The 72,089-nt window shown below is 38.4% G+C and overlaps 1 protein-coding gene and 2 long non-coding RNA genes across 8 annotated transcripts in view; all 3 read right to left on the reverse strand.

The window, feature by feature from the left end:
* Nucleotides 1–2,777, reverse strand: part of LOC136233131 (copper-transporting ATPase PAA1, chloroplastic-like) — a 10,762-nt gene extending 7,985 nt beyond the window's left edge. For 3 of the 4 annotated variants that reach the window (XM_066022711.1, XM_066022713.1, XM_066022712.1), the window contains exons 1-3: nt 2,154–2,777; nt 938–1,191; nt 488–585 (exon numbers count right to left, since the gene is read on the reverse strand). The gene's annotated coding sequence lies outside the window, so the exon portion shown is untranslated. The remainder of the gene's footprint in view (nt 1–487; nt 586–937; nt 1,192–2,153) is intronic. The other variant, XM_066022714.1, reaches the window with a different exon arrangement.
* Nucleotides 2,778–38,792: 36,015 nt separating this feature from the next.
* LOC136233482 (uncharacterized) lies at nt 38,793–42,404 on the reverse strand. Of its 2 annotated transcripts, XR_010690854.1 has the most exons (4): nt 42,352–42,404; nt 42,174–42,210; nt 40,569–40,789; nt 38,793–39,109 (listed from the first exon to the last, which is right to left on the reverse strand). It is a non-coding gene; the product is annotated as an uncharacterized lncRNA (long non-coding RNA). The 2 variants fall into 2 exon arrangements; XR_010690853.1 differs by lacking the exon at nt 42,352–42,404 and having other exon boundaries at nt 42,174–42,297.
* Nucleotides 42,405–62,530: 20,126 nt separating this feature from the next.
* Nucleotides 62,531–71,270, reverse strand: LOC136233539 (uncharacterized). 2 transcript variants are annotated; one of them, XR_010690876.1, is made up of 4 exons: nt 70,872–71,270; nt 70,611–70,667; nt 63,652–63,708; nt 62,531–62,763 (listed from the first exon to the last, which is right to left on the reverse strand). It is a non-coding gene; the product is annotated as an uncharacterized lncRNA (long non-coding RNA). The 2 variants fall into 2 exon arrangements; XR_010690875.1 differs by lacking the exons at nt 70,611–70,667; nt 70,872–71,270 and adding an exon at nt 63,943–64,301.
* Between the last annotated feature and the right edge of the window lie 819 nt (nt 71,271–72,089).

Below are 72,089 nucleotides of genomic sequence, written 5' to 3' on the forward strand. Positions count from 1 at the left end.
TGGAAATCCTTTCTTTGGTGTATTTTGAGACTTTCTTTGAGTAATTAGAACTATCTGTTATTTTTCTCTTCTCTTTCTGTTAATCTTTTCTTAAGTTGAGTATTCTCAACAGATTGTCTGACATATATAGGAGCCATATAGCTCATCAATTAAGCATGTGGGGTATTTAACATGTCCAACAACCATATGACCCAAAAGCTAAAGCTGATAGGTATTTAACATGTCCAACAACCATATGACCCATATGACCCAAAAGCTAAAGCTGACATGTCCAACAAGTCAGAGGGGAAATAATACGATAATCAAAGACTTATATAAAGCATAAAGTAGAACAATATGATATTATGTTGCTAGGCATTTCAAAAGCAGCACAGGAAATCTTAGGTGTTGCAAGAGCAATCAGGTGTTTGCCAACAAATTTGAATTCCTCTAAGATACAGTTACATGGAACATGCATATGTGTGCAAGAAGAGAATATGTAAAATACCTCTGGACCCAATCTAGTGTTCCAACAGACACTCTCTTGTTCTCAATTAAGGCTACTGCACCAGACCCTGGTTCCTCCAAGAATGTTCCATCTGCCACCTGCAGTATCAAGATAAAAAAGAAAACGCGGATTCAAGCTCCAAGTAAAAGAACTTCCATCATACCTAACAGTCTTGATCTTTCATCCCCTTTAAACTTATTCAACATCAGTCCGAATCATTCTTTTATTGACAGCAAGCTATAGAATAGCAATTATTTATGGATGATGTCTTAGAACATGGTTTCACATGCCAAATTTGGAAAACTAGAGTAAACCTTCGACATGTTCATGAATATTACTTATTAACATCTCCAAACGGTCTCATAACCCACGGCTAAGATTAGCCCCCCAAATCTAAATTCCTGGCTCCGCCACTGATTGAAACTATAAATTTAAGTATGGCTTTAATACCTGACCCCAACACTGGAAATAGATATCCCCTTGCCTTCTTCAGCTCTCATTGTGAACTACAGATGCAGACTATCCCTTCTCAAAACAGAGGCAGTCATATCAATATGTGGAGGATTATTGAAATTTCCCAAGCCTGGAACAAGATGCACACAGACCCTCTCATCTCGGTACAACCTATGAAGATATACCTTCCAACCACCATCCCAAAGTTCAAAAGGAAATCCAGGCGGGATAAGAGGGAGGCGTCTCAATTTCTGTTCAGGGATCATTGAAAACAAAAGGATCAAGGACACACATATAAAATATGACTTCCATATTAAACAATGCAACGACAACAATTTTTTTATGATGAAGAAACTTATAAAGCCACTTCAAGCAGTACATAAGATGCTCATGGCCAGCTTTACTAAAGAAAAGCCTAAACAAATATAAAGCTTGTGGATAAAACTTATGAATTTCCCTGCAATGAATCAACATAAACACGAATTCTCTCACTTCCGGACATCCTTCAATGAGATATGCCCCCAACCAGCATCCTCAATTTCAAAAGAAAATCTATCCAGGATGAAGATGGTGGGTTACAAGTTCTGTTCAGGGATCATAAAAAACAAAAGGCTCAAGGACACACAAATCATCTATGACTTCCATATTAAACAATTCAATGACAAAAAAAGTTTGTGATGAAGGAACTTATAAAGCCACTTCAAGCCTCATGGAATGATATAGACAATGGGGATGGCCAGCTTTACTGAAGAAAAGCCTAAACAAATATAAAGCTTGTGGATGACACTTATGAATTTCCTTGCAATGAATCAACATAAACACGAATTCTCTCACTTCCGGACATCCCTCGAAGAGATACGCCCCAACCAGCATCCTCAATTTCAAAAGGAAATCCATCCAGGACAAAGACAGTGAGTTTCAATTTGTGTTCAGGGATCATAAAAAAAGAAAAGGCTCAAGGATGAAACTTATGAATTTCCTTGCAATGAATCAACATAAACATGAATTCTCTCACTTCCGGACATCCTTCAATGAGATACGCCCCAACCAGCATCCTCAATTTCAAAAGAAAATCTATCCAGGACAAAGACGGTGGGTTACAATTTCTGTTCAGGGGTCATAAAAAACAAAAGGCTCAATGACACAAAAATCATATATGACTTCCATATTAAACAATTCAATGACAACAATTTTTTGTGATGAAGGAACTTACAGAGCCACTTCAAGCCTCATGGAATGATATAGACAATGGGGATTGCCGGCTTTACTGAAGAAAAGCCTAAACAAAAATAGAGCTGGTGGATGAAACTTATCAATTTCCATGCAATGAATCAACATAAACACGAATTCTCTCACTTCAGGACATCCCTGGAAGAGGTACGCCCCAACCAGCATCCTCAATTTCAAAAGGAAATCCATCCCGGATATAGATGGTGGATGTCATGTTCTGTTCAGGGATCATCACATATCATCCATAAAATCCCCAAATTTCAAATGAATCTACAATCAGTAGAAAATGTGATGTCTTGCTAAATAATGATTAGGGTGAAATCTAAGATAATGGAAAGGTAAAAATATGCTTAAGGAGGAACAGAAGAAGAAAAGAAGGGTGTTAGAAAAGCATAGCAAGTTTCTTCATCTCTCAGCCGCAACGAGTCTGAGAACCGCCCTAGAAGGTGGACCAGAGATCCTTATACCAATAATATACCGCTAGTATAAGATGAATTCGAGGCTGAAGCGGAGGCAAAGGCAGAGGCGGAGGCAAAGGCAGAGGCGGAGGCGGAGGCGGAAGCAGAGTCGAAAGTAGTCTGTGTAAAGGGGCTTTCTCTTTATGAGATAGGGAGAGAGAAACGATGTGCTTTTAGGGTTTTATTTGTTTTTTATTTATTATCACTTATTTTTGTTTTATTTTGGTGGGAACTTTGCCTCCATAAATTTTGGAAATGATATAATGAGCGGAATTTTGTTTAAGTTACTGAAAAATGCAATATTTGATCACTAAAGATATTCCTATCATTAAAATTATAAATACTAATGCTTTTAATGATGGTTTATTATACACTCATTAAGTTTTGGTCATTATTACTTGTTTTTCTTGTAGTGAACTAGCTGTGGAGCTCGAGAAAATGGCGGAAAGTGGTATAAGTTGGACTTCTTCAGAAAACGATGATGGAGGCAAGCAAGAAAAGGAAAAAGAAGCAAGACAATTGGCCCCTAGGAGGATAATAAACGTGATCACCCGTCCCTTACATGCTAGAGAAATCCACTATATTTTTCCAGTGAAGCCTTCACCACCAAAATAACATCTATTTAAGTGAATTTAGAAATGAAATAATCACAATTTTTGTTAATATAAAAATAATGATTTAGATTTATCATATTTTTACAAGAAAATAGAATATTGATGGTTGGTGTCATTCTTACCTGTAATCTATATATTTATATGATAAAGTTTAAGAAAATTCAGTAACGTTTTTACTTAAGTTTCATTCTATCGTGAACAAATCTTTATCAAATTTTGTTAATTTATGAAACTTCCAACGTTCGGATAAATAAGTATTGAAAGAAGTTAAAGTCTTCAAATTTAGTTTTTTTTTTAATTCTTAAAATATTGTTTAATAAAAATTTATTCACAAGGACATAATATAAATACTACCACTTACGGACTACATGTGGTGAATTTGGTTCTAAATAGATTAAAGTAATAATTAGTAATTAATAAATAGAATTCAAAAATTAGTGAAATAAAAAATTTAAATTTTATAAGTTTGACAGTTCAAAATGTTGTGTCACTCTTCTTACCAAATTGCCAATTCAAGCTTTCAAATTCTTAAAATATTTTTTTAATTAAAACAGACATAGTATGAAAGCCCCTTATACAACTATGTAGAATGAATTTGGTTCTAAATATATTAAAATTATAAAAAAAATTAAAATATTATAAGTTTGACATATCAAAATGACTTGTTACTCTTCTAATTTGATATACTCTTACCAAATTACCAATTCAAGAATTCTTAAAATATTAGGTTAATTAAATGAGACAAGAGTGATTTTCAATATTAATAAGTGTTTGTAACCCTACATAAGCAATTCTCAAACTTTATGATTTTTGAGGGATGAGTGTTCTCTGCCGTGCCATGACTCACTCCTCCTTCTGGCCAGCCCGATGTAAGTCCTCTGGATCTGAATCTGATGAGATAAGATCCATGGAAACTTGTTTTGTTGTTGATGGGATGCAATCCATCTCCTGTTGCACCTGATAGTTATGAACCCATACAAATGATCTTCTACATTAATCCCTAATTCTCTGGTAAATCTTTCTACTTTTTCTCTCTTGATTTTATGTTTTAACAGGAATTCTCAAGATCTAAATTACTATTTCAATATGGCAGTTCTCTTTTACTCCTAATTAATGTATTTTCTGTATCATCCTCTGATTTTCCAACCTGTTTTTCTTTCATCAAGAGAGAGTATTTTCTAAGATTTTGAACATCTGAGTTCTAATTTCAAGAAGCGCTTTTTTTCTGAGTTTTGACAACTTGTGTGAATTTATAGATGAATATTTGTGCATTAGAGGATTATATGTGTGTTTATGTTTATCTATGTCTATCATTTAAGTTGTCCTTAAAGTTGTCCTTATTGAAGAGAAAATCACTTTTAGTTGGTAGTTTGAAAATTAAAGGAACCTTTATCAATAAATCTTTTGAAAATCACTTCTGAAAGTGTGAAGGCTTTAGAGATTTACGAAGAACGCAAGATAAATAGAGTTGGTGGCCTTCATGACCTTGGATCTTCTATTAGTGGCCGTTTTCTAGTTACCTCTCCAGAAGACTCCAGGCAAGACTACATTTTTATATCTAGATGTTTGACTATAATATTTTGTATTAGGCCATATACAGGAGGTTTCATACATAGTGATCCACAAAAGAAGATAGCTCTTCCAAAGCCAAAATTTTGGCAGTACACATGATCAATATGGAGGCTGGAAATTTGTCATGTGTAACTGCAAATGGACATGGTCTTAGAGAGACATTATTCTATACCCTTTTTTCACACCTCCAAGTCTATAAAACCAAAACTGATATGCTTCATGCTCTTCCATGCATAAGGAGCTTTGTCTTTAGATGATGGAATTATAAAGAAAAACGGGATCTTTGCTCTTGGCGATAAGTAAGTCGTTGTGTTGTTTATTGTTATTGTGTTAATAATTTCAATTTTTTATTGCTCATTGTCTTTACAGTAAGGATGTGGAGGTGATATTCCCAGTAGTTTCCAACAACTACAGTACAAGGAAATTTGTTAAGAATGCTCACTATATTTCCAAGGCAAGCAATGAGTGAGTCCCCTTGCTGTCTTGCAAAATCAGTTTCGGAATCCTGAACGCTTTTCGGGTTAGTCACTCCATGTTCTGCTGTCCTAGGAAGATTGCCTTGAACTACAGCAAGGATGTTTCTGCATTCTGAGACAGATTCTGAAACGCCGCTTCTTCTCCTAATTGTCCCATTATCTTCTTTTTTTGTGCGCGAACGATCTTTTTGGGGCTCTTTTGAGGTTCATCTTCAGCATTGGTAGCAGGAGGAACTTGAATTGAAATAGTTAGCTCTTCCAGAGTTTGAGTCCATGAATGATTCTCCATGTCTAGACCATTTTCTTCATTTGGGTCTTTTTTCTCCTTCTCCGCTGAGGACTTTGGGGACAAAAGCTTCTGGGTTTGGCTTTCTTTGTAGCTGGAATTGAGATGATTAAATTGCTGAAACTGCTGTAGGGTTTTATGAAGAGAGATTTTGTGATTTTTGGGATTGTTGAACTGCTGTATGGGACATGTACTTCAGATTATGGAAATGATTGCAACTCTGGAACCACTGCTGTTTGTGATGCGACCTGCATGCAGATAATCATTTTTAACTAATTTGTCACTATATAAAGTTTAATTTGAAGCACTATATCTAAAATATTTCAGGTTGTGACATGGATGATGGAAATTACATGTATATATGTATCTAGGCATGCACTTGTCTATGTATATGTACATGTATATATTAGAGCTTCTCAAATAGTTCATACTAAACTTAAGGCTATTCTCAAATCTTTAGTTGAACAATTGCAAATAATAAGAGTAATTCTTTTGACAAGTGCATTTCTACATTCATTGAAGAGAATATAAAGTTCAACACATGTATTTAACTATTATATTATTGCTCAATTTGGTATTATAAGAATATATTCACCATTTTGTATGCAACTATTGTTTGTATATTAATTCCCATGAATTAATTCCCATGAATTCTAAAGATCATGGAACACATATGCATGTAACAAATCAAATACCTAAGAATAACAACAGAAATTATAGTATACAAGTCATTAGCTATGGAAGTCATTAGTAATAGTAACAAATCAAATACCTAAGCATAACAACACATATGCATGAATCATTTTTCTACAAGTCATTAGCTATGGAAGTTTATCATTGCTATATAGCATTTGAATATAGCAGTTGAACATGCAACTTGAGAACACAATGAACCAATATAAAAACATCAAGTTTTTGAGTTTAAATAATGCAAATTTAACAAGAAAAACAAACATGTTAACAATAATAAGAGATTTATCATTCTAAACCTCAAGTTACATGGGAGTTTATTCGCCGACAACATTTTGCAATCGTTGCTTGAATATCCTTATTTTTCTTCTTAGTTGCATGAGTGCCTGGAACATGACTGAAGCACTCACATCTAGACATGGATTTTCTTCCAATTTCATTACCATTGTTTTTCCTTGTAAGAATATGAATTAATAAAGTTAAAATGAACCTTCTTTTCAGTTAAAATCATCATATGAATGAAAATTAGCACATCTAAGGTTTTTTTGGGATAGCTAGATCTATTCACATATCTTTTAATTTATTTAACATTGCAAGCTGATAAGACTATATTCTAGATTTGTACACATTTATTCACATATGTTTTATTCATATATATATATATATATATATATATATATATATATATATTATATATAATGACCTTGTAAGAATATATTCAGGATCTATTCAGATTTCCCAAATGGTTTTCAAAAAAAACATTCTTAAAGAAAACTAAACCCTTCCAATTTATCCACACTTAAGTCTAAAAAGAAAAAAGAAATGTCTAACAAGATTATTGAAGCATCATACTCCACATGAATTTATGAACTCCATAGAATTATCAATGTTGATGATGATTACTTGGACTTTGGAACAACAATTACTCCATATAATCATATGTAGCGACCCGGTCCGGAGTGGGTGGCCCAGGGTAGAAGGCCTGAGCAAGGAGCGGGTCTAAGGGATGACGATGGGGCAGGAATGAACTGAATCAAATACTTGTGTTACATCTTCTGTAGAAGCAAGGAACAACAATGTTTACTTTCAATATCTTCAATAAGAGCGCCTTTAGCATAATCAAGAAATCCAGGTTTTCGATCCACAAGGTTAAGTTCATAATTAATTCCTTGTGCATCATTCAAATGAAAAAGGAAAGAAAAGTCAATTCAAAACGTCCAAATCCTGAAAAATTGTACATGTACAACTCCATTAAGTGCTGAAAAATTCTTCAACTAAAAAATGGGAATTGAGAAGAGAACATAACCATGATAAGGAAAAGTATAAATTCAGCAACCAAGCAGGCAATATATAATTCACCATTGTTTAAGATCCAAGTGATTCTAAACTATGGATGGCTTCTTATGGAAAACATCAACAAACTAGTCAATAACATGAAGAACTAAATAGTCAATTACTATATAAAATATGTTCAATCTCACTAATTAAGCCATGTGTATTTTTCTAAAACAAAAAAACTCTGCTTCAAACTAGTGTCCCCATCACGGAATGAAAGGCTGATGCGAGAATCAGAACATTCGCTAATTCATCCTATAGAATCTTAGGCACCACAAAATCCATCCAGTGTCGTAATCCATTAGTACACCTGTCAAAAGTTCTAATGAAATGAACACAACAAAGCTGCAGACTTCACTCTTTCCATGTTCTACTAAGACAAGACAAAAAAAAAATATAATCTGGAAAGGCTATTCCAATAACTATGTTCCACCACCTAATAATACAAGACTTTCAAAACAAACAGTTGGACTATTCCAATAACAATTCATGTAATCCAAGACTTTCAACTCTGCTCCAAAGCCTTTCTTTTTAATATACTCCCTATTAAAATGAAGTAGAATCTTATCTCCTCTTCTTGAATATCCCAAAACCTTCACATTTTCAAACTAAAAGATGCTACAATTAGTGGGCAAATTGGGTTCTTTAACAGAGTATAACTTTGTCCAAGTAAACTTATCAACTTCATCCTTATTTCTCATATAAAATTCAGCCTCAGACGGCCATGCTGCGAAGAAATAGCTAATGCAAAGGCAGTCTTCTAAAACATGCAATTTTGTTGAAACTTCATCCATTGAGTTGATTAAACAAATCGGTTGAGGCACTATGGAGAAGGTCTCTTTTCTCATATCAAATGCCACAATATCTGGTTTCCATCCAATTTGGTTTAATGTGCATAACAGTGCACACTACCATGTGTAAAGTGACTACTTCCAGGAACAAAACCATGTACATACACCAGCAACTATGGTAGAATTTCAACTATTTTTTTTTGGTAGGGAAAAGAATGAAAAAACAAAACACCACAACAAGTTAGTCCGAGATTAGCCTAAGAAAGCTAACTCCCATATTATCTTCTAAAGGCAAAGACAAAAGGAAATTAGGGGTAGAATTTCAATTATTAAATCTTGGGAGAGTTGTATGATGGCTGGGGCTCCACTCTGATCACAAGGCAACTTTGAATATTTAAAGGATTAAAGGATTAAATGCATGAATCACAATATTTATTTGATTAGATTTTCCTAAAAGGATTTTGTGGGAAGTCTACCCAAAAAGACGGATTTTATGTATAACTAACTTGAAGATTTCAATATCTTGTGTTGGAATGATATTTTTTTTGTACAATTCTGTTTTTTTATATAGAAAAGGAATGGAACATCAAAAATCATACTTTTAAGAAAAAAAATTCAAATTTATAAAACACGATATTATTACTTAATTTTTATTATTTTTAAATAAAAACGGGTAACTTACTAGATAAGGGAAATCTTAAATTATCAAAAATAGGTTGGTACAAAAACATATAGAACGCCAAAGTAATATAAAATGGAAACAGTTCGTACGAGAACAACCTTTAAAAAAAGATTGATAACAAAAAACTTGGTAGAAACTCCACCAATATTCCTTAACCGCGCTTATGGCAAATTTAGCTAAACAATCACGGTGGAGTTTATTGAGATTTTAATTTTCTGATTTAAAGTTGTTGTTTTATTTACTAAGTTAGGTTTACTTTGTTCTTTATTTTGTTAGTGGGATAAGACATACTAAAATATAGGATTTTATTGTTTCCTTTAAAATCTTTTTTTTTGTTTCATTATAAGTAAGCCTTTAAAAATGTCATCAATGTGTATCTTTTCCATTCTGCAAAGCATTAACAGATTCAATAAAATCCAAAGCACCATTTTTTCTTATTTTTCTTTTATATTTTTCTTAAAAATCCTAACAATTGGTATCAGAGTTTCATCGATCTTTAGGAATTTGTGAGTATTTGATAGAAAACTCAACAATGGCTTCCAAAATATGAAAAAATTGTTAGCATAAGGAGAAGCCTCAGTATTTCAAATGCCAAAATTTCAAAAGCAAATTGAAAATTATTGAGTCTAGTCATTGTTAGAAGTATGGTCAAAGTAGAAAAAATTGTTAGCACAAGTAGAAGCCTCAGTATTTCAAATGCAAAATATATGATAACTAGTGGTTAAAATATAGGATTTTATTATTTTTTTAAAATCTCTTTTTTTTTTTTTTTTTGCATTATAAGCTTTTTAAAGGCTAACAATTTGTATCTTTTTTATTGTGGAAGGCAGTGATAGATTTAATAAAATCATTAGCGCCATTCTTTTTCTTATTTTTTATATTTTTTCTTTAAAATCCCAACAGCGTAACTTTACGTTAAAATGAGTGATGTTTATATTTAGTTTATATTATTTGTATTCTTGGTACTTAATGTATAATTTAATTAAATTTTATATTCATTTTTATTATTTATATTCTTGGTACTTAATGTATAACTTAATTAATTTTTTATTAAATGAATAGGTGAATTATATAACACCAACCATTAACTATTATTTAATTGATAACTTTCTTGCAATTAAATTAACTTTATACATCTACACCTCATTTTCCTATTTTTAATAAAACAAAGATTTTTTTGTATATGTATAAAGAAAAAGTATGTATGAGTGGGTAAAACATATCGATAAATTAATAAACTCTTTAAAATAATAATTTCTTATTGTCCAGATTTGGGCCAGTTCAAAAAATGATCAATTTTAATAAATTAATAAGATAATAATTTTCTAAAACAACCCTTTATAAATACATTGTATTATTACCTCTATAAATTAATAATTTCTCAAATACATATGCGAAATATATACAGATATACATACTTGAGATAATTTAGCAAAATATGAATCTATAATATTTTATTTTTCCTTGAAATTTAAATCTAGTTGATCGTACAATTTGGTTCGGTCCTAAAGAAAAAATTGTTGGTAGTTTCATAGTTGACTTGGTCCTTAGTTTGTTAGAGTATTTTCATCTAGTTTGGTAGATCTGGTTGTTAGCTTTTCAAATGTTTACAGGGCAGATTTTCTTGTTATTCTGTTTTGTATTTGGCTTATAAAAGCTCGGCTTTTCATTCAATAAGATAACTCCATTTGATTAGGTATTTTCTGCAGTACTTTCTAAATACTCAACATTTGGTATCAGAGCCCTCACTAGGCTTGTAGAGAAGAAGCATCAGCTTTCGAGTGAGTAAACACTGAGAGAATGAGTGACGACAAGACTCTAACGAGGATTCCTCAGTTTGATCGTCACCATGATCACTGGAGTGAGCTTATGGAGAACTTGCTAAGGGCAAAGGGACTATGGAGTTTAGTGGAGAATGGTTTTGCAGAGCCAAAATCAGGGACAGTGCTCACTGAAACCCAGAAAACGCAGCTAGAAGATGCGAGAGCCAAGGATTATCAAGTGAAGCGTTATCTTTTTCAGGCCATTGACCGTTCCGTCTTTGAACAAATTTTGGATCGGCGAACATCCAAAATCGTTTGGGACTCTATGAAGCGAAAGTTTGGCGGAAATGACAAGGTGAAGAAGTATCTTCTTAACTTACTGAGAAGGAATTTTGAGATCCTTTCAATGAAGAATGATGAGAGCATTACAGATTACTTTGCAAGAGTAATGACAATCTCAAATAAGATGCGGATGTAGGTGCCGCGGCCTCGCCCGGGCGGACCGAGGGGTGGACACCATTGACGACAGATGCTGTGATTGGCGCCGAAAGCAACCAATCGCGGAATCAAGCTGCTCGGCAGGACTGGAGCCTGGAGTATGGAAGAGTCGCCACCCACGAATGGAAAATGAACACCGATCCCTTGCGGGAGACCGGTGAGGGTTCGGGAAACTTAGGTACGAGCCGAGAAGGCTAACTCCTTTCTGGAGAAAGGCTACTAGGCACCCCGACATCGCCCGGTTATGAACCACCGGCCTCCTACTTAGCGTGTTAGGCGATAACGGACTAATCGCATATTTCTTTAAGTTTAAAATTCATTTGAAACCTTTTCATTCTCGCTTTGAAAAACTGTTTTGAGCATGTTATTGAAAGCCATTTTAGTAAAGAATCACCCATTTTGCATAAATTTAAAGTATATAGGAGAGAAAGGGAGAAGAAAGAATTGATTTATTCACAGTGTGATTTTATGCTTTAAACTATACACTAACTCGAAGCTAATCTCATTTCCCAAAAACGTGTTTATTTACATGGTTCGTACCTTAATTGCCGTTGGAACGATTTAGGTACGTTTCAAAACCCCGTCAGTTTACATGATATCGACTCGAATCGCCGTTCGAACGACTCGAGCGTTTTGAAAACGTGAGATAAGAAGCTTTAAAAAACGTGATTAAGCATACAAGTCCAGTTATTTTTGTACAAAACCGTTTAGTTGGGAAAACGATTCAAAACTCTATTATTTACAATTAACAGAAACGATTTTAATTACAATGTTCGCTTAATCCGTCGTTGGAACGAATTAAGGTTTGAAAACGTGATATTTGAGAAATCGTTTGAAAACGATAAAGAATTAAGGAGAAACCTTTTAATTACATTAGGAACCTCTAGAAACCATTAGTTTAAATAATCAAGTTAAAATCTCTTTTGTGGTATATTTTTCCCTTTTTCACTCAATTTACTCCTTACTTAAACAGAATTACAAGGATAAACAAATTAAATCCCAACCCCACCCTAAATACATTTGAAATATATATATATATACATAAAAATGAGTAATAATACCCATTAAAACTAAAGAGAGAAAATAATACATATTAATAAGTGAAAATAATGATGAAATTACTATTAGATATGATATACTTTTATTCAAATTAAAATTATGTAAAACAATGAACAAAGTTCATAGAAAAACAACCTTTAATCCAAAATAGTTTTTACCTAATAAACTTTAAACCAAGGTTTAATACCTCCCAATATCATCTATTAATTGATTATCCCAAAAACCCCAAAAAACTATACATATATATATACATATACTTTACCAAAGCTAATTTAGTATAAATGGTATCAAAATAACGAATAAATAGATGTATAATTAGTATTTAATAGTCATATACCCCAAAAATAATTTTGATAAACATATTACATAGTTACATATATACATATATAAGAATCAATCCCGAAAAAGGTAAGAAAAATGTTCAAAAATGGGTTTTTTAAAGTTCCAGCAGGTTTACCGACGGAAAATCCGTCGGTAAACAGCCTTTAGCGACAGAATATGGAAAAATTACAGAAACAGCACCTAACTTTCCAGATTTATTCAAACACTTTAAATCTAATCTATTCTATCGTTTTGGGTCTCCGAACTACCAAAATTGGATCATAGTCAATAACGGAGACTCCTAAAACGATGTTTTATTTCAAAACGTTATTTGGAAATATTTTTAAAATTTATAATTACAACGTTTTGATCCCGAACTACCCTCAAATCGGGTCACGGTTCGTGTTCGGATGTCAAAACGAGAGTTTTTATTTAAAACAAAAATATTTGTTTAATACGAGACGAGAATTAAATAAACGCGGAAAAGTAAATAAACGTGATAAATAAATAACTAAATAAATAAATAAAACTATCTCTTAAAAATAAATAAATGAATAGAATAAATAAAATAAATAAATAACACGAGTCTAGTCCTCGGATAATACCTCAAGATCGGTATTGACAGCTGAAGTCGATTGATTCCACGAATTATGATTTTTCGGTGTTTTAGTGTTTCGGTAAAATATTTAACGTTTAGAAAATTTGGGATTTTTTTAGGAAAAAAAAATATTTTCTCCCAAAAAATTAACTTTCTCTCTCTAAAAATGTCTACAGTGAGAAGCTCCCAAAAAACCCTCCCTCCTCAATGTCTAGGGATCCGTGCCTTTTATAGGCACGGATCCAAAAAAAATTTGGGCGTCGTCCGATGGGAATTGGGAGGACGCCCAAACCAGTTGGGCGAACGCCCAACTTCTGTTGGCCGAACGACCAACTTTGGTTGGGCGAACGCCCAACTGCTGTTGGGTGCGGGCGCCCAACCACGTTGGGCTCACGCCCAACAGCCGTTGGGCGTTCGCCCAACCTCGTCGGGCGTTCGCCAGACGTTGTTGGGCGTTCGCCCAACGAACGTTGGGCATTTGCCAGACGCTGTTGGGCGTCCGCCCAACGAGCGTTGGGCGTTCGCCCGACGCCGTGGGGCGTCCACCCATCGAATGTCGGGTGACGTCGGCGTGCCTCGGGCTGTGCCCAATGCTCGACGAGCGACGCCCATCGTTCGACGGGCGACGTTCGACACCCGGCCCGTCGGGCGGGCATTCGACGCGTCGCGTGCCGTTATTTACAGAACGATGATTATCGCCGGGAGCGACATTGGTCATTCATCGGCTAACGCCCGACTTCCGGGGCTATCACATGCCAGCTCTCCGAGTTTCCCTTTGATTTTTAAATTTCCTAACTAATGGAATCAACCGCTTTAGCCGTTTGTCGTGGGTTTTCGTCACAGGTCCTCCGACTCGGTGTCTACAGTTGCCCCTACTTTTCTATCTTGGCAGTGATGTGTGTGTTTTGAAAACGTTTTTCACTAACGCAACACATGTAATGTAAATATATTAAAGTAAAAGACACATATAGAGTAGGAGGAGGAATACCTGATCTCCGCGCCGCACGCTCCTGCCTTGTCTTCGATCTTCACCTTGTCTGTCCCGTCCTTGCCTTTGAATCGGCTGCCTGCGGACGCTTCTCCTGGGGACCCTAGTCTAAATCGACCGCAGGTAAATGGCTCTTTCTAGCGACTCTAGTCATCGACCGCGGGTAAAATGGCTCTCTCTAGCAACCTCGGTCATCGATCGTGGGTAAAATGGCTCTCTATAGCAACCTCGGTCATCGACCGTAGGTAAAATGGCTCTCAATATCAACCTCGGTCATCGACCGTAGGTAAAATGGCTCTCTCTAGCAAACCTGGTCATCGACCGCGGGTAAAATGGCTCTCAATAGCAACCTCGGTCATCGACCGTAGGTAAAATGTCTCTCAATAGCAACCCTGGTCATCGACCGCGGGTAAAATGGCTGACAATAGCAACCTCGGTCATCGACCGTAGGTAAAATGGCTCTCAATAGCAACCTCGATCATCGACCGTAGGTAAAATGGCTCTCTCTAGCAACCCTGGTCATCGACCGCGGGTAAAATGGCTCTCAATAGCAACCCTGGTCTCTAAATCGACCGCAGGTAAAATGGCTCTCTCTAGCAATTCTGAATTTCAAGACACTGTCGTCTGCATTTTTGACTGGAGCTACTGTCTCTTATACTTGAGTTGTTGATAGGAATCTCCTTATCCTTTCATCCGGAACACTTCAGAATAAAAACTATTTTTCTGTTGACTGTTGTCTGTATTTTGACTGGCGCTACTGTTCTGCAAAATTTGGCTATCGTCCAGAGTCATCTCCTTGGGGTATTGGCCACCGCCTGACAGAAACGCAGGCTGAAACGGACTGCAAATCGGAGGTCTGTGCACCTGGTAATTAATTATTTACTTTTTACCTTTATGTCACGTCGTACCTTTTTCGTTTATTACGAAAATGTCATTCCCCTTCCTTATAAAAGGGTGGTGGGGTTCATTTCCAACCCCACACCTTCTCTCTCTTCTTTCTCTCTCCCTCACTAACATTTGAGTATTCTTGTGATGGGGTCGAGTGGATACGATGGTACCAAGGGTATGGTGGTGGTTTTCGAGGATTTGGCTAGAGTGGTTCCTTTCCAGAACCCTGATTCTCACCTGAGTCGGACCAACATTAACCGGGTAAGTACCTCCTTATTGTTATTTGTCAAGACTTCTAGGTTTTAGCAATCCCATTTGAACGTTATTTGCATGCTAACCTGTACACTGGTTACAAGCCTTTTAGTTAGAAAACACGAATCCTCATGCATGTGAACAATGCTTTACGATTTTTGGAAAGAATCTGAACTTTATACATGTGAATAGTAAAAATGCGAACAATGCATGCGAATAGTAAAAACGTGAATAGTGCACGTGAATAGTGAAAACGTGAACAATGCATGTGAATAGTGCACGTGAATAGTGCATGTGAATAGTAAAAACGTGAATAGTGCACATGAATAATAAAACGTGAATAATGCATGTGAATAATAAAAACGTGAATAGCGCACGTGAATAGTAAAAAACGAATAATGCTAAATTATCCTTAAAAACTCGTATAGGCTTAAGCTCCTCGCAAGCACGCGAGAGAGTGGAATCTCCAAAGAATACTGAATCAAATTAAACCCTAAATGAATGACCCTATGGACAAAACTCTAGAGAATGACCATCTACACAACAAGAATTTGCTAGGTTAAATTTAGACGAAACTTAAAGAACGACTAGGTAAACTGAATTTCTATCAGAAGTGTGGCCCTTGAGGAATAACAATTTTGGCTTAGTCCCACTCTTACTTGCACCGTTTCTTCTAGGTTATTGACGTCATTGGATCTACCGAGGGCATCCACTCCTGGTATGCCTTGCTTCCCACGGCGGTTAGAGCCCGTGTGCGAGGGCTGGGTTTCGAGCCTTTTATTCTCGCGCTGCCCCGTACCAACGGTGTGTGCGACAAGCGCGGCTTGCGCGCCCTTTGCGAGAGGTGGGTGGATTCGACTCACACTTTTCACCTTCCATTCGGGGAGATGACGATCTCGCCCCGTGACTTTTCTCTATTGACCGGATTACGAGGCAGTGGCACCCCGGTCCCCCTTTGTTATGATATGGTGCGTCCCAGGGTCGACCCTGATGAGGTGGCCGCATTGATTGGTCCCGGAGTTTGCACAGGCGCCGGGTCTACACCGGCGAAGTTTATCACCACCTACAGCTTGTTGAGTCGTCGAGACTTTTATGATCGAGACGATACTGACCGGGCCACTCGTAGTTTTCTCATGTATGCCTTAGGCGAGACGGTTTTCCGCACCAAGAGCGGGACCATACATGCAGGTCTCATCCAGGCCTTCCGTGACTTAGATGCGGTGTCCTCGTATAATTGGGCTGGAGCTGGCTTGGCGTACCTTTACCGATTCCTGGATCTAACTTGCCGGAGGCGCAAGCACTTTGGTGGTTATACCTTCGCCCTCCTGGTGCGTTTTCTATCCCTGGCTTGTCCTTTATTCTTTTCATGATTTCCGCTTCTGACACCGGTTTTTACGAGCAGGTTTGGGCCTATGAGAGGAGGATTCTCCCGAGCGCCCGCAGGAGTAGACCGCGCGAGGCTACGCTTCCACTTATGGCGAGGTGGAGGGACTTTGACTTGAGCGTCGAGAGGAGGCGGACGGTGGCACGATTCCTATCATGGATTGACACACGGAGCCTGGGACAGGTGAACGTCTCCTGACTATGCTGGATTTTTATTCGTTCTTGTCTGACTTTCGTTATGTTTCAGATCTCTTTCAGATGGGACGACCTCGACTTCGGTCCCGATTACGCCTATGTCACCCGCATCCAGAGGCAGCAGTGTGTACTCACCGGCCCGTGCGTGCGAGCGTGGTATTTGGATGACAGGAGTTTTACCGGGGTTGACGCCACACATTGGACTCCAGGCGAGATCCCCGTGTCTATGTTCGCGGTGAGGATCATGCCCCTAGAGGAGATACGTCGTGATTTGACTCACCGATTTGCGCCTCGGGACGTGTGGGACCATGCAGGGGGTCACGCCCACTATTTATCGACATTGTTGACTCCGATGGACCCTCATGAGGTCGCGATGGATGTGGATCCTGCGGAGGACGTATTCTCAGCGGCGGCCGTCGCTGAGGTCTTTGGCCTAGAGGAGGTTCCGGTGAGTGCTTGACTTATTTACTCTTTATTTACGAGATAGTTAGGGGTATTCATTTTTCCTTTGCTTGCAGGAGGGTTCCTTGAGGAGCGCTCGGACGTCGGATTTTTTCGATGGTACCCGGGCCCGGACATCTGTGAGCGAGCCTTCATATTGTGCAGGCGAGTCCTCAGGCGCTGCTCGATCAAAGCGGCTCTACCTGGGCGCACCCTTCCCTACCTCAGGGAGAGAGTATTCGGTGGTTCGTTATGGTGAGGCGGGCGTGGCCTACTCCGGCGTTGAGACAGCCCCTCCGGTTTTCACCTCATAGTGCCGTTCGATCCCCCTGATGCCCTCCATACCTCGAGGGAGACGTGCACCGACTTCGTGGGATTATCCGATTATTTTCGAGAGCGGCTCAACCTGCGTTGCGCCAGCCACCTGGTAAGTATTCTTATTTTGTTATAGTGTAGTGGAATGTATGCATGTGATGCACCTATGTACGTATAACTTCCGTTGTTGTCTATTTTGGTGTTTTTTTTTCTTTTCTTTTTTTTATTTGCAGAGCGATCTTCATGCTAATGATCAGCGGTTCAGCGAGTCGCAGCGGGATGCCGATGCTAGGGTCGGACGCGTCTACCGATAGAGAGATGCTTATTGGGCGGAGATGATGCGTGTGGAGACCGAGCGGTGTCTTGCCGCCGAGGAGGGTCGTCGGGTTGCCGAGGAGGCCTTAGCCGCGGAGCGGGCTTCACATCTGAGGGACTTCGAGGACTTCTGGGATTTTCCTCCTTGATAGGCCCATTATTCGTAGTTTTCTCATTAGTATTACCCCGATGTATATCTTGTATATAGGGAGAGGGGTGGATAGGATGTAGGCTTTTTATGTGAAAGAGGTAGGAAATGTATAACTCATGATTCATAATACAATGCATTCAGTAGATTATAATGATTCCAATCATCCTCTTCAAATATATTCATGCCTTTATTTATTTACAAACAACAGAAATACTTAGCCGCTTATACATTATTTTTATAATTGCTCAAGATATAACTACTGTTACCAGGACCCGCCTTTTTTCGGTTTTCAGATCCCAGCGATTTTTCAACTCTCCTTTTATTATCCCGAAATTTTCAAATGAGTGCCCTTTTGGGTTTTCACCCATTGGGATGTCTCTTATTGTTGCATAGGTCGCCCTTTGCGGGTTTTCAACCTATCGGGAATTTTTATTTCTTTCTTTTTTTCTTATTTACGAAAAGTATTTCTTAAGCCTATCCATATTAGTAGGTTCGGAGAACTCCATGCCGTCCATAGTAGTTAGCTTCACCGCTCCTTTGCTTAGTATCTTCTTTACAAGAAATGGTCCTTCCCAGTTTGGCCTAAACTTGCCCCTAGGGTCGGTGTGCGTCATCCGGATCTGTTTCAGCACCATGTCTCCCGCTCTGATAGGATTAACCTTAACCATTTTGTTGAAGGCTCGGGCCATCCTCCTCTGATATAGCTGCACGTGGTAAAGGGCCTCCATTCTTTTCTCGTCGACCAATGCCAACTATTCATACCGCTTCTTCACCCGTTCCGCTTCGGGAATTTCTGCTTCTACCGCGATTCTCAACGATCGCTTTTCAATCTCAATCGGCAGGACTGCTTCTGCCCCATACACTAAGGAGAACGGTGTTGCCCCAGTAGATGTTCTAACGGTCGTGCGATAGGCCCACAAAGCAAGCGGAAGCTGTTCGTGCCAATTCCGATGTGACTCCACTGTCGTAACGAGAATCCTCTTAAGGTTCTTATTAGCCGCCTCCACTGCACCATTAGCTTGCGGGCGATATGGAGAGGATCTATGATGCTCAATACCATATTCCTGGAAGAGACTTTTCACTTCTCCTTGAAACTGAACCCCGTTGTCCGTGATCATATGGTGAGGCACCCCAAACCTGGTGATTAGGTGTTTTTCGATAAACGTCCTCATCTGCTTAGATCCCAACTTGCCAAACGATTCTGCCTCTACCCACTTGGTGAAGTAATCAATGGCGACTGCAATAAATTTGTGTCCATTTGACGCATTAGGCCTCACCTCACCGATGATAGCAATGCCCCAAGCTGCAAACGGCCAAATGGGTGCCAACACGTGCAGTTCCATAGCTGGCAAGTGATTATAATCTCCGTGGATTTCACAATCATGGCATTTCTTCGCATATTCATTGCAATCTCTTTCCATGGTGAGCCAATAGAAGCCTTGCCTTATGATTTTCTTTGCCAACACTGCTCCTCCTATATGGGCTCCATAAATTCCCGAGTGCACTGACTCCATCGCTTCACGGGCTTCTCCCTCGTCTAAACATCTCAATTGTAACCCATCGGTGTGCCTTTTGTAAAGCAGATCGTTGTGGATGACAAACTGCTGAGCTAACCTTCTGATCACAGCCTGATCCCTAAGTTCTGATTCTGCCGGATACGTTCCACTTTTCATGAAGTTCACGATATCGAAATACCAAGGCTTTTCATCCGCTCCCAATAACATCACGTCTTCATAGTATGGTTTGTGAGACCTCCTCAACACCAGAGATTTTGAGGCGAGATTCCGAGGATTATCCCAAACTGACACCAACGTGGCCAAAGCATCCGCCGTTTGGTTATGCGCTCGAGGGATATGATAAAAACGACACTCACCGAACCTCTGTGCTAACCCCCCTAGCTGATCTAGGTACGAGCGCAATCTCTCTTCTCTTACTTCCCAATTTCCTTGGGCTTGCTCGATAATTAACTTTGAGTCGCCCCAGACTTCGACATATGACGCTCCCAGTGCCGCTAGTGACTCTAACCCATAGATGCATGCTTCGTACTCGGCCATATTATTGGTGAGAGGGAACGACAACTTCTTTGCCATATGGATCCTTTCCCCTTCTGGTGAGATAAGTAGCACTCCTACCCCGGCTCCATTCGAGTTAACCGCTCCATCAAAGAACATTTTCCACGGTATAACTTCTATTGCGTTCAAGTGCTCATTGGGGAAATCATAGTTTATCTCCTCCTCTTCCGCATTTAGAGGCTGATTGGCCAGAAATTCCGCTATGGCTCTCCCCTTAATAACCTTTTTCGTTACATATTGGATGTCGAATTCTGACAATAACAACAACCATCGGGCTAGCTTCCCTGTCGGGGACGAAGTCCGGTACATATATTTTACGGGATCCATTCGAGAAATGATGATCACTTTGTAAGACTGAAAGTAGTGCCGCATCTTTTTCGTTAACCATACTACGGCCACGCATGTTTTTTCGATCATATTATACTTGAGCTCGTATTCTAGGAACTTCTTACTCAGATAATACACCGCATGCTCCACACCGGTGTCCCCTTCCTAGGCCAGCATTGCTCCAATTGATCGCTCCTCGATCGCTACATATAAGAGAAGCGGTTTTCCAAGTTTAGGCGGTCTCAAAACCGGTGGATTAGACAAATAGTTCCGGACACTCTCCAATGCTTGCTGGCACTTATCATTCCAAACCGTGGGTTAATCTTTCCGTAGCAGCTTAAAGATTGGCTCGTAGATCGTGGTGAGTCGTGCTATGAACCGACTGATATACTGAACTTGCCCCAGGAATCCTCTTACTTCTTTCTCATTCTTTGGTGCTGGCATTTCCTGTATGGCCTTCACTTTATCGGGATCCACCTGAATCCCCTTGTTACTAATTATGTAGCCTAAGATTTTCCCCGATGAAACACCAAAGAAGCACTTCTTCGGGTTCAATCTCAGCTTGAATTCTGCAATTCGGGCCAAAAACTTCTCAAGTGCGGCGAAATGCCCCTCTCTCGTCTCTGATTTGACCATCATGTCGTCCACATAGACTTCCACCTCTTTGTGTATCATGTCGTGGAACAGTGCCGTACCCATCCGTTGATAAGTTGCCCCAGCATTTTTCAAACCAAATGGCATTACTCTATAGCAGTACGTCCCCCACTCAGTTGTGAACGAGGTCTTTGCTTTGTGCTTCTCGGCCATCTGAACTTGCATATAGCCCATGAAACCATCCACGTTTGTATGTAAGACGCTGGATGCTGCACTGTCAATCAATACATCGATGTGAGGCAACGCAAACTCATCTTTGGGGCAAGCCTTGTTGAGATCTCTATAATCGACGCACATTCTCACTTTACCGTCTTTCTTCGCGATTGGCACTACATTGGCGACCCATGGAGGATAGTCGATTACTTTGATAAAACCTGCCTCTAACTGTTTTTTTACTTCTTCTCTAATCTTATCTGCCCATTCCGGCCTCATGCGTCGGAGTTTCTGTTTCACGGGTCTAGCATCGGGGTATGTTGGAATACGGTGAGTTACGATTGATTGATCGATTCCTGGCATATCTTCGTACGTCCAAGCAAACACTATTTCGTATTTTTTAATTATTCTCTCAAATTCTTTCCTCTCTTCAGTAGTTAATTCTTGAGCAATTTGTATAAATTTAGGATTTTCATCCGTGCCAAGATTGAAAGTTGACATTTCTATTGTATTGATTTCAAATGTAGGCATGTTATATGAATGAGAATGCATGGAATGATCAGAATCAACATCAAGCAAGTAAGCAAAATCAGAATTCATTTCATTGATAGTATTGGCGAGTACATCATCAGATTCAAATAAAGCAGTAATACAATTGTCATCAACAGGGTTCTCGGGTTTCTCATAGGCCTTGGAGGTACCGAGCTCGTCCACCGCTCCCACAGTAGCTTCCATTGTGCTGACTTGCTCCTCGGCATTCAGATCTAACATCATGATCTCCTCGACGAAGCAGCTTGCCTCTCCTTTGCCCCAGCTGGTGACATCGTTGAAAATCTCAAAGCCGGGCAGAACCTTTCCCTCAGTGCCTCGGTCTGACCTCATTATAATAGCGATTTCCTGCTCATCATCGGGCTCATCCCAGATATTGATTGGATTTCTCTGATTGATACCTTCCTCGTCCGAGGAACTTCCCCAAATATCCACGACCATTAGGTCCATCACATGAGGGACATTCGGGTTCACATAAGAGGGGTCCGACGATCCATACAAAGCCCAGCCTATCAGCTCGTCGTAGTCCCTGAGGAACACCCCGTTCATTCTTCTAACCACGAGCGGAATAGCACCCTTTCGGATGCACATGAGTTGCTCCTGATCGCTCAAGGTGACCCGACATGAGGCATACTTGAACCTCCATCTTCTTGCATATTCCACGAATGCTTCCTCGGGAAACTGTTTGATCCTTTCCAAATCTTCCAACGACCCTGTCCATGGAATATATATCTCATATCTCTGTACAAAGGCCTCCATGAGGGATCCCCAGTCCCCCTTGGTCTTCCCCGAGAGCATTCGGTACCATATCAAAGCTTCCCTCGTAAGCGTCTTTGGAAAGTGTTGGATCAATTCACTTCGATAGAGTCCCACATCAAACATGTGGGTCCGGAAACGGTTTACGTGGTCGATGGGGTTCTCATCTCCCCTGTACTTAGCCATGGTTAATACCACCTCCGGTGTCTCCTCATCGGGTGACTCAGGCATTTCCTCTGGGCATCCCCATGCAGTGTACTTCTTGATGAACCTCTTAGTCATTTCTGCCCAATCTGCTTTAACATGCATTGGAAGAGACATGTACCACACTAGTGACTCTCCTGCCAATGAGTTTCAAAACAAGCTCGTAATCTCCTCCTCTTTGAAGCCTAGAGGACCCATAGCCGACAGATAAAAATGCAGGTGCTCCATGGGGTCCTTCCCTTCATTATACTTACTGACGGCAGGTAACGGGCGCCTGATAGGCCCAATTTGCATTGCGCTATGTTTCGCCACCCGTGCTTTGGCTCTCCTATACTCCATTAAAAACAAGCTCGACATCAGTGACCAATCATGCTTAGTCGAGTCAGGTAATGCTTGAAACCATTTCAAAGGCTTACCCACCAGCGAAAGATAGAACCATGGAGTGACTTCTTCTATTTTGTATGGCTCCCCAAACATAGCACACACGTATCCGTATAAATGAGCTTCGGGGTCTTCTACCCCACTAAACAATTTCAACACAGGCATGATCCTCCGAGATGATACCGCCTCGGTTTCGTCAGTTTTAGTTCTATCGTCCATCACTTCTTCCGTTGGCTCTTCCTCCAAAACAGACACGTACAAACCATTTCCCACGTTCCTCTTCTCATCGGAGTCCAACAACTCCTCCTTAAATTCACAGAATGATCCCACCATAAAATTTTCCTCTAGCCCAGATCCGATTGCGCTCACCCCATGGCTAGTTTTCTTGATGGCATTGAGCTCAAGCACTCCTACTATGACGGGTTCTACGTGAGCACTTGGCCCTCCGGCACCGTTCCCCAATTTCCTCCGCTTAGTATGAGATATTTTCGGCTCTTTATCAACTGTCAATGCGTAGCTGTACATTTGATTGAAATTGGTGAAAGGCATATACCGCAGCTCCTCCTTAATATATGCCAAAGTGTTGCCAATTACCATTCGGATCTGGTCCTGCTCCAGCGGTTTCTGTTTCATAACTGCCGTCTTGACTCTCCACCTGCTCACAAAGTCAAACAAGGACTCCCCAGCCTGCTGCTTGGTGCTTTCTAGCTCCTTTAGAGTAACCTCCAACATAGTGTTGAAGCTATATCGGGTAATGAATGCCTTTGTCAGTTCCTTCCAATCCCTCTTTGTCACTAGCGGTAACGCATGGAACCACGTGAGGGCAGCTCCCTCCAGATAAGTATTAAACAGTCCCAAGACTTGCTCCTCAGTCAAGATCGTGTGTTTCATCATAGCAACATACTGATTCATGTGAGCGATAGGATCCCCCGTTCCATCGAACGTCTTCATGTCAGGGAGCCGAAATTTCAAAGGCAAAGCAGTTGCCGATAAACAGTTCTTCAAATTATAAAAATCCTGACTCCCGGAGCTTCCTCCACGCAAATCCTACACCTCCTGAGTGATGTGCTGCTTCCATTCCTCTTCTTTAACTTTCTCCTTCTCAAGCTGTTTCTGGATGTAATCCTGATAGTCATCCTCGTTCCCGAAGCGGGGACCAGTGTTCACGTCATTCTTAGTGCGCTTACTCCCACTCTTGTTATCCTTCAGTGCCAGCCCAGTTAGCTGGTCTAAAATTGCAGTCAACTGATCGCTGATATTGTTTACGACTCTTTCTAACCCTGCAATCCTCTCATCTAGCGTAGACATACTGACGGAATACCGAGCTGACTTGAATGAAGATGATTCAGAAGCCACTACTCTCGATTCGGAATTGACAAACTGTAGCTGGTCGAACTGCCTGACTAGCCGACTACTTTCGCGAAACCACAACCCCTTAATGATGACGTCTGCGCCAGCGATATCCATTAGCATGTATGCATGATTTTATATGCATGATTCGTGGTGTGTGCGTTTATTTATTTACGGATATATATGATAAGAAGAACAAACGTCAGTCTAATTACACGTATCACAACATCTCTCTTCCACCCTTAGGATTTTGGTTTAGGGCTCACATTGCGGTCCAGGGGACGCGTGATGCCGTCGATTATTGCCGAAAAATAAATCATCCATCAGACAATACAGTTCGTTTTAACATATCAGCGTTTAGTGACTAAGATATTGACCAAGTTGGATTGTCCTTTCGAATAACTCGTCTTTCGTTATTTCGCGAGATGCATTAGTTCGGGTTTTGACTCCCTTTTGAACGTATCTCGGATTAGATGTGGTACGAGTTATTCTTTCGGTTTAATCATTCGTTATTGACAATGACTCGTTCCCCTTTTATTCGCGTGGGTTCGTGTCTCGATTTTTGGATTACGACGGGATCTTTTGGATCTATCGAGAGACGCAACCACGTGTTTGTTTAGTGATGGTATCACTTTTGGATTTATGTTAGGGAACAGACTCATAGCGTAACGTGTTTGTTTCTAGCGTCAAAATCCGCTTGCTCGTTTTAGCTACATGAAAAGACGGTGAGTCTTATTCGAGCGCACGACAATCTTTCGGCTATTAACAACTTTTATTTCTTCCAATTTACGGGATATACCATCCTAGCGTGGTTATAGAAAATCAACGTTTCGTTTAATCGCATGCTTATTCAAAGCGGGGATATTACCGTTCTCTTTTCATTTAGGCACGAGTCAAACAAACACGCAGATCGGGCCATATTTCTTGTAGTTTTGGTAACGGTCGAAATGATCGAGCCATTAGTCAAACCCACAGTCTCGTCCATATGGCGCGATTATGCGGTTTAGCTTAATTCGGCTTTGTGATTTTAAGCGGCGTGTATACCCGTTCGAGGCACGTATTTAACGGCATTGGTTCATTTTCTTTAACTACTCTCGGGATTGATATATGTCGTAGATACGGAATGATCTTGGTCGTTTTTATTTTTATTTTACTTTTATTTTCTTAGTCACTTTTGCGGATACGTCCATTTCTCCTTAGAACGACGCAAGGTATAACGTAAGAGCTCATTTTTTATTCGGAAGGGACGGGTCACGTTTGTGAAACTCTTTACGTTACGACAAGGTCGTTTGAAACAGAAACGTTCTTCGTTTTCGTTTTGTCATAATCTCGTTTTATCCTAACATATTTAAAGAATGTGAATAACAATTATCGTTAATATAGTCTTTTGAATCGAGATATAACCATCCTTAATACCAAACCGACTTGTACTAATACGTGCTTACGTCATAACGCATTTCCTGAACATGTGCCTTCTTTGGGACACGGAAAGGGACCAGGCGGGTCGCACAAGTTCATTCGTACGAGATGACTAAGTCGTCTATAGTTCGAATCGTTTCGATGTTTTGGGATAATTTATATATCGGTTCAAGAGTATATATTAACGTATCGTTTCATTTTCTTTACATAGTTTAGGATTAGACACGTATCATGGCAATTTGAAAACACGAACTGATTCATTCATCACACCAAAAATAGTAACGGGTAATCCTATGGCAACTTCTAAGGCTACTATATGCTGACACGGCTGATCGCGGGACCTTACAGGACCGCACAAATTCGCCCCTAACGAATGGATGGGGACCTTTTGGCGCCTTACTGCAAGGGGGAACTTACGCTAGCCTCTTTCGAGCGACGAATGGACTCTCAATCGAGGTTTCGCAGAAATTACCCAAAAGGTTTGCAATAATGCTTATGAATGCATACGAAAAGAAATAATACGATCCGTTCCCGTTAAGGGCTTAATACACGCCTTCTAGAATCAAATTTCTCGCTTCCCCAGCAGAGTCGCCACTTGTAGGTGCCGCGGCCTCACCCGGGCGGACCGAGGGGTGGACACCATTGACGACAGATGTTGTGATTGGCGCCGAAAGCAACCAATCGCAGAATCAAGCTGCTCGGCAGGACCGGAGCCTGGAGTATAGAAGAGTCGCCACCCACGAATGGGAAATGAACACCGATCCCTTGCGGGAGACCGGTGAGGGTTCGGGAAACTTAGGTACGAGCCGAGAAAGCTAGCTCCTTTTCGGAGAAAGGCTACTAGGCACCCCGACATCGCCCGGTTATGAACCACCGGCCTCCTACTTAGCGTGTTAGGCGATAACGGACTAATCGCATATTTCTTTAAGTTTAAAATTCATTTGAAATCTTTTCTTTCTCGCTTTGAAAAACCGTTTTGAGCATGTTATTGAAAGCCATTTTAGTAAAGAATCACCCATTTTGCATAAATTTAAAGTATATAGGAGAGAAAGGGAGAAGAAAGAATTGATTTATTCACAGTGTGATTTTATGCTTTAAACTATACACTAACTCGAAGCTAATCTCATTCCCCAAAAACGAGTTTATTTACATGGTTCGTACCTTAATTGCCGTTGGAACGATTTAGGTACGTTTCAAAACCCCGTCAGTTTACATGATATCGACTCGAATCGCCGTTGGAACGACTCGAGCGTTTTGAAAACGTGAGATAAGAAGCTTTAAAAAACGTGATTAAGCATACAAGTCCAGTTATTTTTGTACAAAACCGTTTAGTTGGGAAAACGATTCAAAACTCTATTATTTACAATTAACAGAAACGATTTTAATTACAATGTTCGCTTAATCCGTCGTTGGAACGAATTAAGGTTTGAAAACGTGATATTTGAGAAATCGTTTGAAAACGATAAAGAATTAAGGAGAAACCTTTTAATTACATTAGGAACCTCTAGAAACCATTAGTTTAAATAATCAAGTTAAAATCTCTTTTGTGGTTTATTTTTCCCTTTTTCACTCAATTTACTCCTTACTTAAACACAATTACAAGGATAAACAAATTAAATCCCAACCCCACCCTAAATACATTTGAAATATATATATATACATAAAAATGAGTAATAATACCCACTAAAACTAAAGAGAGAAAATAATACATATTAATAAGTGAAAATAATGATGAAATTACTATTAGATATGATATACTTTTATTCAAATTAAAATTATGTAAAACAATGAACAAAGTTCATAGAAAAACAACTTTTAATCCAAAATAGTTTTTACCTCATAAACTCTAAACCAAGGTTTAATACCTCCCAATATCATCTATTAATTGATTATCCCAAAACCCCAAAAAACTATACATATATATATACATATACTTTACCAAATCTAATTTAGTATAAATGGTATCAAAATAACGAATAAATAGATGTATAATTTAGTATTTAATAGTCATATACCCCAAAAATAATTTTGATAAACATATTACATAGTTACATATATACATATATAAGAATCAATCCCGAAAAAGGTAAGAAAAATGTTCAAAAATGGGTTTTTTAAAGTTCCAGCAGGTTTACCGACGGAAAATCCGTCGGTAAACAGCCTTTAGCAACAGAAAATGGAAAAATTACAGAAACAACACCTAACTTTCCAGATTTATTCAAACACTTTAAATCTAATCTATTCTATCGTTTTAGGTCTCCGAACTACCAAAATTGGATCATAGTCAATAACGGAGACTCCTAAAACGATGTTTTATTTCAAAACGTTATTTGGAAATATTTTTAAAATTTATAATTACAACGTTTTTATCCCGAGCTACCCTCAAATCGGGTCACGGTTCGTGTTGGGATGTCAAAACGAGGGTTTTTTTATTTAAAACAAAAAAATTTGTTTAATACGAGATGGGAATTAAATAAACGCGGAAAAGTAAATAAACGTGATAAATAAATAACTAAATAAATAAATAAAACTATCTCTTAAAAATAAATAAATGAATAGAATAAATAAAATAAAATAAATAAATAACACGAGTCTAGTCCTCGGATAATACCTCAAGATCGGTATTGACAGCTGAAGTCGATTGATTCCACGAATTATGATTTTTCGGTGTTTTAGTGTTTCGGTAAAATATTTAACTTTTAGAAAATTTGGGATTTTTTTAGGAAAAAAAAATATTTTCTCCCAAAAAATTAACTTTCTCTCTCTAAAAATGTCTACAGTGAGAAGCTCCTAAAAAACCCTCCCTCCTCAATGTCTAGGGATCCGTGCCTTTTATAGGCACGGATCCAAAAAAAATTTGGGCGTCGTCCGATGGGAATTGGGAGGACGCCCAAATCACGTTGGGCACGCGCGCCCAACAGCCATTGTGCGTTCGCCCAACCTCGTCGGGCGTTCGTCCAACGAAAGTTGGGCGTTCGCCCGACGTTGTTGGGCGTCCGCCCAACGAGCGTTGGGCATTCGCCCGACGCCGTGGGGCGTCCGCCCATCGAACGTCGGGCAACGTCGACGTGCCTCGGGCTGCGCCCAACGCTCGACGAGCGACGCCCATCGTCCGACCGGTGACGTTCGACACCCGGCCCATCGGGCGGGCATTCGACGCGTCGCGCGCTGTTATTTACGGAACGACGATTATCGCCGGGAGCGACATTGGTCATTCATCGGCTAACGCCCGACTTCCGGGGCCTTCTCATACATCGATACGACGATGAACATGCCCGACCTTACTCAGGAGATGCTGAATTTGTTAGCGGGGCTATCACATGCCGGCTCTCCGAGTTTCCCTTTGATTTTTCAATTTCCTAACTAATGGAATCAACCGATTTAGCCGTTTGTCGTGGGTTTTCGTCACAGGTCCTCCGACTCGGTGTCTACAGCGGAGCAATGGGGAAGACATGCCAGATTCAAAGATTGTTGAGAAAATCTTAAGAACTTTAACTGAAAAGTTCACTTATGTTGTGGTGTCCATGGAAGAATCAAAGGATACTGATAACATGTCCATTGATGAATTACAAAGTTCATTGGTGGTACACGAACAGAAGTTCCGAAGGGTGAGCAGCGAGTATGAAGATCAAGTTCTGAAGGTTGACTCTTGGTTTGGAACAAGGGGTAGAGGAAGATCATCTCCTAGAGGCAGGGGAAGAGGAAAAGGAAGAGCAACATTCACCAGGCCAGCCACATTCAACAAGGGAACTGTTGAATGTTATAAATGTCACAACTTAGGGCATTTTCAGTATGAATGTCCAGGATGGAATAAGCAGGCAAATTACGCAGAGGTGGAAGAGGAAGATGAAGATGAATTGCTGTTAATGGCTTATGAGGAGCTGCACACAGACAAAATTTGTAATGTGTGGTTCTTAGATTCAGGGTGCTCAAATCACATGTGTGGAAATCAAGGTATGTTTTCAAGTTTGGATACGACCTTTTCCCATACTGTCAAACTTGGAAACAATACCAAAATGCAAGTGATTGGAAAGGGAGATGTGAAGTTGGCTTTGAACGGTATTGGCTATGTTGTTGGTGACGTTTATTGTGTGCCAGAACTCAAAAACAATCTTTTGAGTGTTGGACAGCTGCAAGAAAATGGGTGGAGTGTACTGTTCAAAGATGGGCTGTGTAGCATATATCATCCACAAAATGGAAAAATGGCGGAATCCATCATGAGTACAAACAGAATGTTTAAAGTGATTGCTGATTCTCCTATCAAAGTTAAGGAAGAAAAATATTTGCAAATCAGTACCATAGATGAATCCAAACTCTGGCATTATCGTTATGGTCACCTAAGCTATAACGGGTTGCGTACATTGCAAAGCAAAGAAATGGTGGTTGGCTTGCCAGAAATTGTAGATTCAAAAGTCACTTGTGATGCATGTATGAAAGGCAAACAACACCGAATTCCCATTCCCAAAAGGAGCAACGGGAGAGCAACAGAGAGATTACAATTAGTTCATACAGATCTTTGTGGTCCAATTACACCAGCCTCCAACAGCCACAAGAGGTACTTATTGTGTTTCATTGATGATTTTTCTCGAAAGGCTTTTGTCTATTTTCTATTAGAAAAATCAGAAACCTTTTATCACTTTAAAAGTTTCCTCGACCCGATCTCATGGCTTATTAAGTGTTTAAGAACAGATAGAGGAGGAGAATTCAATTCTGCAGAATTCGACAATTTTTGCAAGCAACAAGGTGTAAAGAGACAATTGACAACAGCCTACACTCCACAACAAAATGGAGTAGCTGAGCGGAAAAATCGCACTGTGATGAACTTAGTAAGATCCATGCTATCAGAGAAGAAAGTACCCAAAATCTTTTGGGTAGAAGCTGCGAGGTGGGCGATTTATGTCTTAAATCGATCACCTACATTTGCTGTGAAGAATATGACGCCAGAGGAAGCCTGGAGTGGACAAAAGCCTTCAGTGGAGCACTTTCGAGTATTTGGTTATGTGGGACATGTCCACATACCAGATTCTAAAAGAACGAAGCTTGAAGATAAAAGTATAAGATGTGTTCTACTTGGCATTAGCAGCGAATCCAAAGGGTACAGAATGTACGATCCAGCTACAAAGAAAATTATTGTAAGCCGTGATGTGATCTTTGATGAAGATTGTGTGTGGAATTGGGATGCAAACCATGAAAAAGAACAACAAATGAATTTAGAATGGGGAGACAATACTGAAACAACTGCAGATGAAGGAGAGGCAGCAGGAGATGGGAATGAAGCAAAAAATAGACAAACAGAGGATGAGCATGAAATAGTAGATGAACAACAAATTGCTGAAGAGACTTTGACAGCAAGGGAGGGCAGAATTCGACATCTGGTGAAGAATTGTCAGAAGATGATGAAGCAAATATGGTATCATCTGATCCTACAACCGTTGAAGATGCAGTTAGAAACTCAAAGTGGAGGAATGCCATGGATGAAGAAATCAAATCTATTGAGAAGAACAAGACCTGGCAGTTAGTAAAGCTACCAGTTGGAGCCAAAAAGATAGGAGTGAAGTGGGTTTTCAAGACTAAGCTAAATGAGCTTGGCAAAGTTGACAAATACAAAGCGAGATTGGTAGTAAAAGGTTACTCCCAGCAACGTGGAATAGATTATACGGAAGTGTATGCTCCTGTAGCCAGAATGGATACTGTGAGAATGATCATTGCTTCCGCTGCGCAAAGAGGGTGGAATCTCTACCAATTAGATGTAAAATCTGCGTTCTTGCATGGGGAATTGAAGGAAGATGTGTTTGTGGAGCAGCCAAGAGGATATGAGAAGAAAGGAAGTGAAGAGATGGTTTATAAATTGCAAAAGGCCCTGTACGGATTAAAACAAGCACCTAGAGCTTGGTTTAGTCGGATTGAGTCCTATTTTATCGAGGAAGGTTTTGAAAGGAGTTCTAGTGAGCACACACTTTTTCTTAAAAGGAAAGGAGGTAAAATTCTGATCGTCAGTGTATATGTACATGATTTGTTATTTACTAGTGATGATGAGGTTCTACTGTGTGAATTTAAAGATTCTATGAAGAAGAAGTTTGACATGACAGATTTAGGAAAAATGAGATTTTTCCTTGGAATTGAGGTGTTGTAAAGGGTTGATGGTGTTTTCATATGTCAAAGAAAATATACAGCTGAGGTATTGAGTCGTTTTGGCATGGAAGAAAGTAACTTTGTGCGAAATCCAATTGTTCCTGGCCAAAAGATTGACACAGATGAAAGAGGATTCAAAGTAGATGCGACTCAGTTCAAGCAAATGGTAGGAAGCTTGATGTATCTTACCGCTACTCGACCCGATCTCATGTTTATTGTGAGTTTTATTAGTCGTTTCATGTCAAATCCTACACAACTACATTTTGCAGCAGCAAAAAGAGTGTTGAGGTACTTGAAAGGAACTATGGATTATGGTGTATTTTACAAGAGGGGAAGTGCAAGTGAAATAGTAGCTTATACAGATAGTGATTATGCTGGAGACGAGAAGGATAGCAGAAGCACTTCAGGTTATGTGTTTATGATGTGTGGAGGAGCTATAGCTTGGTCATCGAAGAAGCAGCCTATAGTCACCCTGTCGACCACCGAAGCAGAATTTGTAGCAGCAGCCGCCTGTTCTTGTCAAGCTATTTGGATGAGAAGAATTTTAAAAGAAATTGGACATGTGCAAGATGAGTTTACTACTTTATTATGTGATAATACCTCAGCCATTAAGTTGTCAGAGAATTCGGTTCAGCATGGTCGGTGCAAACACATTCGAGTAAGGTTTCATTTTCTCAGAGATCTTACTAAAGAAGGAGTTGTTAAGCTGTTTTTCTGTCGCTTTGAAGATCAACTTGCAGATTTAATGACCAAACCTCTCAAGTTAGTTGTTTTTGAAAAGCTTCGTAAAGAGCTTGGTATGTGTAGTATTGCAGACTTTATGAACTAATTACTTATGTAATGAGTTCAATGGAGGGTTTGTTGGTAGTTTCATAGTTGACTTGGTCCTTAGTTTGTTAGAGTATTTTCATCTAGTTTGGTAGATCTGGTTGTTAGCTTTTCAAATGTTTACAGGGGAGATTTTCTTGTTATTCTGTTTTGTATTTGGCTTATAAAAGCTCAGCTTTTCATTCAATAAGATAACTCCATTTGATTAAGTATTTTCTGCAGTACTTTCTAAATACTCAACAAAAATCAACAGTTGAATCATGTTTTGGATATTTTTTCAAATATTTGGTAAAATTCTAAAATGTCGAACATATCTACTTAGTAATATTATGAATTTGAAAATCTTCATGATTGTACCTAATTATGTCAATGGTACAGTTCGGTTTGGTCCTAAAGAAAAAGTCAACGGTTCAATTCCAGTCTATAGTTTTTTTTCGGGTACGGAGCTGTTAATTCTCTACGAATGCCATTCTCTTTGCAAAATTTGTTGAACTCGTTTGATAAGAATTCACCACCTCTGTCTGTGCGGAAAGCTTTTATAGAAGACTCACTTTGCTTCTCTACAAGAGCTTTAAATTTCCTAAAATTCTCAAAAGCCTCTTATTTGTTTTTCAAAAAATAGGCCCAACTCATACGACTCAAATCATCAGTCAAAAGAAAGAAATAACGACTCCCACCACATGATTCGGTGTTCATGGGTCCATAAAAATCAGCATGAATTAATTCAAGACAATTAGAAGCCCTCCAAGCCCCATTAACAACTTTCTTGCTTGTTTTCCGTATACACATCCCTCACATAAATCAATTGATTCAATTTTTCGAAGTCCATGAACCATATCTTTTTGATTCAACAACTTCAACCCATTCACATTTAGATGCCCATATCGCAGATGTCATAGCTTGGATTCAGTTTTCTCACCAACAGCTAGAGCAAAATGTTCAACACTTGAAACATCAAGTGGAAACATTTTGCTGCTAGTCATGTGAACATTGGTCATCATTCTTCCTGATGTTTTGTCTTTGATAATACACGAGCCACCATCAAATGTTATTGAATAACCTCTAGCCATCAATTTCCCTACACTCAGTAGCTTATGTGCCAGATTAGGAACAAATTGAACATCATGGAGGAGTTTAACTTTACCGTTGCTGGTTTTGATTGTTATTTGATGCGTGCCGTCTAGCGTAGTGTTTTCTACGACATAATGTATATTACGATAAGTGTGTTACGACTATGGATGTGATCTTTCTAAATGCTTTATATTTACTAGACGTCACTACTTAGGGGCAAGTGTACCCCATCGTATCAAGTAATAATCCAGTTAAGACCGGTTATCGAATCCACGGGATTTATAACTGCAAGTATTAAACGACTCGGTTTTATACGTTATTTAAGCGGTGAATACTTTGAGGTTGATATGGGGACCAACTACAAACTACTCCTAACTACGGGTGGAGCGAATTTATATAACAAAACTCTACGAAGTGATGTGGATGCGATAAGTTGTAACTATGACAAATAACGATTTCTAATATTTATACGATTGATGTTTGCTCTTGCAAAGACGACTATGTGTAGCGTAACCGTCCCGTGAAGTACTTAGAGTATGTGGTTCCTAGTCAAGGCGTGTCTAATGCTTGGGATCAGAAATTAGGGCCCGTAAGTTCCGTGGCTTGTCAATTCCTACGATTTCCGGGTTGTCGCTTCCGGTAAGGCAACACCTATATGAATCCCTAAAGATAGCCCGAATGGCGTTGGAAATCGCGTTCTCCTACACAATAATCAATTATGAATATCAAAACAAGTAACAAACATCAACACACATATAGAAAAGAAGATTATGAATCATAGATTATAAATATGGAGAATGTAAATATGAATTACAACCAAGCCTAGTACATAGGATGAGTTCAAGCTAATTAGCAAGTGAAAAGGGAAGAATCCACCCTCGGAACTAGCTAACCGGACTCAAAGCCGTCTCTTAGGACTTGGATGGTGGAGCTTTCGAGCTTGGTGCATGGAAATGGAGCGGAACTTTGATGGAATGCCGGAATCAACGAACAAGCTCTCAAGGTGGAAGATTTTGGCTATATAAAGCCTAAAACAAAATCTAAAACTACAAATGACAATAATTACAAGGTGTATAGGATATGTATGGTGTCTAAGGTAAAAAAAGTATCTAAATAAGTGCTAGTCACTCTTATTTATACATCAAGCTGGGGGTAAGATTGTAATTCAACAAGGTGCAAGCATGGAGGAACATAATTTTGTGCAGAAATCCCATAATACGCCCCACGTATGGTGGTATACGCCCTGCGTGTGTGCCCATTCCGTCAGAAATCTCCTGCATGTGGACCAATTCCAGATATTGTTGTCTCAAACACGCCCCGCGTAGACTGGGATGCGCCTCGCATGTTTGAGACTCTGACTTTTTATTGCTTGATTTGGTCCTTTTACGCCGTGCGTAGCTTGAGGCACGCCCCGCGTAAATGAGTCTCTGAACTTTTATGTTGAAGAATTCCCTCGCACGCCCCGCGTGTAAGGTAGTACGCCCCGCGTATGGATAGTTGACTCAGGGAGACCATGCAGTCTGACTTTCAGGATTAGGCTAATCATTTCTGACATGTGTCATACGCCTCGCGTAGGTTGGCATACACCTCGCGTATGCTGACTAGATCCCACGTGGTGCCTGTGGATAGGGCAATTATTTCTGACTTCATGTTTCACGCCGTGCGTAAGAAATGTGGCGCCTCGCGTATTGAGTGGATTTTTGCTCCTTGCTCGTACCTGAAATACAAATCTCGAGAGCCGAGTTAGCTTGACGTTTTTATTTCCTAATTTAATAAAAAACAAGGGAAATTAACTGAAAGTACGGAATTTATTTTTATTTCGTTATTTTATTAAAACACTCTTTTTTTGTAATTAAACTTATTTATTTCTTCTAAAATTAACCCGTAAATCACGCTAAAAGATAGGGGTAAAATACCCCTATCACTATTGTCCCCTTTCCTTCAACTTGGATGTCTTTATTATCCCTAAGTTTGACTTGCATCTTCTTAGTTTCGTCAAGCTCCTTAAATATTTCTCTTATCACAGACATATGATTGGAGCAGCCGCTATGTATGAACCATACAGCTGCTACAATTTTACTATTATCATCAAATGAGTCATAAACAACCTGCTTTCGTCGTCTTCAACTTCTGTATAATTAGCTTCAACATGCTTGTACCAGCCATCAGATTGAAAATGCCCATATTTGTCACACTTATAGCATTTGATATCACTTTTTTACCTCTGCCACGACTTCTCCCACCACTATATGAACCTCTGCCACGTTCATTACATCTTGTTCGTTTCTGATTGGAGCTTTTCCCTTTGATTACTTGAAATGCCTTTGGTTCATCTGTCTCAATGGATCTGTTCAATCTTGCCTCATGAGCTTGCAAGGAACCCATTAATTCATCAAATGAAAAAATTGACAGGTCCTTAGACTCCTCAATTGCAGCTACAACATGATCAAATCTAAAAGTTAAACTTCTCAATACATTTGCAACAACGGTTTCATTGGTAACTTCTTTACCGAAGGATCACATTTGATTAACGATTGTTGTGACCCTTGTGAGAAAGTCTTATATTGATTCTCCACTTTTAACGTCTCAAAGTCACGTCGAAGAGATTGCAATCTCAGTGTGATCACCCTTGAGGTACCATGAAATGTTGTCTACAGTGTTACCCAATCGTCTTCAGAAGTGGTTGCTGGTGAGATTTTGGAGAAAATGGACTCATGAACAACTTGTTGAATGAAGAATAGTGCTTTTGAATCCCTCTTTCTGTTCTCCCTCAAGTGATTGTTGTCTTCATCAGGATCAGCATAGTCATTCTCTACAAAGTCCCAAAGATCTACTTGAATAAAGTCTTCATCTTGATGCTCCAGAACTCGTAACACTCTCCTTTGAAGATTGGAATTGAAGGTTGTGCTACATTAACTGAACTCCCATTAGCAGCCATGATTCTATTCTCTCTTTCACTCTAAAGATCCAAGCGTTCAGGCCCATCCATGAGCATGGGTAGGAGGGGCGCCTGCCCAAGGCCCAAGGATGAGAAGGGCCTCAATTATAGTAATGTATTAGTGCCCATTAAATTATACTTGATTAAATTCAAAAAAAAATTATAGTTGATTAAAAATGTTGCCATTAGATTCTTTCCAAATTAGTTTTTTCAAATAAAAAGTGTTGGCATTAGTTATTAAATAGTCTTTCTAAATTCTCTAATTTATCTCGGATTCTTTCCAAATTTGCTAATAAAAACTTTGGGCATCAATTCCCTATTTTATCTCAAAGTATTTCTATAATTATCTTTCCCACTTATCAATCCCAACCAAAATTTATAATTTATCTCTCCATTTTTTAATCACACTCCAATCCCAAAGAATATTAAACAATAATATTATCTTACATCCTCAGGTCATCTTCTTAATTCATCAGCTATATAATCAATTTTGTAATCACCTCAGTTCGAAACTTCCAATTACTAATGGCTTTTTTGTTGTCTTTGAGAAACTCTATCAGATTTTGATATACCCGGTCTTCAAAAGAACGTTGGGAAAAACGTATCAAAATCTTCCAATTTCAAGTACTTAGGTGCTAAACCTCCTTAAATGATGTGATTTTCAAATTTGAATTTTCATTTTTCTAATATCATGCTTTATATCGTAAAGAGCATAAAATCTATTAGAACTATTTCATAATTTATTAAATTTAAGAAATTTACTTCTAGAAATGCTCATAGACATCATTTTGTATAAAAAAAATTGGGTTCTTAAAGCAATATAAAATGTTTTTATCAGATATTTTGTTAAATGTAACAAGAAAAGTGTCATTTTTAAGTAATCTACTTTTATAGAATTTACTTTTCTACTTATTTTTTCATTTCCACTTATTAGGGTCTCATTTGGTAATTCTCCCCCAGGCCTCTCAGGATCGACCCTGCAGGCGGTGATACCAAAAATGTTGGAAATATGAAGTAACACAGTAAGAACCCAATAGATATTGACAGCAGAAATATTGCAATTAACCTAATGTGTTTATTCCATAAGAAGCATTGCCATTTTTTTTGTGTTTATTCAAAAAAAAAAAAACATTGCCATTATATAGGCTTACAATCAAAACTGAAATCCTAAAAAAGCTGAACGAAAATCAGATACTGTGAAACTAAATCAATTAACTAATAAGGAGAAAAATCAGGAATATCAAAGCAGATTTTAACAACGTACTAGACCAACACTACAAGAAAAACGCGTTTTACCAGCGGAATATTCCGTCGGTGATCCGCCAAATTCCGTCGGAAATCAACATTACTGACGGATCAGCAGCGGATTGTATTCCGCTGGTAAAAGGATCGCTGGTACCGCATACCGACCACAAATCTCTTTCCGTCGGAGATCTATGCCGACCAAAATTGGGTCGGAAGATTCCGCTGGTAAATTTCAAACACCGACCAACTATTACCGACCCCATTTTGGCCGGTGAATATTTCCGACGGATATTTCGGACCATTTTCCGTCGGTGATTAATATTAAAAATTGAAAAAAAAAATTAATTTTTTTTTTAATTAGTCAATTTATTTGGATTGAAGGGAACTCAAATTTGAGTTTTATGATCACACAATTACAACTCATAAATTGACAGAACCTTTTTAATTCAAATTGTATATATGCATTGCATTGTCAATAATAAGCTATCATTATAATCATTTCCTTAATTTCTTCTTCCACATTCTAAATAACCAAACAACCCAACCTGCTTCTTCTGTGCGCAGGATACAAGTAAACATAGATCGCAGTAAAATTAACGTGCATCTAAGTCCAAGACCAACTCATCAATAAATGAATCTATAAATGCGATATAGAATCGCGATTCCTCTCTATGCCTAATAAGTTCATATTTATGGTGTTATAATGATCTCTGATAAGTAAAAGAAGAAAGCAACAAATTAAATGCTAACCTTGCAGTACAGGAAATCTAGAGAAAGTAGCAGCAATTCCTGTAATTGATAAAAATATGTTAAAGGTAAGCCCAGAAGAACAGATAGCTCCAGAAAAGAACAGGAAACAAGATTTGAACAGGGTTCTGAAATGTAAATAAAGTAGCAGCAATGCCTCTAATAATAATAAAAAGGTGACCACTTAATTCTTTATGCAATTTCTTCTCTTCTCCTTGAACCACAAAACCTATTTGAAAACTTGATTCTGACTAGGAGGATTTGCATACTAAAAGATAGATGGTGTAGAAATTATGTATTTTAAAATTCATTTTTGTCTAATTCAACATTTTTTTTTACATTAAGTCCATCTTAGACAGAAAGCTAGTTCAAAGATCATCATTATAATATGAGTACCAATCAAACTCAACAATCTCAATAAAACAATTCACAATTTGGTTTTATGATTATCTAACTGTAACCCAACCTTACCTATAATGTTTTTTCGAAATAGTTAAATTTTATGTATTGTAAATAAGGTAGAAACTCTTTAATAATTAAGTAGCATGATATTCTAAGAACCGCAGAATAAAAAATACCTCACAACTCACGTCTCGAGTTTGCTCCAAATTTTATGGCTGTCATAATGTTTAACAAGCTTAAAGGCTACTCACCTAGTTTTAATGTGAACATTGTTGTTAAAACACTACACGAGAATATCAATAGCTATTTACCTCCTTCAGAAACACAAAATAAGAATTAATTTTGTTAAATTACAAACTCCATCATGGTAGAGACAAGACATATCTAAAAAATGAATAAAAATTTATTTGCAAAGACAGAATAAAAAGATGCATTTGCAATATACATTTTGCAACTTGTTTATTTATTCTTCAAGGATAAGTGAACACACATTGATTTCATTAGTTAAAATCTCAACATGCGACATTGTACTGAATCTACATTCACAGAGGAAAGGAGTCATGTATGAATCTGGTATTCCTCAAAAGTAATTTTAGTAAAATCAAGCAACACTATTTCGCACAAGATGTAAGGTTGATTTTAAGCAAAATAAAATATTTTGTAACTTTGATTTTATGACGGTGAAAGGCCTCAAAAGAGGCCAAAATGCATGCTAGCTGAAAAAATTGAAGCACATTGATGTTTGGACCATATATTATTATTCTTTAGCCACAAGGATAAGAAGTATCCGAATGGGAACAAGGACGAACAGAGCTACCATGGCTAGAATTTGGAAGGCAACCGGGCAAGACAAGGCGATTTTTGACAAAGGAAAACTCATTGGGATGAGAAAAACACTTGTTTACTGCAAAGGAACAGCTCCTAATGGACTAAAAAATGACTGGATTATGCATGAATATAGACTCTAATGTGACTACAAATGTTTGAACCTTTGAACCTAAAATTCTTGCAATTCCAAGCACTGCATGATCTCCATCAGCAATATCTAATCCTCCAAAAAGTTTGAACAGAAAATTATACAGGCCGTAATGTCTATTACCTTAAAGAAATTTTCCATAGAATAGGAGGTCGACCAGGGTATTGGAAAGCATCTTCAACCTGCAACATATGCGTACAAAATAAAGCTTTTCAGATTGTGAATTCACCGAAACAGAAGGAAATAAAGTGAGAAAGGTGCATCTGCATTCCATATCCAATTAAGCCTGCAATATTGCAAGACAAAGTCACCTCAGGATCCCATTTAACACAATTAACCTCTCCCTGAAATGTAATTTACACAAATTTCAGTCCGCAAAAACTGCAAATTATAAAATAATAGTTCAAAAAAATTCAATAACCATAGCAAACTTGAACCCAACTAATCTAATAAACATCTAACAACAGGACTTGTCAAATAACAGAGTAAAAATTTGAAAAAAAAATTGAGTTTGCTATCACAATCATTTCATGAGTTTGTTTGACAATGGAAATTTTATAAGAATATAAACTATAATTGCAAGAGTCTAAAATTGCAAAATATAAGAATATAAACTATAACATCACCTTTTAAATGGTATATAACCTGAAAGAGAGAGAATTTATAAATGGGATTATTTTCTTTCTCCTTCTTCCTATATGTGAAGCATTCCTAACAAGGCTTGCACACATATAGAATAGTATATTATTTCTCCTTTTATTTTCCAGCAATTATTCTCCCTTTCACTTAAAAGGAAAAGAAATTATAGATTATATTCCTTGTTAGTACATCACTACACAATTCCTACACCATAGGCACAAACACAAGTGAATGCCAAACTTTTTTCAATGATATATACTTTAGTATATTACTACACAATTCCTACATCATCATTTTTTAATACCCTAATAACGAAATGCAATTAAAAATAATCAAGATATATGATCTCAGATGCTAAATGAAAACACTTATGCGTTTTTCTTGTAGTGTATGTTCTCTTCCTACCCCATACCTAAATATATACTACCTGCTCATATCACCCACAAACCTTCACATGATTAATGCCAACTAAGACCTCAAACTGTCTAGTTTACCCTGTTTTCCTAACAGCATATTCTCCACCCGTAGACACATGTTTTGTATGGTTCCACTAGCCTATGGAGATCTATTTAATTTGTGGTACTGAAATGTAAAGAATTCAAAGGATACACTGAAGACAATCAGTTCAATTTTCAACAGCAAGCATAGATTCCATTCCTTTTTGTGTTGCCCTCCTTTCTAATGATGTATTACCACAACATCCATCATTTCGACAAAATCCAGAATGAAGCTGGAATATAAATGAATTCCAGCCAACATAAAACAACTAACACAAACACACAACACCAGAAAAACCAAACAATTACAACCAATGCTCCCAATTTCGAACCATAAAATGAACCTAGACTTTGCAATCAGTCTATTAATCTATTAATGACTACCTAGTTAGCATTTATACACATCATAAGGAAAATTTTATTCAATGAACCTAGAATTTGAAAAGTCATCAATAATAAGTACATCAATCCCAGCCCTCTCTACCTTCAGAATTGAATATAAGCTGTGAGTCATAGAAATTTCTTGACATTAATTCCTAACTTTTTTAAACACGTCAACAATGATAATATTAAGAAAATAATCTGAACTTACTATGTGATAGAGGCATCAGTTTCTTGTAAAAATTAGGCTGCAAGTTCAACTCGAAAAGTAAGAATACATGACCACAATAATATGGCACAAAAAAAGATCAAATGAATTAAAAGAGAAAAACACAAGAACTAAATAAAGTAAGAGCATATATGTAAGAACAATATCACCTTTTACACACCTAGTGAAAAGTGTCAGCTGATCTGAAGCTAGAGGTGGATGGAGATGTGGATGCTGCGTTAATGGATAGTGGATAAGAGACATATGGAATTGTCTGATGTGGGTAAGAGGAAATTAACACCAGACAATGCTAATACTGGGAAAATAAACCAGAAAAAGGAAAATTAAAATTGAAATCCAAATAGAGGGTAAAGAGTTACAGTGAGCGGCGGGTCTTGAGTTGTTCAAGAGCGGAGATGCTGGAAACCTTAGCCAAATGAATATTGGAATCAGTTTGAACTGTAGAATCCGTTTGAAGTAGTATCAAAATAAAGCCTAAATCCCAGATTAAGGGCAAAATCTCTAAAGTCAACAAAATACATGTATATATGCATCATTTTAACACAAATTCAAGTAACAAAATACAGTTGAAACAATGAACTCCAGAAAGTCAACAACTGAAGTGCTTTTTCAGAACCTTATAAATCTGCTAACATAGCTTGGAATCTAGTTGTTATAAAAAAAAGCTTGGAATCTAGTTGAATTACTACACTATTTTTGGGTTAAAATTAGTTAAATTGCCAAACGGCACCAATTCGAGTGCCTGCAATTAGCAAAAACCATAAGCATTTGGGTGTTCAATGTACTAATTTTTTCTTCCTTACAATTAGCAAAATAATTTTTTGTTTGTTACAATTCCAGACCCTTGATCTCCAATATGTAAAACTTGTTTAGTATCCCAATGTCTATATCTAAGTGGACAAGTATAATTCAAATCCTAGATGAAAAATATCTCTCAGAATTCCAATTAAACAACTAGTTTTATATTAAACAGCTAAAGTAAATATGAACCAAAATAAACTAAAGGCATTCCCAAAAATTGGGGTATCCACTTACCTCAAATAGCCTTGGCAGAAATTGGGGTCTCCACTTCACCGTTACATGTAAACCATCTAACTAAGTTAGGTTAGCAAATAGAAATCACTGTTAATTCCTAATATCTTCTTGCTGCAAACAGAAATCATAGTATTAATCATCAACATCAAACTACAATTATAAGATATATAAAATTCTATTCAACCAATGCTTCAATCAACATAACTAAACACTAACCAACAGTAAACTAAGCTCTGATACAGAAACACTAAGAACTCACAGTTTATAACCAAAATAGGGCTAGCTAATCAGTGAAGTGATAAAAAAACCTTTTGGAAAAAGCTAAAAGTTGTTCGAGAAGACAAAATATCCCATATTGTCCGTAGCATTTGGGAAATTCCGCTGAACAAAGCAGAGAAAAACACAAACTGAAGCAAAGTCATATACAAGTTTGTCCTAAATTTTAGTTCATCACTCAAGCTGAAATTTTCAATAGATCTACATTTGCTGGCAGATTTATCAAATTGAGGAGAAAACTCCTGAACCCATTAAAAATTAACGCAGCCCCATTCAATTTTAAGAAAGTTGACTCACCTAAAATGACGAACAATCTCAGGTGGCCGGTTCAACTTCTTCCGTCCAAGCAAGGCAAACAATGGTTGTAATTGGAACTGATAAAGGATGGGAGTGGAGAGAGAGAAAGAGAGATGAGGGAAAGAGTTGGGTAAATCGATAAGGAAGACAAAGAGAGAAGAGAGTGGGTGTTTAAGAAGAATCGATGGTTCCACATGGAGAGAGTGGGTTTTGAAAGAATCGAGTCTATGTTGAAAGATAAAGAGAAAAGGGAGGAAAACAAAAAGTAAAATGTGAAAAGGGAGGGAGAATTCCCGCTTTCTAAAAAAAATTTCCTCTTAATTTAAATAAAATAAAATTTATTTTTTTATTAATTATCCACCAACGGAATTCTGTCGGTGTAGAAAATAATCCGCTGGTGAGTTAATAAGTCACTGACCACATTTACTTTCTGCTGCTGATCCGTCGGTGAACACCAGCGGAATCTGATCCGCTGTTATTCCGCTGGTGATCACCAGCGAAATTGATTCTGCTGGTAAATTCAGCTGGTAATACGTGTTTTTCTAGTAGTGCAAGTCCAAAAGACTTTGAATCAATATTCAACATCCTCTAAGGTTTACTCTAGAAAATTCTAAGTGAATGAAGCACCAGGAAAATATAAAAAAGTTAGTAAAATGAAAAGTTTCCTAAATAGTTCTTTTAAAGGAAAGTTTCCTAAAAATTGTAATGAAAAGTTTCCAACTCCAATTTCTGTTACACTGGTTATAGTGATGGGTTCACAGGCACTTGCATCCATTCTCCAATCAATTTCAATCTTCAACAAAATGTGCCAGTGTTGTATTTATCATGTGAGGTGTAACGTGATGAAAAATTCACTCATCTACCCTTATTTCCTCGTCCATGAATGTTAGCTTTTGTTCGAGGATCTTCAGACTCTCTATTGTTTGTATTCTGCAAATAGTTATAAGAAACAACATAACTATTATCTTAGATGCATAATTACTAACGCAGGAAAATATAAATTAATGCATTATTTCCTATAAGAATTAAGATATTAGTTGATTAAACATAACAAGTGATGTTTCAATGTTTCATGCCTGTGAACTTTGTGTTTAAAATTCCCCTCCTGTTCTCACATAGAAAACTTTATGCAACTAAATGAAAATATATGTAATCCTACCACAATACTACCAAGTAAAAATAAAAATTTCACATAATAAACAACAACGTACCTGAAAGTAGAATATTTCATATAAGTCTCAGAAGGGAGTTTATTCGCCGGCCACATTCTGCAACCATTGCTAGAAATATGATGAAGTACTCACATCTAGACATGGTAATTGTTTTTCCTGACACAAAATTAAAATTGTCATATGCATCAAAATTAACTCAAGATGTTCACATTTCTTTTAATTTCCCAAAGCATTCCAAATTATATCTATTCAGATTTTCTTTTAATTTCTTATGGATTAAATGGTAAATGAGCATCTTGAAAATTCCAAGCTACATGTAATCACATTCTTCTAATTTCTAACACTTTAGAAGCTAAATAAATATGATAAACTCAGAATTCACATGATGAAATAAGAGCAAGTTTACAGTAGCTTACCTTCCTTCATGGCCTCCACAACAATCCTTACATCTCTCTATCTCTCCATCCAGTTAGGCTTCTTATGTTTTAAAGTTTTAGAGCTTTGCCTCCTTCATCAATGGAAGTTTAGGGTTTACTGGTTCCATAACTGAGGGGATGAATAATGGTTTTAAATTTAATATTTTCTTTTTATTTTTTTTAATTCTGTTTTAAAGCAAATCAACGTGGTTTTATTTAATTAGAACTACGTCATTTTGTTTACAAAAAAAAATAAAAAAAATAAAAAGTAAATATTTAAATGTAAAACTAAATAGATCCTAAAACAAACCATCGGTCTCTCTTACTCTATTTAATCTCTTTAGTTCTTCTTCCTCAATTCCTCAATTGGCAGCGAATTTCTCCGTAGTTGGATCGTTGGTCTGACCCTACATCTCCGATCTTTTGGTATTTTTTTTGCTGCTACTTAAATTTTGATTTTATATTTCTACTACTATTGTACTTGAACTTGAGCTTTGATCTCTGGTTTTCTATAATTATTATTTTTTGAATAAAAATTATTTTAGTTGTATTGTTTGGCTCCATTAGGGAGAAATCCTGGATTCGCAGCTGGTGTCACCTGCACCAAGAAATTCTTTAGTATAGGCTCATTGACATCTGGTTCGGATTGGGTTAAAAAAAAGAGGAAATTACATCAAAAATCAGAATATCATACTTTTATTTTGTTTTTATCAAATTTTCAGTTAATCAGTTGTAGAAAAAAACCAGTTTCAAAAAGACCACCAAATTTGACATTTAAATAAATTTGATTAAGAGTTTGACAAAATTATAAGTGATTTGTGAATTCTGACTATTGTGTAAATTACATCAAAAATCAGATTTTAATTTATATTTTCAATTATGAAAATGTTTTTATGTATTTTATCATTATATGATTTTAAATTTTAAAATATAAGAATATCATAATTTTATTTTTGTTTTTATCAAATTTTCAGTTAATCAGTTGTAAGAAAAAAAGACAGTTTTAAAAAAACCACTGATTTGGTACAAATGATAGAAGTCTGCTGAAGAACTCAGATCGCGATCTTGACATGGATTTATTTTAGTCTGAATACTAGTAAAAAATCTAGTTGAAATGTACAACCTTTTTGTTAGGGATTATTGCCAGTTAATCAACTGTAGCGCAGCGGAATTGCGGTTTAAAATTTATTTCTAATCCCTTTAATTTGATCTTTGTCCGTTAACCATTGATTGAATAAAACTTTTGATCCGTTTAGGGATATAAACATACCCGGACTGTCTCTTCTAGAGACGGCTGAAGAATCCACAAGGTAGTAAGATCTTCGTAGTCAGGTGCACGAACAGCTATTGAGTCAGAACCGGTGCTAGCCGAAGAACGGAGGATGAACTGGAGAGATTTTGATATTTGCCAAAACAAAATCCACTAACCCATGAATGGTGGCTGCGACTATTGCTTATTGCTTCTCCAAAGCAATTAGTTGGCGGAACATCTATTAGGTTAATTAGATTAGGTTAGGTTTTAGGCTTTTATTATATATATATAGTGTAGTTATTCCTAAACCTAATTGGTTTAGGGTTAATTGGTTAATTACAAAACTAATATAATCCTAACATAATCACTTAAATAAATACCAATAGTATTTATTCTATGCAATTAGTTACAATTGGATTAAATTTAATTACCCCAATTAAATAGACAACAGTAATTAATAAATTGACGTATTAGTTTGATTAATTATTCACGAATGCAATTTCATTAATTTACAAATTAATTAATTACATCCCGTAAACTAATTAACCAAAATACTCAACGCCTAAATCTATTAATCAATTACATTGATACAAAATATCAATTAATCAATTAATTAACCACCAATTAATTACCTTGACATTTTACTGTCAACCAATTAATTAATCTCATCCCTCCAGTGTACCGTTCTATAAGTTCTAACTCAGATGTTCAATGTGCACGATCCTATGGGACTGTCTTTAGCTAGCAGTGGGCTTATGGCTCACAGACAGTAAGTGGGTTCTAGCAAACCATTACTGCCCCTAACTAAGACAGAGTTTCAGCAGTCTAAAGATGCAGAGACCCTGTAGTTATCTCTTAACTTCTTTTACCATTTGATATCGATATTATAAACTAGAGGCATGGCGGCTGTCATCCTCTCTGATGTTTATGATATTTCTTGATCTTAAGTAGATTGATGAAACAGATAAGTAAACTACTTATCAGGGTGTGGCCACACACTTATCAATCTCACTTATCAAGTGGCCTGTGATATCATCTCACTATTACATGAGTGGTAATTTCATCACTTCAATATCAATACCAACGTGTTCACCTGTTCACCCAATCATACCCGTATTTAGCATCCTGTTACAGACCTGTTAGGCGTATGTCAAAGTGAACCGAATCCCACATTGATATTATAATGAAATCTGGTCTGAAGACAGTTAGAGACCTACTTAAGAAAACTAATGACACAACCACCATGTAGTTTTCTCGGGCGGATCGATCCAGTCATATGTATACAACATGTACCCATATTCACAACTGACTTATCAAGTGCTATGGCTAGTATCAATTACTACCATACAGTCGTCGAATATACAAGTCTGTGGTCGTAATCATTCCCATGATAGAATAGACTTGGGATATGGTTTTACGATTATCAATCAATGGATTCTCTATTCATATTATAGCACAAGATATAAATGAACTAGATTAATGCCTTTATTAATGTGACACAAATACATTTTATAAGAACCAATGCCTATGAACTAGGGCACACCAACACTTTTTAGCAAAGCTAAGTGAATATTTATATTTTCCACACACCTTTTCACTCCACTTACAATTTACTCTTCATGGACTGAGCAACTAGAAAAAAATGTTTATGTGGAAGCATTATCCACAAATATAGAAAATTCAATGTGAAAGACTTTAAGTGGTGGGAAACATACATACCTAGACAAGTCAATGACAAATGTTACCTAAATTCTCAAAACCACTTAAGTTTTTATGTAATAAAACATCCAAAGCAGTTGATAATATGTGGGGTCATCTAATAGAAAAAGTTAAAGATAATTCATGGACTTTACATGTTATCATATAAAAAATCCAGCAATACACACTGGAGGAAACATATTTGCTGAGAAAGGACATATGTAACTTTCTTATGTTCAATATGCCATGGAAAAAAATAACTCTATCTACATATTTTTTGAATGTTATATCATCTTAGTCATGGTTCACTTTCACCTTTAAAGGCCTCAACCCAATATAATCACAAAAATCAAGTTTGAGGTTAGTGTCCAAAAATTTGTTAATTTTTTGGACAAAATTGATGTGGTGATCCTTGTTCTGTATAGTATTTTTCCAATAAAATAATCTGGCAACATGCTCATTCTATCAAGTTTATCATCTTTAGGATTCATATTAATAATTTATTCAAAGAACAGAGCAAACACCAATGTTAGCAGGAAGACTAAAAAAAAGAATAAAACAGACTTCAATGCCATTAGTATTATGAGAACAAATTGTAAGGTTTGAATGTAGATTATTATTCCATAGAATTGAATTGAAGTTGAAGGCTAAAAATCACGGTAAAGAGGAAAGATTTGTTTCCTTATTTTCCTATTGCTCTTTCTGTTTTAGTAATGAGTTTTAATTTTTGTGTTTTAAATCTAAACATTGTTTTTTTTAATTCATTAGACTAGAGAGTTCATCTTTAGTGAACAAAAAATATTTAAACGAAATTGAAAAAATGGAACATTTAAAAAACGAAATGATCTGCTTAGATTTGGACGATGTCATGAAAGATGAACTCCATACGTCTACCGAATTAAAAAATATTTAGATCTAAAACATAAAAATTTAAAACCCATTACTAAAATAGAAAGAACAAGAAGGAAAATAAGAAAACAAACATTTTATCTTTACTCCTACTTTTGGCCTTCACTTCAGCTTTAATTATATAGAATAATTTTCTACATTTATTGCTCACAATGTGTTTTCATAATACTAATGGCATTGAAATCTGTTTTATCCTCCATTTTAGTTTTCATACTAACATTTCTGCTTGTTCTATTCATTTGCAAAAATCATGGATATGATTCCTAAAGTTGACCAAGTTGATTGGATGAGCATGATGCCAGATGATGTTATTGGAAATATAAAGTAATATCTCCTGACATAACAAGTGGTTGCCATATCTATTTTGTCCAAAAGATGGACAAATCCTTTAAAATTAACATCAAAAGTTGATTTTTGTGACTATTGGGTTGAGACCATTAAAGATGAAAGTGAATGCATGACTAAGATGTGGAAAAATATATAAATGGAGTTATTTTTTGCCATCTAAGATTCAACATAAGAAAGTGTCATATGTCATTTCTTACTAAATAAGTTTCATCCAATCCAATGTGTATTTCTAGATTTTTGGTGTGATGACATGCAAAGTCCATGAATTATCTTTTAATTGTCTGAATTATATGGCTCCACATATTATGAAATTTGTTGCATGCTTCATTCCATTAATACTTTAGTGGTTTTGGAAATTTCGGGAACCTTTGTCATTGACTTGCCTATGTATGTATATTTTCCACGGCTTAATGTCCTTCGGATTGAATTTTTCGTATTTGTGCATGATCCTTTCACAAAAATAATCTTAACTAGTTGCGCATACCTTGAAGAGTTAACTATTAGCGGAATGAAGAGGTGTGTGGAGAATATAAATATTTATGTATCTTCATTGAGAAGGTTGTCCATTGCAACTAGATTTTTCACTAGTATTCAGACTAACATAAATACTTCATTTCTGAAGTACCTTATATATATCATGATCATAAAAAGAATCCACCAAATAGATATTCTCTCAAATCGAGAAATAACTGATACAAAGAAATTCGTTTAAAACTTGCAATTCCACTAATTTCACTAAGGAAATAGATTGAGGCACTAACTAGAAACTCTCTTTTCTAACATCTAATGCCAAAATCTCGGACTCCCATTTGTTGTTGCTGAAAAGTATGAATAACCAATGCAGACTACCAAGTGTGCTAAAGTAACCAATTTTAGGAAAACATGGGATACTACCCATGTTGTATTCCATGAAGTCATCACTAGACTAACGGATGGATGGATTCTAGAGAACAAGCCTACATTTAGAAAAATTACCAAGACATTGGCTGATTGATGGATTCAATAGAGCAATTCCAAATTTAGATCCATTCAAGAGAAGCAAACCCTTACCATTGAGCCAAAATTGTTTGTAATGAAAATTAACATAAGGGGATGATTTTCCTCAACAAAGTAGTAACTTTGGCCGAAAATCACTAAATCTACTTTAACTATTAGGTCTCTGCTTGGTTTGAAAAAATCCTTAATTATAATTGAAGGCTTTAAGCACTATGAAAACAAAGGTCAAGCCCTAGCCTAAACCACAAAGCTATACTATCCGGTTAGGGAATATGATTAACTAAATTGCTTTGTTGAATTGTTGACTTGGTTATGTTTCACAATTCAACTTCTCTATGTGATTACTTGATTAGCTTTCTCAAATAGAAATAAATCAATGGTTTTTAGTTAATTTTTTTGCTAACTTCTTACAACATAATATTCAAACCCATTAGTTTACCTCCATCCTATCCCATGTGGATTTAGTTCATGAATGACTTAAAACATATAAATATCATAGGAATGGAATTAGGGGAACTCATGCTCAAATATATTAAAATTGAAATCATAGAAATTTAAGAAGATGGAGATGAAAGAAAATAAAAAGGTTAATATAATAGTATTTAAGAACACAAGGTGAATACAAACTCAAGTCCAGCTTTGCAAGGTCTAAACTATGGACTAGTTTAACCTTTGTGATAACATTGTGATATTATCCCAAGGATCAAAAGAGATATTCGCCGAAGAACGCCACGTGTTGATCAACTGATACGGGAATACCACGGCTTATGGAAACAAAGAGATCCGGCGGGCGGATCACCAATGTCTCACCAAAAGAGACCCGTGAGCGAACCTGTGAGGCGAATCGCCATAAACACTCAATCCGCCATTAGAACGGCTGGGCCAATCCGGCTATAAAGACCATTAATGAGCTATCAATTAGCTAACAGCCAACTTAAAGGAAACCAGTAACAGTCATTAATGGAACATTAATGGAGACTTTCTAGTTACTGAAAGTTACGGCTTCATGACTGTATATAGCCTATGTCTCAGGCTATCAAAGGTACACATTCACTTACTCTTTGTCAATTCAGTTTGCTCTCTTATTCTTCCATACTGACTTTGGCATCGGAGCTTTCCCCCCTCGAACCCAACGACGCCCCCACAGAGACGGAAGTTCCTCGAAAATTCTCCACGAGTCATCAATTGGTGCGGTGAAGGTGGAACTCTTAATCAAATAAAGGGTTTTCGTTCACATTAGAAAAGATATGACAAATGGAGAACAGAACCCCTCCTCAGGGGTTGAAGCGCCCTTGGTAACACCCTCAAGCCAACCTGAATCAAGCGCTGGACGCGTTGATGTGAGCACTCCAGCAACTCAGGACGGAAGGAGTCTGTCGCCAGATGCATTTATTGAAACATGTGCAGGAGCCATAGGAAGAGCGTTTGGCCCTGATATGGAGAGACGCCTAAGGTCGTTCATGATAGTACCAGAGCTTCGGCGCACCAACCCTACGTCATCTCAATGGCAACAGGCCATTGTAGGATCTGGCGCCCACGATTCTTCATTCTTCCAAACTCAACCCACGAATTCTATGGTGACTACTACCGTAGCTGGTAATAACCCGCCACTCAATCGGCAATTATTTTCTGATGAAGCAGGTGAAAGTCAAAGGATAAATCTGGGCGGATCAGGTAATCCAAGCCGCCCGCGGTCGAGTCTCCCTGAGGGCGGATCGGAAGGTCGAAGGCACAAAAAGCGTAGAAAAGAGAAAAGTAGGTGGTCGAAATCACCTTCGCCCCGGAGACCAAGATCCTCCCGTAGGGGTAGATCACCCCCATCTACTGGTTGTAGACAAAGTAAGAGGCCAGTAGAGGCGCCACGTTCAGATAGGCCACCGCCACCGCCACACCAAGGAGAGGATAGACACCTTCCTTCAGGAGGCCATGGAGGCAATAATGGCCAAGGTGGTGGAGGCCAAGGTGGTGGCGGACAAGGAGGTGGAGGACAAGGTGGAGGCGGACACGGTGGTGGAGGTGGACGTTCACCATCAGATCCGTCATCTGGTTCCAGCTCTTCATCTTCTCCAAGTAGATCTCCCCGTAGGAGACCTCCGAGTCGATCGCCACGAAGGGGACGCCCCAGGGCGGGTCCGAAGAATTTTGATGATCGAGTTAGAGCTGCGGTGCTCCGCATTAATGAAGAGGATGCCCGGCATAATCCATTCGCCAATCGTGATTCGCCTTTTACAGCGTGGATCGAAGCTGAGGAAACGGAGAGGCATTTTAAAATACCTAATATACCCCTTTACATAAGTGCGGACAACCCGGAGGCCCATGCAAGAAAGTACCAAATGTTGCTCAGCCTTAACCGTGCTAGTGAGGCGGTCTTATGCCGGATGTTTATCACCACCTTAGGAGGCCCCGCTTATGATTGGTTCCAATCTTTACCTCCTGGATCTATCGATAGCTGGGATCAATTGAGTAGGGAGTTTTGTGCTAAATTCGCCGGATGTATTCCTCCTGTGGTCAAGTCACGAAAGCTTTTTGAATTAAAGTAGAAGGCGAATGAACCCTTCGAGAATATGTAAACAATTTCAACAAATTGTGTATACGAATTGTCGATGTGGATGTCTCCATGGCGGCAGAAGCTCTAGCAAAAAACACGACGTGTAAAAGCCTGCAAGAAGATTTAATTCGGAAAAAGCCCCGTGATATGGCAGAATTAATCAAAAGATGCAAGGACTTTATGGAGGTAGATGACATTCGCCGAGAATCACTATCTCCGCCTAGAAAGGACAAAGGCGAATCTCGCCACCGAGATAGAGAGAAAGATAAGCACCAGGATTCCTCCTCTAGAGGCCGGCAGAGGGGCTCTAAGAACAAATCGGCATTTGTCACGCCCTTCACACCTCTTAATGCCTCTAAAAGCAAAGTGCTAATGTGGATAGAGAACAGCCAGCACAAGCGGAGCATTTCATACCCCGAACCAAAAGGGGGGGAGTACACTAACACTGGGAAAAATCCCAAAAATTATTGTAAATACCACAGGAAAAATGGCCATGACACAGACGCATGTTGGGAGTTAGCCAGAGAAATAGAACGACTTATCGAGAGAGGCAAATTGGACCGGTTCATCCAAAATGATGGCAAGAAGGGAGATGGTGATAGATCCAGAGATGATCCGAAGAAGAAAGCAAAAGGGACCATCAATGTCATAGCAGGCGGACCTGGGTACCAACCTGTACTGAAAAAAGCAAGAACCACTGCTTTTGACAAGGCATCACTTAATCGCCCTTTTGCAGATGTTGGCCCAGAGATCTCTCCTCATGCGGATGCCTTGGTCATTACTATGATGGTGGAAGGCTGGGAGATGAAAAGAGTGATGATCGATACCGGGAGTTCGTGCAATGTCATCACAAGAGGAGCATTTGCTAAGCTTATGGTCGACCCAATCCAAGTGGAAACCACCGTAGTGGACATCCTGGGAGTGACAGGACATAGCATCCAAACAAAAGGCTAGGTAACACTAGATTGTGAGTTAACAGATGAAGATCAAGTCTGGAAAGGCGATCTGGAATTTTCTATCCTGGATGGCCAGTTAGCTTACAATATTATCCTTGGGCGACCCTTTATCTCTGAAGCAGCAGCCCTTATCTCCATACGCCACTTAACTCTTTATATCCCCACGGCCAAAGGAGGTGTAATGATCAGAGGAAGCCAAAAGGTAGCTCAGGAGACATATTCGGCATCATTAATGATTCGCCCCTAGTCTAAAGACGAGGAGGAGGAAGAACTCGTCACAATGGCCTTGGGCGAAACAGAGATGTACCTCATGGCGGATGAAAAACAGGTACGAATGGCTAAAGGGCTCAAGGGAGAAATTAAGGAAGCCATCACCAAGGTTCTCCATGAGACGGAAAACGTCTTTGCATGGAAAGATGAGATCCTCCCCGGGATTAGTCCAGATGTGATCACTCACAAACTCAACATCGACAAAGACGCGGTTCCGGTAGCCCAAAAACGGAGAAACCATGGTCTTGAAAGGCAGAAGGTGATAGAAGAAGAAATCACCAAGCTCCAGCGGGTGGATGCCATCGAAGAGGTACTTTATACATAATGGCTGGCGAATGTGGTTCTAGTCAAGAAAGCGGGCGGATCATACCGCATGTGTATTGACTTTACAGATCTCAACAAAGCTTGTCCCAAAGACAACTACCCTTTGCCGTGTATTGATATCCTCGTAGATGGAACCGCGGGACACGCCATGTACTCTTTCACTGACGTAAAGTCGAGTTATCACCAAATCCCAATGGAGCCTTCAGATAGAATCAAAACCTCGTTCGTGACTCACCAAGCCACTTATTGCTTCAAAGTCATGCCCTTTGGGCTTAAGAACGCAGGTGCAACCTATCAACGGATGATGAATAAAATATTCGCGGAAAGCAAAGGTGATAACTACTCCGTCTATGTAGATGATATGATCATCAAGAGTACCACTGTGGAAAAGCATGCAGATGATGTAAGGGAGGTACTGGGCGTACTCCGACGTCACAACATCAAACTGAACCCAAAAAAATGTACCTTTGGGGCAACGTATGGAAAGTTCTTGGGATTCATGATTAGCCAGAAAGGAGTAAGCCCAAATCCTGACAAGATCAAGGCCGTTCTGGAGATGCAAGCGCCATGCAATATCAGGGAAGTGCAACGTCTTAACGGGCCGATCGTAGCCTTGGGCAGGTTTATCTCATGTTCGGCCCGTAGATGCCAGCCCTTCTATGAGGTGATCAAGAAGCAAAAGGCATTTGAATGGAACGAGGATTGTGAAAAAGCCTTCGAGGGAATCAAACGGTTTCTCACAGAACCGCCCTTGATGAGTCGACCCTTGAAAGGTGAGAATCTTTACATGTATGTCTCGGTTACAGATAAAGCTGTTTGCACGGTCATGATAAGGAAAGAGGATGGCCAGCAGTATCCAATCTATTATGTAAGCAAAGTATTAAAGGATGCTGAAACCAGATATTCCAAGCTTGATAAAATGGCGCTGGCCGTTGTCACCACAGCAATTCACCTTAGGCCTTACTTCCAGGCTCATACTGTCATAGTTCGAACAAATATACCCATGAGGAAGGTATTGCAAAAGCCGGACACTTCAGGGAGATTGATGGAGTTGGCAATCCGCCTTGGAGAATTTGATGTACGATACGAAAACAGATCAGCCTTGAAGAGTCAAGTCTTGGCAGACTTTGTGAATGAATTCACGGAAGAGGGAATAAATCTCCCAAAATCTCAAGTCGAAGAATGGACAATGTATACAGATGGAGCTTCCTCGGCCGAAGGAGCAGGTATAGGCATTGTGATCAAGGGTCCTCACTATATAAAGCTACGGTACGCAGCAAAATTGGATTTCCTTGCAACCAACAATGCGGCGGAATATGAGGCCTTAATATTGGGACTGTGCCTGTTAAAAGAAATCACTCCGGAGCGGATTGGGATCTATAGCGACTCCAAGTTGATGGTCAACCAGGTGATCAAAAATTACGAGGTAAAAGATGATGTTTTGGCCAAATATGTTTCTGAAGTCAAAACATTGCTGGATCACCTTGAAGCAAAAGAAACTAAATGGGAGCTGATCCATGTACCCCGAGGATCAAACACTGAAGCAGATCATCTAGCTAAACTGGCCTCCAGCAAAGAGAACTGGGCGGATCCACAATGCCCATTCGAAGTCAAAGCAGCTCCCGCCTTCGCCTTGGAGGAAGTATCCATACTCACGACTGTACAAAATGATTGGAGGTCTACCATCCGCCAGTATCTGTTAGATGGAGCCCTACCTACAGACAAGGAGGAAGCTCGGCGGATAGTCAGGAAGGCGGCCTATTTCTCCATGATAAACGGTAGCCTCTACAGAAAATCTTTTAGCCACCCTTGGTTAAAATGCATTTTGCCAAAAGAAGGACAACAAGTTCTCAAAGAGCTGCACGAAGGAACATGTGGAGCCCATGAGGCATCCGCTTCCATCTTGAAGAAATCTAGGTTAGCGGGATTTTATTGGCCCACGGCGAAACTTGATGCACATAAACTTGTGGAATCTTGCCATAGTTGTCAGATTCATGCGAATGAATCCCATACCGCCAAACATCTCTAGAGGCCCATCATCGAAGGTCGACCCTTTGCTGTCTGGGGAATTGACATTGTTGGACCATTTCCTCCTACTCGTAGACAGAGGAAGTACGTGGTGGTGGCAGTAGACCATTTCACCAAATGGGTAGAGGCTGAAGCTGTCTCCTCCATCAATGCTGAACGAATGGTGGAGTTCGTCAAAGATAATATCGTGGGAAGATACGAGGTTCCACACACGATCATTACTGATAATGGGACGCAATTCAACTGTGGTGAGTTCAAAGCTTTCTGTGAAAAATTGGGCATTCTGAACAGATTCGCCTCCGTATATTACCCACAATCCAACGGTATGACCGAAGTCACGAATCGTACAATCGTAAAAGGAATAGAGAAAAGACTGGGTGAGCATGATAAGAAATGGGCGAATCAGTTAATGAGCGTCTTATGGGCGTATCGCACTACTCCCCGAACGGCCATAGGCGAAACCCCATTCGCCCTCTCCTATAGTGTGGAAGCTGTAATCCCAGTCGAAATACTGGTTCCAAGTGACAGAGTTGCATTCTATTGCGAGGATGAAAACAGTCAAAGATTGAAAGTAAGTCTTGATCAAGTGGAAGATAGGAGAGACAAGGCATATGTGCGTATGGCGGCATATAAGCAGCGGATCGCAGCTTATCATGACAAAAACGCCAAGCTTGTAGACTTGAATGTGGGGGACCTCGTGCTCCGCAAGGCTGACAAAATCCAATCTAGAGAAGGGAAGGGCAAGCTAGGGCTCACCTGGACAGGTCCGTACCGAATAGTGGACAAGATTGGGTTCGCCACATTTAAAATTCAAGACATGGAAGGCAATACATTGCCGCGCACATGGAATCTCCACAATCTCCGCAAATACTTCCCCAGAAAATAGAATGTAAACAAGGTCTTGAGTACTCTTTTTCCTTTAGTAAGGCTTTTTCCCCATGGGGTTTTTCTTATTAAAGGTTTTAATGAGGCTCACATATAAGACCCGCTTGCTGTAATAAAGCGTATCTCCTATCAATAAAAAAGCAATTGTTCTATTGTCCATATTCTTTTTAAGTGTTTTCTTGCAGCAATATAAATATTCTAGTCTCAAAAAGAAGGGGGGCATCCAACGCTTCCCACACTAAAAAGTACTGCTATCACATAGCTACTTTTTCTCCTCAAAGATAGGAGAACAATCTCATGGGCGGATCCATCCTTAGATGATCACCATTCGAGATAGAGTTAAAACATTCCTTGGACGCAAGGTCTTTACACTCTCTTGCACCCTTCCCAAAGAAGGGTTCACGAAGTCCTAAAGGCGAATCGCTTCACCTCAAAGATAGGTAGCAAGACGATCCCTAAGGCAGCTTAACTTCCTCTAAAGGAATAAAACAGCTTCAAACCTTCACAAAGGTTCGCACAATGGAGTATGGCTAGCCACCTACTCCAAAATAAATCCTGAAAGCTTACAACTTTACTTATGCAAACGTAGAAGTATAATAAATAAATTAAAGGATTCAACAATTGTGATTAAATTTTTACAAACAAAAAACTAAACATGGATAGGAGCATCCTCCTTAGCATTTTTCTCGCCTGAGGTGCCCGCCTGAGAAGCTTCCTTCTCCACAGCTCCGGATACGCCCACCAAGGAGACTTCCTTTTCCACAGAAGGTGTTCCCTCAAGAGGAAGGGTGCCATCAGTTATCGGCTCCTCACCCGCCTTTGGGGGTACTTCCTCGAGGTCCACTAGCTTGACACTGGCAGAAGGCTTGCATTCTTCGACGGACCCCTTCATCCATTTTCGAACGTGATCACGGAGGTACCCCTTGATGTCCGGGATTTTGCTATATTTGAGAACAACATCTGGGTCCGGAACGGCGAACTCCGGATCTGTAAAATCGATCTCGGGATACGCCAGCTGGACATACGCCATGATCAGCTCGCCGTAATAGAAAGCTTGCTCCCCAGCCATGTACTCTGCATCTCCCAAAGCATCCTCATGCTCCTTAGCATATGCTTCAATCTTCTCCTTTAGCTCTTGGATCTCAGCATCCTTGCGGGCAATAGCGGATGCGGCATTCGCGTTGGCATCAGCGACTTCTTTCTCCAACTTTTTTATAGTAGCCTTGTCCGCTACACCTTGAAGGAGCTCAGCTTCCATGGCGCGTAAGCGAGTATACATCTGTTAAGGCGAACAGTTCATTCAAAAGCTACCAAAAAGGGATCACTTATAGCCAAAGGACAGAAGGAACTAACCGTTAGAAGCTCCATCTTACCCATTTGAACATGGGCTGATCCGGGGATCTGATTTTGGTTCTTCTGTACCTCGCCCAACTGACCGAGAGCCTCGTCCAGGTCATTGATAATAGACTCATTTTTCAAGGATCCCTTGATACCATACTTGGCGAACCAGTAACCGCCTAGGTCAGGCTTCGCCGTCTGCATGAAGATGTGAGGATCAAAACTTAAATTCAAAGTATGGCAAAAAGATTAAAGTAAAAGCAACTCGCCTGTTCCCCCTCCACCAAGGGTGCGGCGGATTTCATAGCATCTGCCATAAAATTTTGACCACCAGAAGCTGCAGGCTTCCTCTTTTTCAAAGGCGGATCGGCCGTTATATCCGCCGAACGTTTCCCTGCACCCTTTTGGAGATCCACCGCCTGCCCATTCTTGCGAGCCTCATCTTCCTTCAACTTCCTGCGTCTCTCTACAAGAGCGTGATTGGCCTTAGATAAACCCCTGCCAAAGAGAACAATAAAGCAATCAAGGTTCAAAGAAAAAACAAAGTTACCTTGATCAAATTGTGCAATCTTCGAGTAAATAAACTTGTCCCCTTCTCGGCGAATCAGGGGAATGTCATTCATCATGAAGTCTAAGGCGTCTGCATATGTCCAAGCATCCGCCTTGACACTCTTCATGAGCTCTGCCGCTACCTCATCACTATCTGTCAATATACGCATATCTCCCGCCATGTGCAAAGGTTTGGGATTCCAGAATGTTGGAAAGCCTAGAGATTCGCCCTCGTTTATCTTTACATAGAAGAATTTTTCGTCCCAACAATGGACATTGGACATCTTGCAGCTAAACGGCGAATACGCTCCAAACTTTGCAAAAGTGAGAAAAGACTCAGACTTTCGCTTTGACGGTTTATGAAAAGATCGAAAGATACGAGGGGTGCACACTACCCCTAAGTTCGAGGCTAGGTAACAATCTAAAGCAAGATCTAACCAGCCATTTGGATGTAATTGGCTGGCGGTAATGTCAAAGTAAGCAAGGATATCCGCCATCATCTTTGGAAGAGGCAGTCGGAACCCCCTTTCTATATGACTACAGTATACAGACAAGAATCCGCTTGGCGGACAGGCGGGTCGTTGATGAGCATCCGCCAGTTGGGTTTTATAGTTATTTATCCATGGGAATCTACTCGCCAGATCCGCTAGATCCGCGGCACTCATGCGAGAGGAGGTGGACTCCGCACGAGGTGTCTTTTTCCTAGGCGGGGTAGAAGAAGAAGCCACCATCCCGGAAGATCGCCTAAAAAATATGGCCGGAGCAGTACCGGTGATAGGAACGAAAAGGTTTTGACTTCTACCTAAATGAGTCCTACCGCGATTACACGCCGAATCGCGCAACTCAGCTAAATCAGAGCTAACCGAACCTTTGGAGGAAAGAGAATTTTCCGACGAAGAAGTGGTCCAACTAACTACAATTTCAGAAGGAGAGGTCAAATTAAAAAGTTTAGAGGTTGATCCAGAGGATGAAGAAGAGCTCCTAAACATTCAGAAAATATAGAATGAAAAGATGGACTTACATGAAAAATAAAGGCTCAAAGGATTCTGAAACTCCGAGAGAAGCTCTGCAAAGAAGACGCAAAGGAAAATGGAGAGGAAGAACGAATGAGGAAGAAAGAGAGAAAGAGAAATGAAGAAAGCGTTTTCTCTTTCCTCGAGCAGTGCGCCTACCACACGTGTCACCCCTCGATTGGCATCGAACAGAGTGATCATTAATGCAGGTAATCATGACAGCGCGCAAAGAAGCTCAAAAGCCCTAAAGGACTTTAAGGGAACTTTGGGGGGGGGGCTTCTGATAACATTGTGATATTATCCCAAGGATCAAAAGAGATATTCGCCGAAGAACGCCACGTGTTGATCAACTGATACGGGAATACCATGGCTTATTGAAACAAAGAGATCCGACGGGCAGATCACCAAGGTCTCACCAAAAGAGACCCGCGAGCGAACCTGTGAGGCGAATCGCCATAAACACTCAATCCGCCATTAGAACAGCTGGGCCGATCCGGCTATAAAGACCATTAATGAGCTATCAATTAGCTAACAGCCAACTTAAAGGAAACCAGTAACCGTCATTAATGGAACATTAATGGAGACTTTCTAGTTACTGAAAGTTACGGCTTCATGACTATATATAGCCTATGTCTTAGGCTATCAAAGGTACACATTCACTTACTCTTTGTCAATTCAGTTTGCTCTCTTATTCTTCCATACTGACTTTGGCATCGGAGCTTTCCCCCATCGAACCCAACGACGCCCCCACAGAGACGGAAGTTCCTCGGAAATTCTCCACGAGTCATCACTTTGCTACGCTAAAAAAGAACTAGAACTAAGATAAATAAAATAATTTCTAAGCACCAACAAAACTGAAACGTATAATAAAAATGAGATGTAAACAATGTAAAAACGGTGTTTGGAGCTACTAGCAAAGGTCCCTACTTATAGGAGTTTTGGGACTCATATTTCTATAAAAACCACCTACGATGTCTCCATAGTCTTTAATACTGATGCCGTATCTTGCCATAATTGATTTGGAATTGAGTAAGGTTTTAGAGTATTCTTAGGCTGATTTGAATCTCCTTAACCTCCAAGGAGGCTTCTTTTTCTTGCCATAATTAATTTAGAATTTAGGGATAAGTACAAAAAAATGCATGTGGTATACTGGTTTTGCGAACTCGAACCTGTGGTATTTTTTTTGCAAACAGAGGTCTGTATTACAAACCGTTAGCAAACAGAGGCTAAATTGACTAACGGTGTTAAAATTCAAAGAGAAAAGAGTTAATTTGGTCCTTATATTTATTTATTTTAAAAATTAACCCCCCTAATTATCTAATTATCACTAATAAACCCCAAAATCAAAAATAAAAATAAAAAATACCATCTTCTCATCTCTTTTTCATTTTTTATTTTCTTTCTTCTTTCTCTCATCTCTTCTTCTTCTTCTTCTTCTTTTTCTTCTTCTTCTTCTTCTTCTTTTGGGGTTTATTAGTGATAATTAGATAATTAGGGGGTTAATTTTTAAAATAAATAAATATAAGGACCAAATTAACTCTTTTCTCTTTGAATTTTAACACGGTTAGTCAATTTAGCCTTTGTTTGCTGACGGCCTGTAACACATACCTCGGTTTGCAAAAAAAAATACCACAGGTTCGAGTTCGCAAAACCGGTATACCACAGATTTTTTTTTTTGTACTTATCCCTAGAATTTACTAAGGAAGGTTATGGAGTTTTTAGGCACGTTTTAGTTTTTCTTCTAATTTTGGAATCTCTTTGGAAAGATTTCTCAGATTACTTTGTTTTAAGTCCCAAAACACCTAAAATTACTCAAAACTATAATCAAGATAAGAATAAGGTAAAATACACTAAAAATAATTGGACAAACCAGTCATAAAACACACACAAAAAAAATTACATAAAAAATGACTTAAGTAATTATATAAAATGGTGTGTAAACCCCGTCCCGAGTCACATTGAAAACGCATAGGAACCAAATAATTATCATAATTAAGCATAAATATCGACATAAGTACATAAAGGCTCTCCATTTATTTCCATCTATCAAAGTCTCATAACCAAAAGGTTAAATAATCAACCAAATAATTTAATCCATCAACAATATTCGCTTAAATTTAAGCAAATAATTCAAACCAATAATATAATAAATCCTAATGAATGCCTACAAAATTGCTAATGGGAATGAGACGCTTATGCTTTCCAGCCTGAACGCAGGATAACCCTGAAAATCTAGCAAATAGGAGAACCTCTGAACCTAGCCTGAAAAAAAATATGGCAAGGGGTGAGCTGCCTACTCAATAAGCATAATTACAAATATTCATACGTATACATATATAAATATATATCAGTCACACCTATTATATTTAGCCAGATAACATAACAAACCAGACTCTTGACTATAAATAATATCCCAAGGTTAATATATTTAGTTTTAAGGGCCCTAGCTAAACCTAAGTGAAATATGTCCAATGGTCTCATGGTTAACAATGTTCAATCGTAGGACATATATCATTTCAATCTTATAATAATTATCCAAACAATATGGTACTGCTATCGCCCCCAATTTTAGGACACAGTACAAATTCAATCAGAGTAAAATAACACCGTACCCAGGTGCCTGTGATCACAGTATCAACAAACCTCCAGACCATTGTACCTACCCACTTAAGCTAGCTAATTAAGTGAGATTTTAAAATGAGACGTATTGTTATTCTACCATAGACAATCACCTTGTAAAATAATTACTTCAATATATGATCAAAATAATATGTATCATCTGCGAATTTAAGCACTACCATATCCAAATTTCAGACATTTATATATCCCATCGTTGCGTAATCTATGACTTTAAATTTGATTCTATCCAACTAAGTAATAATTATTACTCACCATTTGCTCAACTAAGGCCAACAACAATTCAAATATAATCCACAGCATATACCAAATTTCCAAAACATCAACACTATATACCAAATTCCCTTTTCCTAGAACAATGATCCACAACATATAATAGTCATAGCAAATTTATGCACATATAGCAATCCATAGCATGGTTTCATCATCACCTCACACATATATATTTCTTTATACAATTCATATATAGATATATATATATATAAACATATAAATATTAATAATTATGATTACCTCTCGTTCCAAGTTAATCAAATTGTTCGAGTTCTTGTTCACCCGTTTCTTCCTCCCCTATAAATATAAAAATGCATTCCTATAATTAATTCGTGTTTCTTTAAAAAAAATGATAGATATGCAATGTATGTTTTGAATGTCCCTAATCCCTCTAATTAATCAATAGCCATTTACTTAAATCTAAAATTCTAACCCTTTAAAAATTCAATTATGATAGAAGACTAATAATTTAGAAAAACATCACATATATCAGAACCTATACCGGGTAATTTATGGTTGAAAAACGCTCACCGGAGTCTCGCCGGAAAGCGGTGGCCGGTTGCCGGAATTCCGTCAGACTTGTCGGAAGTGCGAACTGAGACTACGACGAGATAGCCGACGTTCAAAGGAATCCAAAAATATACTCCTTTCACTACTAAAAGCGCCAAAAAGGTCGGGATCTACACTTTTCCGGTGAAAATATCCGCTCCGGTCGTCACCCTTTTTGGTCAGAAAAATATGAATAGTGGTCTCAAAATCTTCCTTATGAAATAAGGAATTCAATGGTATGATTTTCGCTTCAAGAGGTAATCGGAGTAGGGAGTTATGAAGGAAGTTAGGATTGGAAAAAAAAGAAAACAAAAGCTGCGCAGGGATGAGTTTGGTTCTGATATTCGTATCTCCAAACCCCAACTCCACCAAACTATTGATAATAATATAATAATAATAATAATTAATAATAATAACATTCACCTATTTCTTTTCCCTCATCTTTTCTTTTGACAAAAAAGGAACTAGTCCTTTTCTTTTATTTACTTATTTATCCCTATTGTCATTATTTATTTATTCTTAATTATGCATAATTATTTAGATGTTACAATTCTACCCTCCTTAAAAGAAATTTCGGCCCCGAAATTTACATACCAGTATGTTCAAACAGATACGGATATTGTTCCATCATGTTTTCTTCCAGTTCCCAAGTTGCCTCTTTGAGCGACTTGTTGTGACTCCATCTTACTCGTACCATAGGCATTTCTCGGCTCCTCAGCTTCCGTATTTGCCTCTCTAAAATTTCTACTGGCTTTTCCTTGACTGTTAGGTTCTTGTTTACCACCTCAATCTCTGGCTTAGAAATCATATGGCTCGGGTCCGACTTATATCTCCTTAATACGGATACATGGAACACATTGTGAATCTGAGATAGTTCACTCGGAAGGTCTAACCTATACGCCAATGGTCCGATCCGTTCAATAATTTCGTAAGGTCCAATGAACCTTGGATTCAGTTTTCCTCGTCTGCCAAAATGTACTATCCCCTTCCATGGAGATACTTTCAGAAATACTTTGTCCCCAACTTCATACTCCATTTCTCTCCTGTGTTGATCTGCATAAGTCTTTTGTCGTTCTTGAGCTGCTTTGAGGCATTTCTTCACCATGTTTATCTTCTCTACCGTTTCCTGAACTAATTCAGGTCCTTCTAACTATCTCATACCCTCAACATCCCAGCAAACTGGACTTCTACAAGGTCTCCCATAAAGTGCTTCATAGGGTGCCATACCAATACTACTATGGAAGCTATTATTATAAACCAATTCAATCAACGGCAAGTACATGTCCCAATCTCCCTAAAAGTTAAGTACACAAGCTCGCATCATATCCTCCAAAGTCTGAATGGTCCTCTCGGACTGCCCATCAGTCTGAGGATGAAAAGCAGTACTGAAGTTTAGTTTTGTTCCCATAGCTAACTGTAAACTACCCCAGAATCTAGAGGTAAATCGGGGATCTCTGTCTGACACAATAGAGATGGGTATACCATGCAGCCTCACTATCTCAGCTACGTACATCTTGGCCAATTTGTCCATTGGATCGGTCTTTCGCATTGGTAAAAAATGAGCAGACTTTGTTAGTCGGTCCACAATCACCCAAATACTATCCTGCTTCCTTTTAGTCCTCGGTAAGCCAACTACAAAGTCCATAGTAATCCGTTCCAACTTCCATTCTAGAATAGCTAAAGGCTTCAGCTTCCCAGCAGGAGCTTGGTGTTCAATCTTGACTTGTTGACAAGTCAGACACTTGGAAACAAATTCTGCCACATCTTTCTTTAAGGCGGGCCACCAATAATAGGATCTTAAATTCCTATACATCTTAGTCATACCAGGATACATAACATAAGGAGAATTGTGTCCCTCCTTCATAATCTCTAGTCTCAAATTATCCATGTCTGGGACACAAATTTGGTTTCCCATTACCATTAATCCATCCTCCTCAACTGTAATGTTTGGTTTCTTTCCTTGTTTCACTCTCTCATACATTCTCTATAAGAAGGGATCTTGCATCTGTGCCAATCTAATTCTCTCCCTCAAGTCTGGTTTCAGTTGTAAGGTAGCCATAAGTCCAGTTACCTCATCGACTCTCAGTTGAACATCCATAGATCTCATTTCATGTAAAGGGTTCATTTTTCTTAGCAAACCAGAATTCTTCCTACTTAAGGCGTCTGTAACTACATTAGCCTTTCCCGTATGGTAATCTATCGTGCAATCATAATCTTTTAACAACTCAATCCACCTTCTTTGTCTCAAATTCAACTCCCTCTGAGTGAGGATATATTTCAGACTCTTATGATCGGTCAGAATCTGAAACGTCTCTCCATACAAATAGTGTCTCCATATCTTTAAAGCATGAACTATTGCTGCTAACTCCAAATCATGTGTAGGATAATTCTTCTCATGAGGCCTCAATTGCCTAGAAGCATAAGCTATCACCTTTCCATTTTGCATTAGAACACATCCTAACCCTTATCCTGAAGCATCCGTATACACAACAAATCCTCCACCCTCAGATGGTAAAACAAGAACTAGATTTTATGTCAGACTTTTCTTCAACTCATCAAAACTCTCTTGACACTTCTCATTCCACTGAAATATAGCTCCCTTTTTCAACAGTTTAGTTAAAGGCGCCGCAATTATTGAAAAACCTTCCACAAACCTTCTATAGTAACCAGCCAAACCAAGAAAACTTCTCACCTCTGTCACATTCTTTGGTGCTTCCCACTCCATAACTGCCTTTACCTTAGAGGGATCAGGCTTAACACCTTCACCGGATACCACATGGCCTAAGAATACTACCTGCTCCATCCAGAATTCACACTTACTGAACTTTGCATACATTTGTTGTTCTTTTAGGATTTGAAGCACTATCCTCAAATGATGCTCATGTTCTTCTGTCGTTCGCGAGTACACCAGTATATCATCAATGAAAACGACAACAAACTGGTCTAAGTATGGTTGAAAGGTCTTATTCATCATTGCCATAAAAGCTGCAGGAGCATTTGTAAGTCCAAATGGCATTACAAGAAATTCAAAGTGACCGTACCTCGTGCGAAAAGCAGTTTTTGGAATGTCAGAATCTGCCACTCTCAACTGCCAATAGCCTGATCTCAGGTCAATCTTAGAGAAGTAGCGAGCTCCCTTCAACTGATCCAGAAGGTCATCTATTCGGGGCAAAGGATACTTGTTTTTAATTGTTACCCGATTTAGCTGCCTATAGTCAATGCATAACCTCATGCTTCCATCCTTCTTCTTGACAAACAAGACCGGTGCACCCCAAGGTGAAGTGCTAGGTCTCACAAATCCTTTCTGCAATAGCTCCTCTAATTACTTCTTCAACTCCTGCAACTCCACCGGTGCCTTTCGATACGGTGCAATGGATATAGGAGGAACCCCCGATATGGTCTCAATGGTGAAGTCAACCTCCCTACTAGGTGGTAATCCAGGAAGATCGTCTAAGAATACCTCAGGAAACTCCCTCACTACGGGGATAGCTTCTAATTTTGTATCCTCAACTCTTGTATCAATAATGTGTGCCAATAAGGCTTCACTCCCCTCTCTAATCCACCGAAAAGCCTGAACTGCTAACACTAGACACGAAGGCATCATTGACCTTTCTCCTACAAATAGTACCCTGTTACCCTCATCGGTACCCAATGTTACCTCTTTAGAATAGCAGTCTACTACTGCCCTATATTGTGAAAGCCAGTCCATACCCAAGATCACATCAAACTCATTAAAATCTAAAACAGTTAAATTAGTTGGAAATTCTCTCTCACTCACTCTTATAGGACAATCTTTTACAACCTTGTTCACTACTACACTATCCCCAGTTGGCATGTGTACCCTCAAATCATAACCTAGAGGCTCTACTTTCCCAGACATTTTCAAAGTAAAAATAGATGTTATGTATGAATGGGTTGACCCAGAATCTATCAATACAAAAGCAGGAGTATCAAAGATAGTAATGGTACCAGATATCACATCAGGTGAAATGGCCGCTTCATTTCTAGTCATCTTGAATGCTCTCGGGGTACCTTGTGTCTGAGCCTGAGTGCCTGTCACACCATTTTGTCCACCACCAGCATTGGATCCACGACCTCCACCTCGCCTGCTATTCCAGATGAAGTCGCGCCACCAGTCCCTATGACATATGGGCACTTGTTTTTATAATGGCCTAACTCGCCACACCCAAAACAAGTGATCTTTTGAAGCTCCCAACACTCTCCTCTATGATGTCGTCCACATATCTCACAAGCAGGAACAGAATATGATCTTGTACCTCCTCTAAAACCACTCCCTAATCCACTACCAGGCTCTCTATTGCTCCCTATAGATGGTGAGCTATAAGTGCTATGACCACCTGAAACTTGGCCAGAATTCACTGATCTGCTACCCCCATATCTACCTCCTCTTCGATGGCTACTACCACTCTGCGAAAAACTGCCCCTTCCACTAGAGAAGGAGTGCGATCCACTTCTCTTGGTCGATCGACCCTGCTCTCCCTGACTCTCAGATCTAGCTCTCTTAGCTGCTAGTGTCTCCCCTTCATTAAAAGCCTTCTCACCTTTAGCAGTTGTCTCATGGAGGATACGATAATTTTTGACACAATTGGCTACACAAGCTTTGATTCTAGGGGTCAGACCGCTCTCAAATCTTCTACATCGTTCATCTTCAGTCATAAGTGGTGCATACCGGGATAATGCAGCAAAACGGTTCTCATACTCAGCTACTGTCATCTCGTTCTGTTTCAGATTCATAAATTCCATCTGTTTTTCATCTCGATATTCTTGAGAACAATACTTGTCATTGAATAAATTCCTGAAATCTTCTCATGTGACTGCTTGATCATCTCTACCCCTCATCACTGCTTTCCACCAGATCAATGCATCACCATCAATGAGTGTCACGGTGTACCTCACTCTACTCTCAAGTGGGAAGTTCATTGAGTTCAACACGTCCTCAACCTTTATAAGCCAAATTTCTGCTTCCTCGGGGTCTAGTGTCCCCTTAAAGGTCTCAGCTCCTAACCTTCTGATGCCCTCTAAGTTTCTGTCAAAAGATGGAGCCGGTGGTGCATGTGCTTGCATATTCTGAAACTGATTTTGTAACTGGGCCGCCATTGTGCCTATAGCTTCAACGAATTGTTGCATTGCTGGTGCCAAGTTAGGTACGCCTAATGAAGAATTTCCACCTAGCCTAGTGGGTGCACTCTGACCTACAAACCCTTCACTAGATGCTTGGCCAGCATTCTCATTCCCATTAGATGACATGATTTTGAAATGTGAAAACATTAATATTAAGTATCATGATAAAGTATGCATGTTTATGGCAGGTTCTAAATCCTGAGAATGTCATACCACCTCTAATACTCCCTAAGAATCGTAAAACTGACGCTCTGATACCATTAAATGTAACCCCAATCCCGAGTCACATTGAAAACGCATAGGAACCAAATAATTATCATAATTAAGCATAAATATCGACATAAATACATAAAGGCTCTCTATTTATTTCCATCTATCAAAGTATCATAACCAAAAGGTTAAATAACCAACCAAATAATTTAATCCATCAACAATATTCGCTTAAATTTAAGCAAATAATCCAAACCAATAATATAATAAATCCTAATGAATGCCTACAAAATTTCTAATAGGAATGAGACGCTTATGCTTGCCAGCCTGAACGAAGGATAACCCTGAAAATCTAGCAAATAGGAGAACCTCTGAACCTAGCCTGAAAAAAATATGGCAAGGGGTGAGCTGCCTACTCAATAAGCATAATTACAAATATTCATACGTATACATATATAAATATATATCAGTCACACCTATTATATTTAGCCAGATAACATAACAAACCAGAATCTTGACTATAAATAATATCCCAAGGTTAATATATTTAGTTTTAAGGGCCCTAGCTAAACCTAAGTGAAATATGTCCAATGGTCACATGGTTAACAATGTTCAATCGTAGGACATATATCCTTTCAACCTTATAACAATTATCCAAACAATACGGTACTGCTATCGCCCCCAGTTTTAGGACACAGTACAAATTCAATCAGAGTAAAATAACACCCTACCTAGGTGCCTGTGATCACAGTATCAACAAACCTCCAGACCATTGTACCTACCCACTTAAGCTAGCTAATTAAGTGAGATTTTAAAATGATACGTATTGTTATTCTGCCATAGACAATCACCTTGTAAAATAATTACTTCAATATATGATCAAAATAATATGTATCATCTGCGAATTTAAGCACTACCATATCCAAATTTCAGACATTTATATATCCCATCGTTGCGTAATCTATGACTTTAAATTTGATTCTATCCAACTAAATAATAATTATTCCTCACCATTTGCTCAGCTAAGGCCAACAACAATTCAAATATAATCCACAGCATATACCAAATTTCCAAAACATCAACACTATATACCAAATTCCCTTTTCCTGGAACAATAATCCACAACATATAATAGTCATAGCAAATTTATGCACATATAGCAATCCATAGCATGGTTCATCATCACCTCACACATATATATTTCTTTATACAATTCATATATAGATATATATATATATATATATATATATATATATATATATATATATAAACATATAAATATTAATAATTATGATTACCTCTCGTTCCAAGTTAATCAAATTGTTCGAGTTCTTGTTCACCCGTTTCTTCCTCCCCTATAAATATAAAAATGCATTCCTATAATTAATTCGTGTTTCTTTAAAAAAAATGATAGATATGCAATGTATGTTTTGAATGTCCCTAATCCCTCTAATTAATCAATAGCCATTTACTTAAATCTAAAATTCTAACCTTTAAAAATTCAATTATGATAGAAGACTAATAATTTAGAAAAACATCACATATATCAGAACCTATACCGGGTAATTTCTGGTTGAAAAACGCTCACCGGAGCCTCGCCGGAAAGCGGTGGCCGGTTGTCGGAATTCCGTCAGACTTGTCGGAAGTGCGAACTGAGACTACCACGAGATAGCCGACGTTCAAAGGAATCCAAAAATATACTCCTTTCACTACTAAAAGTGCCAAAAAGGTCGGGATCTACACTTTCCCGGTGAAAATACCCGCTCCGGTCGTCACCCTTTTTGGTCAGAAAAATATGAATAGTGGTCTCAAAATCTTCCTTATGAAATAAGGAATTCAATGGTATGATTTTCGCTTCAAGATGTAATCGGAGTAGGGAGTTATGAAGGAAGTTAGGATTGGAAAAAAAAGAAAACAAAAGCTGCGCAGGGATGAGTTTGGTTCTGATATTCGTATCTCCAAACCCCAACTCCACCAAACTATTGATAATAATATAATAATAATAATAATTAATAATAATAATAATTAATAATAATAACATTCACCTATTTCTTTTCCCTCTTCTTTTCTTTTGACAAAAAAGGAACTAGTCATTTTCTTTTATTTACTTATTTATTCCTATTGTCATTATTTATTTATTCTTAATTATGCATAATTATTTAGATGTTACATGGTGGTAACAACTTCCTCACACACCTTGTTTGTCCTCTAGCAAGGCTCAGAGTCAAAACAAAATCAAAAATCAAATAACATAAGTAGCTTAAATGGATTACATGACTTATTTGATTTGACATTCAACAATCCCAAGTTATGCAAATCAAACTAAAGATTAAAACATACGCCATAGATGAACTTGAACAAATTGCTAAGATTTTATCAAAAGTATTAGATTATTCAGTACATCCCATAGTAACTATAAAGATAAGATGGACAAATACTAAATTTAAAGGGGCAATTTAGACTACTTTCAATTCGGATTTTCGGTTTTCTGTTCGGACAACAGTTTGATCAGTTATTTTAACACCCCTTAAATTTAAAGAATGAAAAGTTTTTACAGTCAAATGATAAAATTTCCAACTTCAAAAGTAGATTAATTAATTCCTAAAATTAACATATGAATATCGAACCATAATTTCAAATTATTAGGAAGTGGTGAGTTGTTGACTTGCTGTGGATATGAGTGTGCACAGTTCGGTCCAGTTCGGGGATTCAAGAATCTTCGGGATTGGATCGGGGATTCCTAACAATGAATCTCTAAGATTAGAGTGAAAATTTCG

This window comes from Euphorbia lathyris, chromosome 6, assembly GCF_963576675.1.
Source record: "Euphorbia lathyris chromosome 6, ddEupLath1.1, whole genome shotgun sequence".
Classification (NCBI taxonomy): domain Eukaryota; kingdom Viridiplantae; phylum Streptophyta; class Magnoliopsida; order Malpighiales; family Euphorbiaceae; genus Euphorbia; species Euphorbia lathyris.